At 40.9% G+C, this 72,089-nt stretch overlaps 5 protein-coding genes across 6 annotated transcripts; 2 read left to right on the top strand and 3 right to left on the bottom strand.

Annotated features, from left to right (window-relative positions):
• Positions 1 to 3,663: 3,663 nt before the first annotated feature.
• LOC310939556 (gap junction delta-3 protein-like) lies at positions 3,664 to 4,509 on the bottom strand (the record flags this gene model as incomplete). The annotated part of the gene is made up of 1 exon (XM_083904330.1): positions 3,664 to 4,509. One exon carries the CDS (start codon positions 4,507 to 4,509, stop codon positions 3,664 to 3,666), a length of 846 nt encoding a protein of 281 aa, XP_083760456.1.
• A 2,217-nt stretch (positions 4,510 to 6,726) lies between these two features.
• top2a (DNA topoisomerase II alpha) lies at positions 6,727 to 18,758 on the bottom strand (the record flags this gene model as incomplete). Its single annotated transcript, XM_083903738.1, has 35 exons — positions 6,727 to 6,873; positions 6,974 to 7,203; positions 8,091 to 8,210; positions 8,310 to 8,365; positions 8,466 to 8,661; positions 9,165 to 9,323; positions 9,470 to 9,590; positions 9,688 to 9,864; positions 10,403 to 10,486; positions 10,586 to 10,729; positions 10,852 to 10,943; positions 11,082 to 11,277; positions 11,385 to 11,585; positions 11,698 to 11,832; positions 11,924 to 12,155; positions 12,242 to 12,390; positions 12,542 to 12,663; positions 12,763 to 12,877; positions 12,964 to 13,056; positions 13,175 to 13,284; positions 13,424 to 13,529; positions 13,739 to 13,849; positions 13,956 to 14,081; positions 14,194 to 14,351; positions 14,437 to 14,575; positions 14,700 to 14,837; positions 14,946 to 15,047; positions 15,349 to 15,522; positions 15,679 to 15,891; positions 15,990 to 16,087; positions 16,340 to 16,485; positions 16,826 to 16,889; positions 16,993 to 17,083; positions 17,323 to 17,469; positions 18,741 to 18,758. 35 exons carry the CDS (start codon positions 18,756 to 18,758, stop codon positions 6,727 to 6,729), a joined length of 4,710 nt encoding a protein of 1,569 aa, XP_083759864.1.
• An 18,732-nt stretch (positions 18,759 to 37,490) lies between these two features.
• lrrc3ca (leucine rich repeat containing 3Ca) lies at positions 37,491 to 38,285 on the top strand (the record flags this gene model as incomplete). Its single annotated transcript, XM_083904042.1, has 1 exon — positions 37,491 to 38,285. The coding sequence occupies one exon, from the start codon at positions 37,491 to 37,493 to the stop codon at positions 38,283 to 38,285; it is 795 nt and encodes a 264-aa protein (XP_083760168.1).
• Positions 38,286 to 50,434: 12,149 nt separating this feature from the next.
• On the top strand, positions 50,435 to 53,069 carry csf3a (colony stimulating factor 3 (granulocyte) a). Its single transcript, XM_083903926.1, has 4 exons — positions 50,435 to 50,735; positions 51,627 to 51,734; positions 51,828 to 51,962; positions 52,662 to 53,069. The coding sequence occupies exons 1-4, from the start codon at positions 50,568 to 50,570 to the stop codon at positions 52,851 to 52,853; spliced, it is 603 nt and encodes a 200-aa protein (XP_083760052.1). The 5' UTR covers positions 50,435 to 50,567; the 3' UTR covers positions 52,854 to 53,069.
• Positions 53,070 to 54,528: 1,459 nt separating this feature from the next.
• On the bottom strand, positions 54,529 to 65,460 carry med24 (mediator complex subunit 24; the record flags this gene model as incomplete). Of its 2 annotated transcripts, none has more annotated exons than XM_083903995.1 (25): positions 54,529 to 54,645; positions 55,593 to 55,741; positions 55,986 to 56,066; positions 56,864 to 56,963; positions 57,055 to 57,148; positions 57,246 to 57,427; positions 58,334 to 58,598; positions 59,496 to 59,671; positions 59,954 to 60,053; positions 60,418 to 60,596; positions 60,746 to 60,828; positions 60,923 to 60,960; positions 61,092 to 61,234; positions 61,320 to 61,424; positions 61,597 to 61,690; positions 61,801 to 61,883; positions 61,988 to 62,035; positions 62,750 to 62,863; positions 63,593 to 63,743; positions 63,848 to 63,959; positions 64,041 to 64,264; positions 64,667 to 64,740; positions 64,835 to 64,873; positions 64,994 to 65,076; positions 65,331 to 65,460. In XM_083903995.1, 25 exons carry the CDS (start codon positions 65,458 to 65,460, stop codon positions 54,529 to 54,531), a joined length of 2,964 nt encoding a protein of 987 aa, XP_083760121.1. The 2 variants fall into 2 exon arrangements, with proteins under 2 accessions (XP_083760121.1, XP_083760122.1); XM_083903996.1 differs by having other exon boundaries at positions 61,320 to 61,419; positions 61,604 to 61,690.
• Between the last annotated feature and the right edge of the window lie 6,629 nt (positions 65,461 to 72,089).

The following is a 72,089-nucleotide window of genomic DNA, read 5'->3' as shown; positions in this document are numbered from 1 at the left end:
CCTGCACGACTAAAGGCCACATTATACTTCTCCGACTGCGTATGCGTTATCCAACTGCGTCGGATACGCGCTGCAATTTCCCGCCCGATCGGTAGGGGTCGCTGCGCAAGGTTGTTGTGCTTCTGGCTACAGTGAGCAATGGCGTCCGAGAGAGAAAGAGAGAGAAAGACTGTTGTTGTTGAAACAGTGGCCGTTTCTCACTTTTCTGTGTCACGGAACGCAGTTTTAAGATAATTTGAGGCGAGAAATTGGCCATTTAGAGTCTAAACATGTGCTGTGTGTGTTAAGATATGACGTATTTATAGTTTGGCAGCGACGTTGTCGGCGGTGATCAGCTCCGCCCTCTGTGGTCGCTCGGGTGCGCACTGTGAGCCGGCACAGAGCAGCTTAGCTCGGCCTGTCCTGAGGACCAATCACAGCTCTTGCTGTCTCCGTTGTCCCTTGACGGAGTGACGGACACTTTCGTGCAGTCGGAGACGACGCAGAGGCTATCCGACAGGCTCTGCGTCGACGCAGAGTCCCTGCGTAACCTACGCAGAGCACTTTACGCAGGAGTATAAATTGGGCTTAAGCAGAAACTGTGAACCTTCTGAGAAACACTCACACGTCGAGCCGTCAGTCAGCGAAGGCGAGCGCTGACAGAGTCCACATGCGGCGTGACGGCAGGGGAACGCCGGCACAGGCCCTGAAGTGTCTCAGTCAAGGTGATGGAAGGATAAAAGGAGGAGAGGAGGGAGGTGGAGGGGAGAGAGAGAGAGAGAGAGAGAGAGAGAGAGAGAGAGAGAGAGATGTTATCACTTCCATCTCACTTCTTTGCGTTGGTGTGAAAGTGAGTCACAGAATAACAGATGACCTACATTTACTTAGAAGACAGACTGCAGCAGCGAGGCCTCCCCGGATCCAGGAAGAGACAGCGAGAGAGCGGGAGATGAAAAGGGGAAAAGAGAAAGTCTGGGGAGAAGGTGTACGAAGAGAGAGGAACAGGCACACCATCAGTTTGACGAGGCTGACGTGCAGCAGCAGCAGCAGCAGCAGCAGCAGCAGAGACACAGACGCGCACAAAAAGGAAAAGTTTTGACGGTAATCCTCCTCGACTCCTCCTCCCTCCTCTCCTTCCCCGTGGAACAGTTACATAAAACACATCTAGAATTCCGTTCCATGCATCATCAAAGAGGCCGCGCTGCTATGCTATCTGCATATGTGATGCGTCCAGGAAAAGTGCAGGACAGTTCTGTTCTGTTCTCTACCTCTGCAGGAAGCAGCGGTCGCTCCTCGTGGGGACATTAAATGGTTCCGGTGCTAATGAGGTAGAACCTCGAGTTCCGAGTTATGCTCACTTTAAAAAAAAAAGGGAGGACTATTCAGTGACTGCATTTTCAAACCGAGACATTTTCTACAGCAGGTGAAGCCAAATGTTACCCTTTAACACCTAAAGCCTCAAAATATCTGTCCGACTTTGCTCATTTTAACCATAAAAAGGGCCAGAAAAGTGCTTTTGCCCCATTTTACTTTCAATATCTGGCAATTATGTACAATTTAATACACTATTTTAACATGTGGTAACAATTTAAAATGAAGAAAAACACTGAAGTTGGATTTGATGCCAGATTTTGCGTGTTAAATTTGAAACATGAACAGCACAAAAGATATTTAAAGTAGCATTTGTTTTTGGCCAAAAAATGGAAACTTGCGTAGAGGCGTTTATTTCCCCCAACTCTTTCCTCTCTGGTGACAAAGACACTGATTCTCCAGCTTCCTGCAACAGAGTGAAATTACCGTAATAACACAAAGTGTTGCGTAATTACGGTAATACAGAATACGCTCCGTGTTAAGCACTTAAAAACAAAAGAAGTAGTAATATGCATATATTGGTCGTACCTGTGCGTCGCACACCTCAAAGTACGTAAAAAGAAGTGCACAGTATTAGCTGCGACTGTTTTACGTTAAAAATAAACGTGTGAAAATCGAAAAGGTGCACGATATTAGCATACGTTTTTCTTTGAAATAAGATAAACACACGGTATATATACGAGCCACAAACATCTCAAAATGCCTTTAAACAGAAGACAAAAGAACGAACAGTGCCATCAAACCTCATCAGACGACTGTAGGAACCGACCATTGGGCCACTGAGGAGTTGGTTATGGGCCGCACGTGGCCCACGAGCCACCTTTTTATAAACTGCCTTTAAAGGTTGGAGTTAGGTATTAACTCTCCAAACAAGGAATAGGAGTCATAGAAAAACAAAAGGAAGAGAAGCAGCAGTTTAAAGACATTATCTGTAAGTTTTGGTGTCGAGATAAGAACTCGGCTGCTTCAGAAGTCATCTGACTGTAGATTATTGGAGCCTCTTACTGTAATTCACGTGGGCTTCGTTTCCTTTTCCACTGCTGCCACCTAGTGCTGGAAAAACGCAACGACAGGCAAGATGACGAGCTTCAATAAAACTGAGTAGAATCAAAATTTTCTTCATACAGGGAATTTGTTTTTGTGTTGTTTTTTTTTGGGGGGGGGGGGGGGGGGGGGTAATGATACACATGAAATACTTAAAAATACTACTTTACTCACCATGGCTATAAATTATAATATATATATATATACACATGCATACATATATATACACACATACGCATATATACATATGCATATATACATATATAAATATATATGTATACATACATATATACACATACATATATACATATATATACATACATACATACATACATATACAGTACAATTCTAATTACATTACTTGCCAAAATAACACAATTTCACCTCCATTTCCCACATTAACCATTTAAGTAAATTATATTCTGCACATTAAAACTTTAAGTTTAAGTAAATACAGGCTAGCAAGATATAAAATTACCATTTGTGTGATTTACCAATGTTCTATAAACAAAAGCCCTGAGAGCAATTTATGGGTGTATAGTATAAAATATAAAATATAAAATGTATGGCTGTGGTAATCCAGCAGTCAAGAATGTAGTCTACAAGTTAATAAAAGGACTTTGGTGAAGGTTTCAGCCTTGGCTAAAATAGTGTTTTATTCATTTAAAATTGGTTCCATAAATCAAACAAAGACATTCGTATAAAAGTCTCACAGTTAAATAAACTCAAGGCCTCAGTGAGTCATTGTGTGCAAAAACCTCACGTATTTCTCTCACAAAAGCAGTTCAGACAAACTGCAGCTCGAGCACAGAGACATGAAGTGTTATTAATAAGTGTTATTAATGTTCTCACCAAGTTTACAAAAAAATACTGCTTTAAAAGGTTCTGACATCACGGCCCGCAAAAAAAACACCAGAATAACTTCATGTTTTTAGGGCGTTTTTTTTCCGTTTCACGGCGAGATAAAAATCTGTTCTCTTTGAAACAAAGAAGCAATCAGTGTTACTCAGTGTAACGAGTGTAATTCAGACGTCAGAACTGTCCCGAGGTCTGTAATCATTGACCGGAGCAAACGAGACAACAAAGTCTTATCATGGATCCGTCTTATCGTCAGTCCTGTGCTTACTTTTTCTTTCTTGATGAGGTTTTCCTCATCACAAACAACTCCTCCACTCAATTAAGAGTGAAATCATTATGCAATCCAGTGAAATCATTGTGCAATGGTGAGACGAGAGAGAGACGCAGTCATGTGATGACAAACCAAGGCCGTCACACCATGAAAGTCTTGCTGCTGACGTATTTCCCGCTCCTGTGCTTGTGGCCGAGGCTGGAGGTCTTGCGACTGCTCCTCATCGATCCTCCCTTCAGCCTCACGCTCTCCGGGCCCATCTTCCCTTTCTCCTGCGCCTCCGCCTCCTCCTGCTTGACGTTCAGTATGTTCTGGCAGTCGCAGGAGCGCTGCACCGGGGTGGGCGGGGGACTGGGCTCCCAGCTGGTGCAAAACCACTTCACGGAGCTGTAGAAGAGCTCCACGCAGCTGGACATGGCCGATACCACCCCGACGACAAAGTAGAAGCAGAGGAAGACCGTTTTCTCGGCCGGGCGCGAGGTGAAGCAGTCCACGGTGTAAGGGCAAGGGAAGCGGCTACAGGGGAACTGGGCCTCCACCCTGAAGCCATACAGGAGCCACTGGCCCACAAGGAAGCCAACTTCGGCAACGATGCGAAAGGCCACGTTGACGATGTAGAACCTCCTTAGACGGAGGTCTTCTCGATGCAGCTGCCGGGTGTTAACGGGGCGGTCGGTCCTCTTGTTGTGCTGGTGCATGGCGTACATGAGGAAGATGAGGGACGGCGTGGCGATGAGGACAATGTGAAACACCCAGAACCTGTACTGGGAGATGGGGAAGGCCATGTCGTAGCACACCTGTTTGCAGCCGGGCTGCAGGGTGTTGCAGGCGAACTCCTCCTGCTCGTCCTCAAACAAGTCACTGGCGACCGTTCCCAGGATCAGGATGCGGAACACGAGCATGATCAAGAGCCAGAAGCGACCGAGCATCGGCGAGTGAGCCTGGAGGCTGTCGAAGAGGCCGCCGAGGAAGCCCCACTCCCCCATGACTGCAGCAAACGGAGCGCAAGCTTTCTGTGTGGAGATTCTGGAGATGAAACCACCTGCACCTCCTCAGAGCAAATGAGTGTAAAAGTGAAACTTGAGCTGTATCTTATTGTCCCCAATTCATGACTCAAAGTGAGACTTCAGGCTAATCTGAAGGTCAGAGTTTAGTCCAAGGTTTCTGAATCAGTAATGAGTGTGCGGGGCTGGGGGGGGGTCACAATCCAATCACCTGGAAACAAAAAGTGAAAGACGGGTTATACCACATAATTACAGCAATTCAAGCAAATCATTAAATCTCTGTATATCTGGGGTTCAAGAGTTTATGAACGCAGGGTAAGAAAGATCACGTAAAGGTTGAACTACTTGCCGGTATGAAAGTCAGATGAAGCAAGATAGGAAAGCAGGTTAGGTAAAAACTCTCCGACGCATCTATTGCAGTCACACAGAACAATTCCTCACTAGTAAGAGGAAAAAAATAATAAATCCTGATCTTGTGGTTTCCCGTCACTCAATAAAAACGCCGTCTAATCCAGGCTTTAAGCTCCATTCGTCCACACCGTCCGTCTCCCTCTTTCAGAGTGGCTTTTGATTAAAGGTTCGCCAGTGATTATTATTTTCAGGGCGGCAACAGTTGAGGAAATTCCTCACCATCTAGAGCCCCAGATAGCGACCATGTTTACCCAAAGAGAGGCTGAATGTTGATGAGCTTTGCAAAGAGCTTCCTAGATGGCAGGAAGGATCTGGTCCGAGCAGTACCACCAGTTTCCCTGGTCACAAGGGACACGAGGAGGGGAAAAAAACAGAGCGACAAAAGCTACGCTGTTATTGTCGGAGTCCATGACATCAAACTAAAAAGTTTTTAAAAAATATTACATATATGGAAGAGTTTTAGAGGCACATGTAAATAAAATAAATAAAAACAGCATGAATTCTGAGATTAAAGTGTAAATTCTGAGGCGCTAATACTCTGCCATATAAATTACCAAGTAAAAGAAAGTAAAACATTTTGGCCAAATAATTATGTTGATACTATTCACATATTAAAACTGGTTGAATTGCAACTCATCTACACCAATCACATCCACTCTAAATGATCAAACTAAAAAGCAATAGTTAAAAAAACTATTACATTTACGGGAGAGTATTAGTGCCACGTGTAGAAAAAACAAAGAAAACAGCATGAATTCTGAGATTACAGTGTAATTTTGAGGCGCCAATACTCTTAAACTACTGAATTTTTCTTAGCCATATAATAGATATATCATATAATATATAATAGTAGATATTCAACTGGAACTCTTCACTGATAAACGACAAAGTTTTCCTAACTATTCACACTTTAAAACTGGTTGAATTGCAACTCATCTATATCACATCAACTCTAAATGATCAAACTAAAAATATTACATATATCGAAGAGCATTAGAGTCACATGTAAATAAAAGAAACAAAACCGCATGAATTCTGAGATTAAATAGAGAATTCTGACTTTTTTGCCTCAGAATACCGAGGCGCTAATACTCTGCCGTATAAATTACCAAGTTTGAGTTGAATTATTTTAGTCACATAATGTAGATATTCAACTGGAACTCGTCCCTGATCAACCAAAGTTAAACCAACTATTCACACATTAAAACTGGTTTAATTCCAACTCGTCTAATCACACCAACTCTGAACGATCAAACTAAAAAGCATTAAACTAACCAGACAAATGCGGAAATAAAACGTTACTCACCCATTCAACGGTCTGTCTGGAGTGAACCCATCCCATATGTGACCGTTGCTCCTCCCTACCTGAACCATAGTCATGAGAACCGAACTTGTACAGACGTACAAAAAAAAACAAAAAACAAATCAATGACGTTAGCCGTCGAGCCAGATTTTCACGTTCTGTACACACCGCACAGTAGATATCAGTACAAACACGTCAACTTTTATTCTTTAACATATATATATAAAAAAAGAGGGAACAACCATTGAAATATTTACAGGACAAAACAACATTACAAAAGAGAAAAATGTATGAAAACATATGAAAACATGTTAGTTTAAAGTGTTTTTTAAAAAAAATACAGGTGGAAATGGAACAAAGTATCAAATTCTAACAAGTTAATTTATACTTCGGATTACTTCAACATCAAATGATAAAAATTGTCTAAATTTAGATTTTACACTTTACCTAAACCTTAAACATCACGACAGTGGCTTAATTTTTTTTTAAATGTCATCAGAGTCGGAGTCGAGTTTGTAGGTCATAGGTTTGCGGGCGCGTGTGGGCTTGTCCCGCGGTGCAGCAGCTTCAGGAGCCACCTCCTCCCGCTCCGTCAGCTGGAAGCTGTCGTCCTCCTCCCATTTCTTGGATTTCTACATCAGAGGATAAAATAAATAAATAAATGTATAAATACATATGGCGCCTTTAAAGCACCTTCTGAAAAGAGGTTTCAGTGAGTGTGTGTGAACCGACCTTGCCGTTTGTGTTTTTGGCTTTGAGGCGTGACATCAGGTCACCCGAGCTGCTGTCAGAATCGTCGCTGACCACCGTTTTCCGTTTGAGGACGGGCTTCGCTTTCGCGACGGGAAGTTTGATATCGCCTTCAGAGTCGCTGGTGTCGAATGAAGGGACCTTCATGGCGGCAGACTTGGATGGAGGCTTGGGCTTAGAGAGGGCGTCCAGAATGGACGGCTGCTTCACGTCTGAAGATGAAAGATGAGGGAAAAAGCGTTGCAGAGATTGGTGAGATATGGTGTGTGTGGTTGTTTTTAAAGCAGGGGTCTCAAACTCTAATGACCTGATGGAAACACGATCTTCATGCCTGGTGTCATGTTTGTGACAATATTGCAAAATAAAAGGTCTTTGTTTTGATTAATAACGATATATAATGCACAATAAGAACCATATGTACAGCACAATCACCTGATATAACACCCATAACAAGGCTTTTATAATTATATTAGCGCTGTCAGTTTAAAGTGTTATTAACGGGGTTAACGCAAACCCATTTTAACAGTGTCATTTTTTTTCATTGTGGAATGCAAACTTTGACGAACGAAGACTGCTAGCTCCTTTAGCTTGGATTAGCTCAACATGGAAACAACACATTAAACCACGGGACTTCGTCTGCGTTGAACAGCACAATTTACACAAAGCAATATTTGCTTTGTGTAAATGTTTAACACACTTTTCTATGTTGATAAGAGTATTAAAATGAAAAAAGTAATGGTACAAAAAGAAATCAAGGGACATTCAGAATAGATAAAAATGTGCGATTAATCACAAGTTAACTATGACATTAATGCGATTAAATATTTTAATCGTTTGACAGCACTAATGTGTATTATAAATGGATATCAAACTCTTCTGATATACATTTATAGCTAAACTAAGGCCACATAGGTTTTCCAATACACTACTTTTACGTACTGTGCCTTTAAACGCATACTGCCTGAGATAGAACCATTTTAATGTATGTTTAAAAAAAAATAAAAAAATAAATAACTATGATGAAAACTAAAAATAAATTAAAAAAATGAGCCCACAAGTGCATTTATATCATTCAGTGTAGTCACTGTGGTGTTCGTACCTGCAGCCTTCTTCTTGGGTGCTGCTGGTTTCTTAGCAGCAGCAGGTTTTTTGGGGGCAGCCTCTTTTGTTTTACGCTTAACTGGAGCCTTGGTTTTAGGAGCCGGTTCATCTGACTGAGCTGCAAAGTTCCACAAAGGAAAACAAAAAAACAACTTAAATCTCAGACTCAACATCTCTAAAGCTCATCATCACGTGGATCACCTGTGCAAATACTTACAGCTGGACTTGCTTTCTGATTGTTTCACGGTCGATTTGCTCTTTGTCACTTTCTTTCTGCAGAGATATAATGAAAATAACTCTGAGGTAAAATAAACTGATGTGAAAGAAAACTATTTTTTCCCCCACCCTCATCAACATGTCATGTCATACTCACGCGGGTTCTGGAGCTTTGCGAGGTGGCGCTGGAGAGTCCATGTCGCTCTCGTCAGGACAAGGGGCAAAGCTGGCATCATCATCATCATCATCATCATCCTCACCACCACCACTGGAAGCAAGTTTGCGTCCAGGTTTGTCCTTCCCCCAGTCTTCAAAATCATCATCACTGGACAAAGTGTACTTTTGCACTGCAGCTGAAATGAGCGATAGATGAGATGGTTTAGCAGCTCTGCCACATGTTCAAGTGTCAAATAACCTCAGGAAATTCAGTCAATCAGTGTGGAGCTGAAACAATTATCCAAATATTAGTATTAAAACAAGATTTCTGATTGTGTTAGCTTCTTAAATGTGAATATTTTCTTCAGTTCTTTGCTCCACATAACAAAGAAATCATTAAAAGTGAATCATTTTCGTTTGTGGACAAAACAAGACATTAGAGAAAATCGTCATTTCCAGGTTTGACAAACGCTGATCAATGTTTTTTTAAACGTGTTCAGACATTTTATGGACCAAATGATTACGCCATTGATCCAGAAAATAATCGACAGTTGCCGCTCAAATTCAGTGCTGTAAATCAAAATAGTCAATACTCTCCACTTTCTTGAATCCAGTTACAAAACTGTATCGTTTGTGTATAAGCAAGTAGATAGTTGACGATATTTGCGACAATGGATACGTGGAGGGTTTTGAGACTCACCTTTAGATTTACGCTCGACACGCTCTCTGGGGGCCACCATCACTTCCTCTGACTCCATTTCGCTTGCTGACATGTCGTCGGACTCCGCGTCCGACTCGTTCTTAAGCTTCTTGGCAACAGCCTTGAAATTAAGAGTGGTCTGCTTCCCTGTCTTTGAAGCTGCAAGGAGAGAAGTCATTTATAATCCACAGTTTTTGTATGATCCTAAAAGTTGGCACTGGGTTGCAGTGAATTTTAAAAAAGCCAGTGCAAGTCTAAGTGCAAAAGTTTGCCCTAGTAATATCTGTACTAAACACATTTCTGACCTTTTTCCTTAGGCTGAGCTTTAGTTTTCTTGCTCAGTCGTGCAGCCAAACCAAGCTCCTCACTTGGAACCGTGTTCTCTGAATCATCTCCAAACTCCATTTTCACCACCACATTGTCACTCTGCTATTAAATTAAAAAAGGGAAACGGTTTATTTCATCTCAAAAGGAGCGCTTTAACTAAAAGTTTCACGGTGCAGACAATGTTGAAAAGACAGACCTTGGGTTTCCTTCCCTTCTTAACAGCATCAGCTTTCATGGCGCTGGTAACGCGTGGGATCACGCGACGACCCTGTGGAGTGGGCAGAGTCTCCTGCTTCACTTTCACCTTCACCGATTTGCCTTTTCCCTTTACAGCAGGCATTTTCTCACTCTCCTTCTCTTTTGCCTCAATGCTCTGGGAACAAGAAGGAACAAGATCAGGAGAGAATTGTGGAGGGAAAAGTGACGACAAATGCTCAGCATGGACGCTCCTGTGATATAGGTACGATGATCGCTAATGTGTTTGTTGTATTGGATTTTATTCTACACTACTGTTCAAAAGTTTAGTGTCACCTATACAATTTTGTTGTGCTTTCCATTAAAAAGTCAAACTTTCATTGATCAAAAGAGTTGCAAAATGAATAGAAAATAGTTATTAGCGATCGGCAAGCAAAATGTACCATTAGAACATTGGAGAGATGGGTGCTGGAAATGGGCCTCTATACACCTATGGACATATTACATTAAAAACCAGATGTTTGCAGCTAGAATAGTCGTTTACCACATTTACAATGTATAGAGTGTATTTCTGATTCATTTAATGTTATATTCATTGAAAAAAAAAGAGGCTTTTCTTGTATTGATTCCCACAAGTGCTCTATAAACAAAGATTGTGAATAGATTACAATCTGACAGACAAAAATAAAGTCTAGAGGAAAAAAAAAAATCAATACCTCCAATTCCTCAGAGAAAGCAGCAAGGTCTTCCTTCCACAGGTCAGCTGGATCCTTCTTCTTCAGTGAATTCAACTCTACCATCTATGGAACAATAGCCAGGTAAAAAATGTTTATAATAATAAAAAAAAAGAGACATCATTTTCACCATCTGTTAGCTTGCAGCATGGCTGAACATCACACCTTGGCATCCCTCTGTTTGCACAGCTCATCTTTCTTCTCTTTGGTCAGGTACCACATGGGCATGCTCAGCAGGTAGTTGTAGTCTGGCCCACTGGTATCCTCCTTTGCCTCCTCATCGTCGTCCTCCTCCATCTGCTCCACATTCTAAAGTGTGAGCACAAACGTGGAGACATGGAGTCTTATACATTTGCTACAGTGGAGGCAGATAATATAGCAGCATTCCGCATGGATGAAGCTGAAAGTCATTGGATTTTAAAGTGACCGACCTTCTCTTGAGCCTCTTTCCAAGCCTTGACGGGGTCAGAGTCGTAGCCCATTTCCTGGAGCATACGGATCAGTTCCTTCTTTGGCTTATTCTCTGAAAGTAGATGAACAGTGAGGACACTTGTGATCGAGGGACACAAACACATGCGACTTTCAGCACAAAGATACAAATCTATCTTTCTTATTTCTATGTCTTGTTTTAAGCCACTGCAACGAGTGTAAAGCGACTAACCGATGACCAGGGTGCCCTGAATCTTCTCCAGGATGAAGCGAGCCTGGTTCGTGAGCTTAGCGCTTTCTGCGCCCAGCATGCCCACGAGCCAGTCCTTTCTCAGCACGTAGTACTTCATCCTCAAGTCAAAGAAGTCCTTCAGAATATCCTGAACTGACTCGTATTTTTTCAGGCTGCCAACATGGTCAAACAGAACCTAAAAAATTAGAAGAAAAGAAAACTAAGGCTCTGGACAATGGTTTCTTAGAAGCAAGTAGGTTTTCTAGAAATGTTTGATGTGAGCGTGTATGTGGCAGTGGTTACCATGGAATTGCAGGTGAGTGGATTCTGCAGTTTGAAGATTTTATGGAGGCCAGCAGCCTCCGCCTCCTTCAGCTTGTCCTCCGCCATCTTGACCACAAAGCGGACAGTGGTGTCCGTGTGGTATTCCTTGTAGTCCATGATCAGAGGTTGGACCTTCTCTGAGCCGTTCAACATTGTCTCCAGCACGTTCTCCTTGTAAGTCTAGACCACGAAAACGCATGAAGACATAGAGGTAATCAAATTCAAATATGTCAAAAAGAACAGGATGAATGACAACGAATAACGTGCACACAGTGAGGTTTTAGTGACTCACCTGTGTCCATGTTTTGACGGGCAATTCAGAGATCTCAATGGTCGTGGAATCAATGATGGCGATCTCTCCGCTGTTCATGAACTGGTTGTTCATCACCTGCTCAATTGTGCCTTTGAATCCTTTGTAGCTCGGTAGCTATTGAATTTACACATAAAAAAACAAAAATGAATCACCCTCGTCCTTCATTACATGCTCAAGTGCAACAACAGCTATTGCCCGTCCTCACCATAGGCTGAGGCTCCTCGCCTCTGAGCATGCGGCTGATGTTGTTGACGATCTCTCTTATGTCGTAGTTTGGGATCTTGGTGGCCCAGCCTGTGCCGATACCCTCGGAACCATTCACCAGCACGGTGGGGATGATGGGCAAGTACCACTCGGGCTCTACGCGCTGGTTGTCGTCAAAGTTGTACTTCAGCAGGTTGTCGTCCACAGATGGGAAGAGGAGGCGGGTCAGAGGGCTGAAAAGAAAAAGCAAGCGTAACTTGTGTGAAACACTACACTAGTGCAGGAGGCCTGTAACTTTGTCAGATTATTTTCTGCTAACCTGAGCATGGTGAAGATGTATCGAGGGCTGGCGGAGTCTTTGCCGCCATGCAACCTGGTTCCAAACTGACCAAGAGGCTGCAACATGTTCAAGTTGTTGCTTCCCACAAAGTTCTGGGCCAAACCAACAATGGTCATCATCAGAGAGATCTGAAAACAAGAGTTGAGATTAATCGTCTGCATGAACAAAATTGGTTTTATTCTAAAAACACTACGCTACAATTGGCTATAACTCCACGGTAAACTACATGTGACATTCAACACTTAAAGAATCTTCCTTGAGGGTCACTGAGAGCCTCACCTCGCCATGGTGGTAGGCCGACATCTCAGCCACTGAGCCGGCCAACTGGGCCACCTTGACTTCCCGTTTGTCATTTCTCTTGAAGCAACAGAACAACACCTTCCTCTGGCCAGGCTTCAGACCTGACACACACCAAATGCAGACAGAAAAAGGGCATTAGCCACAAATTTGAGGATCTTAGGGGTTCAAATGTTCCTTGTGGACATGATCTTTTCACGCACCATCCACTAAGCAGGGAAGGGATCTCTCATTGTCAGAGTTGGAAAAGAGGACCAGCTCCTTGTTGATAAAGTCATTATAGGAGAGGGACTTTGTGGCCTGGCCGTACAGGTAGTCCTGTGAAAAAGACAGCAAAGGATGAAGCAAAAGCGAATAGAAAAGACTAATAAATCACCTCAAGTGTAATAGAAACATTATGTTACCTCGGGGAGGTTGAGCTCCCGGCGCTGACGCCTGTTGAGCATGAAGTTAGACAGCCACTCTTTACGCTCGTCCACTTTCTTTTTGCTAAAGGCCTGGGAGGAAAAAACAATGTGTTTAATACAGTCAAGAAGAGCATTAGGGAGGGGAAAATGTTATATATTCAATATGTGATCGTCATCAGGATGTCAAACAGATGGTGTAACATCTTACAAGGGTGATAGCTTCATCGTCTTCGGGTCCAGAGTACTTGAATGGGATACGATGTCTCTGCATGTCAGAGAAGTACTCCTTGGCCTCCTGCGATGTGCTGGTTCCCAAACCTAGATTACAAATTCCACAAAAAGGAAGAGCATATAAGATGGAAGAACTTGAACAGACACCCAGATCTATAACCACGTTAGTCAGGGAAGTGCTGCTTACTTGGCTGTTTCTACTACCACACAGGGGTTTGTAACAAACCTTTGTAGTATTTGATTTTCCAAGATTTGGTGCTGGCCTGGCTATCTTTCCATTCATTGAATTCAGGGATGCTGTAGAAGGACATCTGTGTTTTCTTTTGAGATGCCTAAAGAAAAAAAAAAGAGGCTTAATAACTTCATCACTTTAACCAGTTAGAAAAAAAGAAGGGACTGAAATGTAAATTCTCATCGGTGTGCTGCAAGCTTTTGTCACTAGATGGCAGTGTTGTCTCATATTCAAATACATGATATCAAGTCAAATGCCTTTCACAACTGTCTCTAATACAACGGTGTAAGTTCCTGCATGTTTCTGCACCTTGATGATGGGGGTGATGAACTCCTCCAGAAAGTTGTGACGCAGCAGCGACGGCCAGTTGTGGTGGATGAAGTTGATCACCAAGCCCTTGATGTGGGAGCCGTCTTGATCCTGTCACAGTCACGCCCAGTCATTTAATAATGAAATAAAAACAAATATGAGTTGGGTTTTCCGATAAATGATTGGCATGAAACATGAAGACACATTGAAAGCACACCTGATCCGTCATGATCATGAGCTTGCCGTAACGCAGGGTCTTGAGGGAATCTGGGTCACTGTAGTTCTTCTTGTACTGAAGGCCGAGGATCTTAATGACACTGTTGATCTCTGCGTTCTCCATAATCTGAGAGGGAAGAAAATGTCCCACTTTAAACTGTTTGTCAAAGTTACAGATGCATCCAAAAAGTCACTTCGATGCTCTTCTTTGAACATATTATGTTGGGGTTCCACCTAACCTGTTTGTGTGTGGCCTCCCGGACGTTGAGCATTTTTCCTCTGAGGGGGAAGACGCCATAGCGATCCCTGCCGACGATCCCCAGCCCAGACACAGCCAGTGTCTTGGCCGAGTCTCCCTCAGTGAGGATCAGCGTGCAGTTGATGGAGTTCTTCCCACCTGCCAGAGAACATGGTTATCACAGGACACTGGCCACTAATGTCTTCATTGGAATGTTTTTTTTTTAAACTTAGGCGCACAGTACCTGCGTCGTTGGCATCATCGAGTTTAGGCACTCCTTTGATTTTTGTGTGTTTGACAGCTGAGCATTTCTTGTTGAGCTGGGACTGAGCTTTAAACTTCACCCAGTTCATGATACTTTCCACAATCCCACAGGATATGGCCTACAAGGAACAAAAAAAGCTGGAATGAGTGAAATCTTGGAGATGTGGCCTTTTGAGGTTAAGACTGTGAATCCTGCCAGTGTTATTTTATTATTATTATTATTATTATTATTATTATTGGTACCTGTTTGAAGAACTTGTCACTGAGAGAACAAGTGGATCCAAAGTTCTTGTGCTGCAGTGTCATGTTCTCTTTGGTCTGAGAGTCAAAGGTGGGGTTCTCAATCAGACAGTTGACAAACAGCCACATGTGGTTCTTCACCTGGTGGAGAGGGGGAGAAGAGTGAGGTTCACGCATTTGTACGTTTTGTAAATCAGAACACTCAAACTTTGCTTGAATAGTTATGACAACAAAATTCAACGACTGTACCTGGAAAGGCTTGACCACAACCCCAGCTTTGTTCTTCTTCTTCACCACGTCAATAAGCTTCCCAACCACCTGGTCAGACACAAAGTCAACGTGCCTCCCTCCCTGTGGTCCAAAAGAAAAACATATTTCACTGAATAAATGTCAATGTTTTAATCACTGCGACATAAATTGGCCGGGAAAGAAGCCAAACATGTACTTACTGTAACTGCCAAAGAAAGCGTTACAGCTGCTTTGTTTAAATTTAATGTTTTAAAGTTTTAAATGACACTCCACAATTCCACACACACAAAAAATAAATAAAGGCCTTGGCATAGAGGTCACAACCCAACCTCTTTTATCCACCACTGCATTTTACACAAATACATACACGACAGAGAATCTACAACATACTGGAACACATTACCTTGGTCGTAGCAATGCTGTTGACAAAGCTGACTTGCTGGAAGCCTTTCTCGCTCATGGCGAGGCAAACCTCCCAGCGGTCATTGACTATCTCATGGATCACGTTGAGAGGACCACCGAGCTCATCCACCTTGTCCTTCACGTACATGTCGATATAGCTACGGAAACCCGTCACCTGAAAATGAGAGTGGTCATTTCAGATTTAAGCAAAACAGGCTTATACTTCTAATCAGAAAAATCATTAAATCCCTCCAACAACAAAGGCATAAACACTTGTTGAGGTCTCGAACAAGAAAAGATAATATATAGTAGTGTAACAAAACAAACATACTGGCAGCTTCTTGCCATTGAAGACTACACGGACGCCCTTGGTGGATCCAGCAATGTCGTAGGCCCTCCTCGTCATTAGAGCCACTGTGTCTTTGTCCAAGATGCTCATCTTAAACTTGGGCAGATCAGGTCTGAAGGTGATGCAGGTGAATTCCTCTCCTTCAAAGGGTTTTAGCTGTGAATCCCCAGTTCTGCCCATGTTGTCATACCAAGTCTGTGGGAAAACAAGATATAGCGTAAATATGAAACGAATCGCCATCAGGTAAGGATAAACAAAAAAGGACAAATGTAGTGTGGTCTCCTCCTCCTCACCTGCTTGAAACCCTTTTTTGACTCTTTGCAGGCAGTCTCTACAGTGAACTTTGTGCTGAAGATATTGCAAAGCTTGGCACCATATCCATTACGTCCACCTGAAGAACAAGTATTGGGTGTGAAGATGTGGGTTAAGATGCTACAAAGAGGATTTATAGATCACATTATCTAATCTGGATCAAAACACAGGGGCGGGTTCCTTTTAAAAACCCTCCTGATACTTCAAATGCGCATAAGGTCATCACATCCCCAGTCCTCAGACATTTAAGTCAAAGCCATGTGGTTTATAGCATTTGTATTTACACAAATCAATATATAATTGGTCTCCACATCAATACAATTAGTCTCACCAGTGACTTTCTTCTCATCGTCATCGTAGTTACTGGAGGTGAGGAGCTGTCCAAAGATAAGAGCAGGGACGAAGACCTTCTCCACCTTGTGCTCCACCACCGGGATACCCTTCCCATTATTCCAGACACTAATGGTGTTGTTTTCACTAAAAGCGTAAAAAAAGAAGAAGATTGTTTTCAGAATTGGTTCATTTGTTGATTATTTTTATCCAATTAATATTAGCTGTTCTGTCTCTCAGACCTCAAAATGACAATGTTCTCAAATGTTTTGGAAAGAAACAGTAACATATTCATATTTAAGATACTGAAAATTCCCACCTATTAAATTATTTAAAAACAAACTCTCAAACCAATATATCAGTTATCAAAATAGTGGCTGAATAATTGAGTTATTGATTAGTTGTTGCAGTCCTCTACTACATAATATATAGAATATTTTGAGGCCTTATCTAGGATATGCTGCACATTTTATTATATTCTACTCACATATCAATATTGACTTTGATGCAGGACATGCTCTTATCCCTCTGCTTATTGTCAGCTGCATTCACTGTAAGGAGAATATCACAACAGATTGTATTATTCTCATGAGCATGCAGTTGGAAAGAATACACACCGTCTATTTGGTTGTACACCAACATTTGTTAACTCACCGAGGATTTCATCAAAAATCTTGTAAAGCCCGGGCACAAATGTCACATCACGGCAATTGAGTCCAACATCCTCATCATACACCCACATTTGCTGAGGGAAAAAAAGTGACGGTAAAGATCACACATAAATTCATATGACATGAACCATTAATGTTTTATTGTCCTCATCGACATCCTGCAACTTTGCAGCGGGAGCAGAATATATCTAAAATAGTCCACTCCCTCAGGAGCTCCTGTGAGATTTACTGGCGGTCGCTGAAATCAATACAGTAGCTACAGAAGCCATCAGCTTAAAAGACACAAGCTCTGTCTGCTGGTGTTACTTCTTACTTGGGTGATAGGCTCGACGGAGCCTATGTAGGAGTCCGGTCGAAGCAAAATGTGCTCCAACTGCGTCTTCTTCTGGTAGATCCTCTCCACCGACATCCGCTTGGAATCTTTCTTTGTCTTTTCCAGCGGCTTGTTTTCAAAGGCTAGCTGCAGATGACACAGGAATAAGTTTCATGAACAACACAGCAACAGGACTCCAGTTTGTGATTGAGATTAACCTATAACCAGTATGCATCATCTCACATAATGAGCTACCTAACAGCTTGTGATTATAAATCTTTGACAAGACAAAGGAAAATATGTAAAAGCAATCACTGCAACAATCAAGAAACAAAACCCTAACACACGTTTCTCATTCATTTCATTTGAGAACATCATTATTTCCAGGTTTAAGAAACACTGATCCATATTTTTCAGCACTTTCTAGAACAAACGATTACTCAAATAATCGAGAAAATAATAGTCAGCCCTCGACATATCGATTACTTCCACCAAAAATTGACAAATATTGGCGTAAGAGTCGAAGAAACCAGTTAAACAAGGTTTCAATCATCTTTAAGAACAGAAAACAACAGTTGACAAACACACAAATGTGTCTCGTCTCCAAGTGTGTTCCAACAATGCATAAACATACTGATGTGTAGTAGGACTGCAACCAACGATTATTTTCTCGATTCATTAAGTAACTGGACCATAAAATATCACAACATGTTAATCAGTGTTTCTTATTCTGTGGCAATTACTAAAGCTGAAACACGTAGACAACTTGTGTTAATTCTTTACAAAATCACACACACAATCTGATTAATCAACCATCAACTGTACATGTGATACTCTTTATTTTTTGAAAAGGACAGGAGTTGCAAAATTGCTAATAGACGCTATGTGCAGTACATCAGATGCCCTTTATGTTAACTATGTCTCACTGCATTGTCCCTGACTAATAAAGATTTATTGAATTGAAAAATAAAAAAAAAGACGGCGATTAATTGTTTCAGCCCTAAAACATTTATTATTAAAGAAAACCATATTGCGATAAACACTATTACTGAATACAGACTGGCCAGTCACACAACTACTAGTATCATCACTGATGAACTATTTAAAATGACACATTATCATCTATAAACGGTAGAAAATAGAAAAAATACAAACATGGCGTTAGCTAACTAGATTAGCTTTGATCACTCATGCGCGTGGGAGGAAGTTACAACTTTACAGAAAGACTTCTCCACCATTTTGAGTGCGTTTATAACATATTTAACAAAAAGTGCGTTAATGTAATGCAACGCTGTGTTGGTTAACCAATATAAACAGCTATTGTTGAGTCAATGTTTTAGCCAACGCTCGTGTAATAATACCACTCAGTAACATACAGTAACAGCGAAAACAACCACGAAAACGAACGTTAAACTTACTCTCAGCGGCTCCGCCATTTTCCCGATTACTTGCAGCAGTCGAACACAAAACGACTCGAACAACCTAAAATTCCCTGTTTATGTCTACTTTAATTCCGTCGACCGCTGCCTCACTGACTGCTCTAAAAAAGTAAATGAATCGGGGGAAAAAACGAAGCGCGAGTTTGCGAATTCAAAACCTGGAGGAAACCTCTCCCGCCAGCTATTCGGACCAATCAGGCTAAAAAAGAACTCTGTGACGTTCGTCTACGAGGCAGGAAGTTAAAGGCACAGCCAATCACTAACGGCAAAAGAGCGGAAAGCCCGCCCACTGCGTGACTCTCAGCCAATCAGCTTTCGAGAAATACATTCACAAACAAAACACCGAAAGGCCGATTTTATAAGGTCAAGCACTGTATTTAGTATCTGATTATTTTATTAGATTAATGAGTTTATTGTTTGTTTTGTCCACACAGAGGAAATACATAATATAACATTATATCATATTAATGCGGGAAAATGCTATCCAACTTTAAAGGACAGTCATACTATGGCTTTATTGTCTTAAACGCAGAACACAGAAAACTGTGAGATTAAAGTGCTGACTTTCAGCTTTGAGAGAGTTTGCAGATGTTTATTGGGCGAGCAGCGTCACAATCCCAGTCCATTTACCCTGGAGGGTGTTAACAGTGGATATTGATTTGAACACCATTAAAACTGAAAGTCTGTGCTACAACTTTCTTTCTTTCACACTGTGCTGTTTGCCACCCTGTATATAGACTGTACACACGCAGTCCAGTGTGTTCTGTGCATAAAACACAAGCTTTTCCAACTGAAACTAATGCAAGTCATGCCTCATTACACTATTGACTATCGTGCCTCGTGTAATTATTAGAGAGACATTAAACCAAATTGATTTTTGGGTTTTAATATTCTTGAAATGATCCATAAATACAGTTTTTTTTCTTCATTGTGATGACATTTAATATCTTTTATGGCAAATGAGAGCGAGAGACAGAGAAATCTCACTGTTATAGTGCAGAAGTCATTCTTCACAGTAACAGTTCTAAAGAGATTATGCTGGTGATTGCAAATGAGAATACAGGAATATGAATGTGTAATATGCTCACGGTATAATCCACAGAGATCAGAGAGTGTGTGTCTATAGTATTCCTTCAGTATTTATGAAGCTACACTCAGCTATGTTTGCAAAATAATGTATATATAATATCCATCAATATAATCAAGGTATTTGAATCAGTCATAGAAACAATAGAGATGTTTTTGATGTTTTTTTTTAAAGGTATTTTAAAAGAAAAACTGTACTGAGCTGTACCTATTAATTGTTTTAGATCAGGGGTCACCAACGTGGTGCCCGCGGGCACCTGGTAGCCCGCATGCAGCCAATACGGTGCCCGCGGGCTCACTTCACTTCACCTCACTTGCATGTATCCATATGATCGCTCAGTAAAATATCTTTGATATTGTTTATAAAAACTGGTAATCGTTAGGAGTAAGCACTGGAATGAATGTGTATGCAGTTGAATGCATAATATTAATCATTTAAATGGTAAACAAACAAAAAAATATTATATGGTAGCCCTCCATATTATTTTTTACCCTTAAGGTAGCTCTCTGTCTCAAAAAGGTTGGTGACCCCTGTTTTAGATATATTAGGTTAATTTGACTTATACGCTTTAGTGCGCTATCATGTGTAGTTTTATTGTACTGATTATGTTTTATATTTATCATTTGATCATTGTTATGGTGTGTAATGCAGTTTAGCTTGTAGTTGTTATGTACATGCATTTACATTTTAATGTGTTTTGTAATTTTAGCATATAGTTCTGTGTTTGAGTATAGTCTTAAAGGTGCATTATGTAATAAATCTAAAGCAACTGGCCATAAAATATATCCTAATATGTCACAGAGACTCAGGAATAATGTTCATATAACAAACTGAACTCACCGACAACAACAGTACAGACAAAATATTTGCATTAAAAAAAATATTTTGCAGACTGCAAATCATGTTTATGTTTTGAAATCATGTTTTGGCATGTGGCGCCACCTACCGCCGTCTACCAATCATTGCAGTCAGTAGAGTCTCCGCTGCCGAGCAACCACGGGTTGCCAGTTACGTCAGGAAACGAAACCTAAAAGACCTCTGTATTTTGAATTTGAATTCTTACATATGGCACCTTTAACCATGTATATGTTTTATTGTTCATGTAAAAGCCCAACTTGGGTCGCAACCGTACCATACTGTACCAAACCGAACTGTACCATGATGGAAACTTTGACTTTCTGCAACCAGCAGTCAAGACTCGCCCCCTTGTGGCTATTCAATAAATGTTTACTTCCTGACTGGCCTCATACAGCACAGCAACCATAACCACTTTTTATTTTGATATAACACTTAATGCACACATGCTGACATATAATACATACACACTATTTATTTTATTGACTTGTTACATCACACAAAAGTTGCCATTAAAAGACAGAGCTGTGTGATGTTCTCTGGAGGTGCAATTCCAATTCAGCTTCATTTATCAAGACCCATCCCCCCCCATGACAACTCCTCTCTCCCTCATTTTCTCCATCCTCCCCTGTCACACATGCATACTCACTGTACTCAGTAGCTGCCTGAAAGCTATTTAGTGGCTAATGTGTTTCTCTGCACGTTGTGCTTTATAAAACCGCTTAGCTGATGCGTTCTTGCAGCAGTGGATCACCGTGCAAGCTCTGCGTCGTGTCTTTAATTCGTGTTCGGCTGATGTAAAGTCAATCAGAAGTACACGATGGAAGAAGCGGAATAAAGGACACGGGGAGGATTTTTTGAGCAGCGCTAAGCAAACTCTGGCCTTTAAAACGTCTGCTCCAGTCGCTATCAGTCAGAGGAGATGCACTAACCGGATTTATCTAACATTCGATCATTCTTATCTGTCTTCCTCTGCTGTGTTGCCCACTCATCTGACCTTGGCATGATAATAATAGGGCTGAAGAGCTTGAGCTGTAGTCCAGGATGTAGTGCAGTGTGCAGCAGATATATACACAAACACACCCACAACTGCAGCCATGAATGAAGGCGAAAAACACACTTTTATTTTTTATTTTTTTACAAGGTACAGGAACATGGACAGGTGAAAAATAAATGTGTATATGTGAATATCGTGCCAATGTATGGATATTGAGCTGTGAATATCTTTCTAGACTTAAAATATAATAAAGACAAGGGTCCAAGAGAGAATAGAATACAAAATTCAAGGGCTACACTCTTAGAAATAAGGATTCCAAAAGGGTTCTTCTACAAGGGCTGAGGTTCTACCTGGAACCGTTCGCTTCTGAAAAACCTTTTCCCGAAGAAAGGGTTTTTCAAACGGTTTTGGTAACACTGATGGTTCCAGTAAGAACCATTTTGATCCAGAGAACCCTTTAAAACGCCTTTCCTGAATATAGAATTTTAAAATGGTTCTTGGTGAAACCTGTATAAAAAAGGTTCTACCTGGAGCCGAAAAGGGTTCTCCTATGAGGGCAAGCTGAAGAACCTTCTACATAGCACTTTTATTTCTAAGAGTGTAGGACAAAGACATGTATTATTCCACATTATTATTAGAGTTTTCCCCCCATGTCTTGTCTGGGTCTTCATTTGCATGTTCCAAATAAATAAATAAACTAGAAAAGCACTGGGAGAGCGCAGACCTCCGCCAAGGCAGCTCAGTGCCTACAAAATAGCGATAAAAATAGTGATAGCATCTGTGAAAGAAATTTCTCTGGAGTCATCGGTGTTGAGTAAATCAAGTCTTTTACTGCATGCATTCAGGAGAGACCCTGTCACCAAGATGGTCTACATGTTCTCTGATTTTTTCTTCAGAGAGCTCAAACATATATACAGTCACATCAAAGCATCTTACAAACAACCTAAAAAGTTACAACAAGGCAACACAGATATCCTGTGCACCAGATATCTTGTGCACCTCCCATCATTTGTTCACAGCTTGACTGTTGGTTAATTGTTATCTTAAACAACATACAGAAACCCTTACACTAAAAAACCCACACAGGAACAGGAAAACAATTTATTTCCCACAGCATCTACAGATCAAAATTTAATCACTTTGCGGACATTTCCTGAAAATTTCATCCAAGTACGTCCGTGACTTTTCGAGTTATGTTGCTAACAGACATACAGACAAACAAACAAAATCCGGCGAAAACATACGACCCCCTTGGCGCCGTTTTGAATCCGCAAAACCTTTTGATAACTTTTCGCCGTTGGCGTGTCTAGTACAAATTGGCGCATTTTTCATGTCGGTATGACAAACGCGCTCGGAAGAGTTCGCTCATTTACGTAGGGTGCACGCGGCCAACATGGACGCCAAAATTAAAAATGGCCGACTTCCTGTTGAGTTGAGGCCATGGTTACGGTCGACTTTTTTGTTCGTTTTGGTCTATAACATCTTCCCAGCAAGTTTGGGGAAATTCGGTGGATCTCAATTTTGCCTTAGGGGGCGCTGTAGAGCCCTTGAGCAACGCACAGGTCCCGGAACTATGCCAATATCGCATTTTTTCGCCAGACCTGACCTCCATGCCAAGTTTCAAGAGTTTTTATGCACGTTAATCCCCTCAAAAATGACCGCAAACTCAGTTCTAGAGACTCAACGAATTCCTTTAAATCCAGCCTGATTTTGCCACTGCGGTTAAATAAAAATGAAACGATCGTCACTGCTGCAACTCAGCCGAAACGGCAACTTTTAGTCTCTTTTAATTTCTTTCTTTTACTCCTCTATTCAATTGTTTTATTATGCCGTTTATATCCTTAACGCTGCTGCCTCTGTATCTCTCTTTTATTGTGAAGCACTTATTGTTGACGCCCAAACATGACGTCTGTTCTGGCGTCCAAATAATTCAATGTTAGATCCATCTGTCATCAAAGAACATAACTTCCTGTAGTTATCGCAGTAGTCCTGGTCTTTGTCTACTATAATATATACTATAAAATTATAAAACAATTTTATATCATATATTTATATATATATATATATAAAGTATCAAAGCCCTGATATAGTCATGTCAGAGTCATGTTTTGACCGCCACACTTTCAGCACCGTCCGCACACATGACCTTTGTGGTGAAAACCCCTCCCCGACTGTCATTGTGAAAATGTCCGAGAGACACAATGAAGGCCTGAGAATTATTAATTGCTTTTAAAGGGCAGTGGGAAAACGCTTTCAACCACTTCTGTCCCGCGTTGGGCCGTGAACTTAACATTTACGATGCACAGTCGGCGACGGCGCCTTGTGTTGTTTGTTGTTTTAAAGGTGCAGTATTGGAGTTTTAAAGCTAGCATTTCACATTTGGTTGATTTTGCAGAACACTGAAGATGTAATAATTACAATTCATCGCCCGATTACATAAATTCCACGATGAGTACACCAGGAGAAGGGTCAGCTCTGCAGAGGCGGCCATTTTGGAGCACCATGTGGAAGGGAAGCTGCAACGTCACCAACGAACACAGCTACTTTTTAAAATCCCGTACCTGTTAACGCTTAAGAATAACAGCAGTTACAGGTTTATTTTGCAAGGTCACACATTATGGATTCAGCAAACCAAGCAAGACTGACTGAATTGTATTTTACTCTCCCTGCAGATTGGTAGAGTGAAACATAACACCATGGTCCAGGGGAATGGTATTGACTGACATAATTAGTGGAAGTCAATGGACGCGTAAGCCGCTGCTGCGTGTTTCAGTCACGTCGGAACACCATCGGATCGACAAACACTCTGGTTATCTTTGACCAAACGTAGCATACGGCTTATTTCCTCAACTAACAAAAACCCCTCCCACTAATTTGCCTCCTTTTTTTCGTGTGAGGGATTTATCAATAGGTAGTGGTTTGATTTGCACACTCACACAGTCACAGGAGGAGTGCATGGAAATGTTTCTGCAGGTATTGTAGAGTCAGCACTAATGAAGCGATGGTGGTGTAGTGGTTAGCATGGATGCTTTACCAGCAGTTGACCCGCGCTTTTGGATTCCCGGTCTTAGGTGTTGGAGCAGGCAGTGGATAAGATCTGAAGTCATAGGCTAAATTCTTATGGCTAAGAGGAAAAGTACTGGGAGGGGCCTAGGGCTGGGGTACCCATGAGCAAGGCTTTCATGGGTGCAGATAAGTGCTGCCCGTGCACTGCTCCTGCTCCATGTGTGTTCACGGCTTATGCGTAATAAGGATGGGTTAAACGCAACGGTCAAATTCACTAATCACCAATTGGTGTGTGTGTGTGTGGAAAAATGACTACTAATACTAGGGATGAGTAATAAAGAGAATAAATAATAAGGAAACAAAGAACGCTACTTCGGAATACAGTTAAATATTATAGAACACAACTAACTAAAATAATCACATTTCCCCTATTTTAGCATCACTCCACTGGCTGCTCATACATGTTAGGATTCATTTTAGTGTTTTATTATTATTATTATTATTATTATTATTTGCTTTTAAATTCCTACCCCTCTGAGCTGCTCAGTAACGCCCTAAACAGTGAGATGATCTGTTTACACAGACCTCTTCCCTGTCTGTTTTCATTGGCCTTTGACGCTGTTTAAGTTTATGTTATTTCCATTTGATTTGATTTGATCTGCTGTTATTGCGGTTTATTGTTTGGCTGTTACTTTTTTTATGCCTTTTATTTATTGTGTCTTCTGTACGGCACTGTGGTTGTTTTTAAAGTGTTTTTCAAATAAAGTTTGAGTGGATTGGATAGTCATGTGAAAATTAAGAGCTGCTATTTTGTCGTCTACCATATGTTTTACAGTAGCCCAGAAGTGACAAATGAAACTCTACAGAAGGATTTTTCTTGTGTTCTTGTGTGCAAATAGATGGGAGCTTTAGCAAAAAGTACTGGCTGCAATACGCAACTTTATCCCTAGATGTCACTGTACACACTGGTCCAAGTCGTATTTCGAATTCTCATCAACAAGTTGTGAGTAATTCCAGGCGCCACGCTAAACTGAGATGGTGAAATTGAATGGTAACTTCCCCACTGTGTTAATCACCGTAATCATGCTATTATTCTTGATTTTTGCATTTAGCTCAAGGCACTGTTCAGGTTTCCATCTTGTTAGAGCCCTGAGGAGGCTACAATATTCAATATTATACAATAAAAAAAAAAAAAACAGTATTTAGTGGATTTTTAGTGAATAACTATTGTATTTGTGGGAAACTTAAGTCCTTAGAATGAACCTCATAACCCATTTTACTGACCCCTTATGTGGAAAAGCCTTATTTTATGAACCACTGACCTAAAACATCAACTTAGCTGGATTTTTGGCATTAAAAAAATAAAAAAAACATCAATGAATTCTGACATACAAACAACACTTAGGTCAATCCAGTGCAGCACATTCATAATCAGCCTCTCAACAAAGACAAAAAGCTTTTTGAAATCACTCACTCAGGATCAATAGCATATCGACAGCACTTTCATATTTCTGCTCCATGGTTTCCTTAATATCAGTGAAATCAGACTTCAAAGACCAGGTTCCTCTCAAGAAATATGAGGTGAGGTGAGGTGACAATCCACCCCCCCCCCCCCACCCCTCCTCCTCTCAAATTGCTTGCAGTAGCAGGAAAATCCTTTTAGCACACACTTCTCACACCTTTCTGATTAAAAGGGTTCAAGACAGGCCCGGGGAAGAAATAAATAAATAAAGTCAAGCAGAGCAGAGCAGAGCAATGTTGTATTCTCAGAGACAAGGCAAGGACTTTGATCTGACTCAGGGATGAGGAGAAACCTGGGAGCACAACGAGTGTCTGCGTCTGTGTGTTGGAGTGTGAACGCACACGCGTATGTGTGCGAGCGAGCGTGAAGCGGAGGCTAAGACGAAATAGAAGGGTAGAAAAAAATGTCACTGTCGTCATTATCACGACAACGGCTCACAGGTTAAAACATATTCCCCGACCTGTTGTGCTTTGAACTGTGATTAAGAACTTCAAACTGTTGATTATTATAAATACAGTCGAAGAAAAAGACTTGGTACTTTCCTCACCAAAGTTCCAACACTTTACTGTTACTTAAGTTTTGTATTTAAAGCACTTTTAATGTTATTATTCTGCCTCTGTTTGAACAGAAATGACATCAATGTGTATGCTGTGTACTCCCGTTTCCTCCCACAGTCCAAAAACATGCAGATTTGGGGATTATGATGAATAAATGAATGTATGAATGAAGTTTTCATCTGTCAAACAATACTATCAGACCTGTGTATATGTACTGTATATAAAACCCAAGTCTTCTGGTTTCCTCTGTGAAGACAATCAGGAAGTAAGAATGTACTGGATAGCCACCAGGTGGCTCCACTGGTTGCTCATGGTTTTCAATTGCTAGTTTTCAAGCCTTCGTCCATAGCACAAGATGTACATTTTGTGAATAATGTTCCCATTGACATGAACATATACATAAAGTACAGTGAACAGACACCAGCACGATTGAATAGTCATTTGTGAACTTCCTGTTGCAAAAAACCAGCCAAACCGTGATTCTGCAGCCTTCAGAATGGGAGTTCCAATTCTCATGGGTGATGTCATGACCGGTTGCCATTTAAATTGGACTGAGGGAGCATTTGTGTGTGTACACCAGCAGAGCAGGGGCAGGTGGAGACTCTAACAAGCTGCTAAACGACACTTTTTCTATCCCATTTATAGCCACCTTTGCCTCCACCTGAGTGCAGAGCAGGGATGTCACCCGTTGACACGAGATCTGACCTATCCATACTATATAAACACACAGAGCGAGCGAATCCTGTGGAGCCGACAGACTAAAGGCCACATTATACTTCTCCGTCTGCGTCACCACGTAGACCACTCGAGCCTTTATACTTCTGCGTCGTGGTGACGGATAAGCGCTGCAATTTCCCGCCCGATCAGTAGGGGTCGCTGCGCAAGGTTGTTGTGCTTATAGCTACAGTGAGCAATGGCGTCCGAGGGAGAAAGACTGTTGTTGTTGAAACAGTGGCCGTTTGTCACTTTTCTGTGTCCCAGAACGCAGTTTTAAGATACTTTGAGGCGAGAAATTGGCCATTTAGAGTCTAAACATGTGCTGTGTGTGTTAAGATATGATGTATTTATAGTTTGGCAGCGACGAAGTCGGCGGTCTTCAGCTCCGCCCTCTTTTGGACGCTCGCTGCTCACTGTGAGCCGGCACAGAGCAGCTTCGCTCGGCCTGTCCTGAGGACCAATCGCAGCTCTTGCCGTCTCCGTTGTCCCTTGACGGAGTGACGGACACTTAAAAAATATTCCGTGCACCCGGAGACGACGCAGAGGCTCTTCGACAGGTTCTGCGTTGACGCAGAGGACTCTGCGTAGCCTACGCAGAGCACTTACGCAGGAGTATAAATTGGGCTTTAATCACTACTGAGTGAACTCACTCGGCAATAGTTCCAACGTAAAACACATTTGTTTGCATTTAAACGTGAAGGTCTACACGTGCCATGCGTCAGACACTGACTCTGCCTTGAGATACTTGACGCACACTGGAGGGGAAATAAAAGAAGCCCAGAAAGAAAATGTGATCCACTCGGAAGTGTAATTTATCAGGACTAATGCTTGGTTGATAATGCATACAGCATCCAGTCGAGCTGCCAACCACAGAGAAGCATTTGTAATAATCTGATAAAGCTTAGGAAGACTGACTGCCGGTGCACTCTCCTCCGTCTATGAACAAAGTAATCCCATTTTCTTGCTGTTCCACTGTCATACGCTCATCCACCTATCTGATCTTCTGCTAAATGGCAAGAGGAGCCAACCTTGGGGCTATAAAGGGAGTGGAAGTAGAGCATGCGGCAACAATGTCGTAAGTGTTACAGTACATGCATCATCGTATTGTGCATTATTTAATCACTCAACAGCAGCACAGACAAAAAAAAAAAAAGAAGGTTAAAGCATTTTGCTGTTGTTGTTTTTATCGCAAATACACAGCACCTGTGGCAGACGCCAAGCAACTGGACAACAAAATCAGGTGAGGCAAAGAGATACAAGCCTCCACAGTGCACACTAAGCATTATCAGTGATGCAGTTATTTAGAGGAGGAACATAAAACCTGTAGCAGCCCAATAAACCGGATCTGACTGCCTTTTTTTTTGCACATTGCAGCAATCGTTGTACAATAGTGGGACAGAGACATGAGCTGGATACTGCGACTGAAGAACCCCTTAAAATAACTTTGTCCATCCTCAGAATAATCAAACAGCTCATTCGGTTTTCGCTGTAGGCCACGAGAAATGAGCTGCAGTTTTTCAATTATCTTTTCGCTAAAATAAGAAAAAACAAACGCGGGCTGCCGGCAGCAGTGAACGAGCCCTCGTAGCCGCTCGTGCATGACGGGGTGTGGAGCGACGGCAATGGCCATCGTGTGGCCCTAGAGCAGGAGGGTCAAACTCATTTTAGTTCAGGGGACCACAAATTGATCTCAAGAGGGCGGGACCAGTAAAATAATATGAACAACTAGTGCTGTCAAACGTTAACGTGTCAATGGTCGTCATGGCGCATTTCCATGACGACTGACTGGGAAAAGACGCGCGTGACATCATGTTTACGTGACTACGGATTGTTAAAATGAGTCTCTAAAGTAACGCTAAGCATTAAAAACAGAGGCACACATACGCAGTACACAGGTGCGCTGGTTATTTGTAGCGCTGCTCTTTTCGTTTAATAAACAGACCACTCCAGTTCGACTGTAGGCGCGCTAATGGCGCTAAAAGGAGCTAATGCAGCTAACCGCTAAACGGTGCCTGGACTCATGCATGTCTATTTCCGGTCAGTCGTCATGGAAACGTGTCATGCGTTAACATTTTGCACAGCACTATAAACAACAAGAATTCAAGATTTGTCCCTTTAAATTTACATCGTACAAGTATCGTAAATGCACCCGCTGATGCACGTCGGGGTGTGGAGCGACGGCAATGCTCATTGCGTGGACCTAGAGCAGGAGGGGGTCAAACTAATTTTAATTCAGAGGGGGCCACAAATTGATCTCAAGAGGGCGGAACCAGTAAAATAATATAAACAACAATTTGCCCCTTTAAATTTACATCGTAAACGTAACATTTCTTGAGAAAAATAAGTGCAATTTCAACAATATTATGCTTAAGTTTACAATTAGCACATGTGAAAGATGTAGCACAGCGGGCTAAGATTGGATTTGCATGAAACAATGTTAGCTACTGACGGCGTTACTTCCTGTTCCCATGAGGTGGTGCAATCACTGGCTTTACAAGTTATCATCATCGTGCACTGATTGACTCTAAAAAGACGACGAAAACGATCGGAGACGTTGTTGCGCGCTAGTCCTGCAAACATACTTTTAGCCACGCGGTTGCCAAACGACAGTGAGGCGGTGCCTGCTGTGCTAGTGGGAACACAAAATGTGAATATAAATCCTGTGAAATTCAATGGGTTGCCCTAAAACTCGGCTGCGAATAAGTGAAAGATAAAAAAAAGAAAATATGATGACGGTAAAAGAAAATCAGCGCAGACACATTTGCAAGTTTGCATAAACTTCCAGGCTGCACTTTAATTTGTTAATTGCTGGTTTATGTTACCGTTTTAAATATATACATTTTTTATCACTGCTCTGCGAGCCCTTAAATCCTCCCCTGGGCACGATAAAGTTTTTCCTTTATTGAATTTAATTGACTTGAATGTTCTTAATTGCCTCTTGTTTGTTTAAGATGTTTATGGCGGTGTTGGGGGGGGGGGGGGGGGCGAAGGAGTCGCCGGTAAGTGGGACTTTATTGCAAAGAAAGAAAGAAAGAAGCTGCAGTGACTGTAATATACAAAGTGCACAGTGGAGGGACTGGGGTGGAGTGTCCCACTTTATTGATTTTAATCCCATTAATACCTGATGACTGTTTGGCTGACTGTGCCAGGCCAGAGGTCCTCGGTCAACAGTCTATCCGTGCACCGCTCTACTGTTTTCATAGTGAGTTTGACCAGGCCAAGTCTCCTTATCTGCTGGCAGCAGCAGGCAGGAACAGGACGGGGCCAGCGATGGGGGGGGGGGGGTGTAAATGTCTGAAACAACAAGCTCCAGGTCAAATTCAATTAATGCAGTCCATCATCACACTGTGTATGACATCATGCGTGTGTGTTCCTGGCATTGTCACCTGCTCGGTCCTAATAGTTAAAGGTGCATTATGTAATAAATCTAAAGCAACTGGCCATAAAATCCTCCTAATATGTCACAGAGACTCAGGAATAATGTTCATATAACAAACTGAACTCACCAACAACAACAGTACAGCCAAAATATTTGCTTTAAAAAAAATATTTTGCAGACTGCAAATCATGCCACCTACCGCCGTCTACCAATCATTGCAGTCAGTAGAGTCTCAGCAGCCACGGGTTGCCAGTTACGTCAGAAAAAGAAACCTAAAAGACCTCGGTATTTTCAATTTGAATGTAGTAACTGTTTTTGGCCACATTCTTACATATGGCACCTTTTATGAAATAGTAAAGACACTTTACTGAGCAACTGCTTCAATTTTGTGCTACGATTTGAATGTGTGGCTTTAATTAAAGTGTGTGTGTGTGTGTGTGTTCTTGTACTTGCGCCATACTGAGGACCAGTGAGGGTTTTTAACCAACAAAGTGAGGACATTTTTACAGAGTGAGGACATTTTGGTCGGTCCTCACTTTGTTTTCATTTAAATCACTTCCTTAGGTTGCTATAACATGCTATACTCTGTTTGTCAAAAAAAAAAAAAAATTCAAATTTTGGACGACATAGTATATAGTATGACATTTTGCGTCAAATTTTTTGTCAATTTTGGACCAAACATTTTGGGTCAAATTTTTTTTTCAAATTTTGGACCAATAATTTTGCGTCAATTTTTCTTTCAAATTTTTGACCAAACATTTTGGGTCAATTTTTTTTTTTCAAATTTTGGACAAAAAATTTTGCATCAATTTTTTTGTCAAATTTTTTGTCAAATTTTGGACCAAACATTTTGGGTCAATTTTTTTTTTTTCAAATTTTGGACCAAAAATTTTGCATTCATTTTTTTTTCAAATTTTGGACCAAACATTTTGGGTAAAAAAATTTTTTCCAAATTTTGGACCAAACATTTTGTATCCATTTTATTTTCAAATTTTGGACCAACAATTTTGGGTCAAATTTTTTTTCAGATTTTGGATGACAGTATAGTATGACGTTTTTGTCAAATTTTGGGTCAATTTTTTTTTCAAATTTTGGACCAAACAATTTCACTTTGTCACTTCTTTTACCCGGTCCTCAGTATGCAGCAAGTACAAGAATGTGTGTGTGTGTGTGTGTGTGTTTGAAAGAGAGAGAGAGAGGGTGTGTGTGTGTGTGTTCACTTAAGTAGCTCTTGCACAACAAAACCATTTCACTCCCATCAGTCAGCACGCGCTCATTCTCTTTGCATGCACGTATTTCACACGCACCATTTTTTCTTTTTTTACCTTAACGTGCGTAAAAGTGCGTAACAACAAAAACAGAAGCCCTGCTGTGCGCATCTCTACTGTATGATTTACAGTGAGACTCCGCCGTCAGCTCCACTCCACTCTGGCTCCAGTCAATGTTGCCTGGTTTTTCCTCGTTGCGTGGAAACTAAAAAAGAAAAAAGAAAAAAGGGGACTGCACTGTGAGCGAGCGACTCCGGAGCTGAAGCGGCAGCATTTCCTTTCCTGCGGCGCGTCGCGGCCACTCGTGGCACAAGTTTACCGAGGAAGGACCTGATGGAAGAGAGCCCAAACCCTGCTGCTGCTGCTGCTGCTGCTGCTGCTGAACGCAACCGCGGGGCGCTCTCTGTGAGACATTCGCTGGACCGTTTTACTGCGGCCACTCGCTCCTGAACGCACCATGAGAAGGAGAGGAAAAGCGGCACAGACGTGAGTGTGTTACGCACCAAAGTGCACGTTTTTTTTCCCACATCTTTAATCCACAATATTATTGTTTGCTAACAGTAGGATGGGAGTTCTTTGTGAATGACAGACAAACTTTGTGTGTTTTTTTTTTAAACTTAAATTCTTGTTGCAGCTTAGTAAAACACTAAACCATCCATTTTAAATTTCTGCATTTATTTGGTTCATTACCACTTAACTTTTGAAGTTTACGCACAAGATATTGAACAGATCTCCTTCACTGAGACTGACATCAGACATGATTGGAGATAAAGGCGCATGAACTTAATTACAGCTGCACTTTAAAAGCCACTGTTTCAAGAAAAAAAAATAAATGTCAAGGATGTTTTTATTTCCCACTGTTTTTCCCTCTGTTTTTGCCATCCACACCTCCCATTGATAATTAGAAACCAGTGGCAGAGGCGGCTTATTCACCATTCATGCTTTGGCCTTCATGCTGTGATGTGATGTCATGAAAAGGTCACATTCACACATTGAAAAAAAAACAAAAAAAAAAAACATAAAACATACATGAAGCATGTCAACACAGAGTTTAATGCCTCATCTGATTAGGTTTGAGATTGCTAATCCTTATGAAAACTCGTGCCACAGATTGTTAGGGCAGTGGATTTATGAGTCTGACCTTTGCTCGCCCAGATGTTGTGTTTAAAAAAAAAGAAAAAAAAAAAAAAAGCAGGAGTTATTTACGGCTATAAGTATAATGAGTTGAGGAACACTGCAGGACCTCACCTCCTATAAAGCCCATTGATTTATTGTATTTTCTACACCATATGGCTGCGAGAGGAAGTATACACCATTAGTTAATTACTCGCTTGGTTTTTCTTTTTTCTTTTTTTCTTTTTTGCCAACGAAGCCTTTGAATTGGCATATTTTGGACAGCTCTCGAAAATGTCTGTGTTGTCCTGTGGTGCCCCACCCCGCTGCTGCTGCTGCTGCTGTGTTCACCCCCCACCGCCGCCGCCGCCGCCGCCGCCGTCCTCTTTTACTCAGTCACTAGCAGCTGGCCTTCATCAGCTGGCACACACAAACATTCATGTGCCTCTTCCTCCGTGTCTCATTAGTGTCACGCTCTTTTCTTCTGGGTTGTAATTGTGATGTTAGCCCTCTCCTTAAATCCTCCCTGCATCATCCCTTCCTGGTCTTGTTCACCCCCCCCCCACCCCATTATCTCTCACCCAAATACCAGGCTGGCATGCTTTGTTTGACGGGAAAAGTGCAGCCTTCACAGGAGCATTACGTTACACAGTTGAGGCTGAAATAAGATCTTTTATTTCCCTGCGTTAAGCTGCATCTGCCACGCTTTGTTACTTTCTCGCACTGACACTGTTTTTGCGGAGTGGGGAGGGAGGGGGGGGGGATCTTTGAGAGGTTTTGGCCTTGATGAAGACGTATGGATAAACATCTCAAGTGTGAGGGAGGTGAAACTGCAGCAGCACAGGCTTCTGTGCTGTACATATATCCCCCCCCCCCACACAACACCCCCAGTGGCTTATTCTTGGCGTCTCTTAAACACGACGAGTATTATTGGCTGCATCCCTTCGAAAAAAGTCACCCGTAAACCCGCTCGCACGAACCACTACAGCCACTATACCTCATCTCCTACCACCGCATGTCATGTGATACTTAGAAGTACTTAGAGATCAGTTTCATTTTTTAATCTTGGTAAGCGGACCATGCTCAGTCTCTGCGCATTTTGAAGAAATAAAATAAAGAAGTCAGCTTGAAGTCTGTGTTTCCCCCCTTTTTTTCCCTCTCAAAGACAACAACAGGACGCAGCGTTGTCTGTTTTTGTTTGGCCTCGACGCTGTTCGAAGCGTTCGCATTCATCCCAACAAAGGGATTGGGTGGCCAACACTGATGCGACACTGACTTGAGGAGTTTTTCCTTAAGAGGATTAGTAACGAGATAGGAGGTAGCCCTGATCACCTATTCATGAAGTGTGTTTGGGTTGGTATAGACCTGCCGTTTCCACAGGCTGATACAGAACATGCAGTTCGAGTAGAGCTGCACACACACATACAGTTAGAAGACAATCATCTGGTGATAATGTTTTGATGGATAAAGAGTACTGAAATATTCTACGCAGCTAAAGGTACCACTAGTTTAACAACACAAGAAAAAGTACTGGTCTAAAAATGTACTCAAATGAAAGTGCTGACAAAATAAAATATGTAAATACATAATGTATCAGTCAAAATGGGTCAAAGGTCACAAATGCTTCAACTTTCTTACTCAGGGACATTAATTAGTGCCAATTCACCTGTCCTCATTATTCACCTGTCCTCATTACTCACCTGTCCTCATTACTCACCTGTCCTCATTACTCACCTGTCCTCATTATTCACCTGTCCTCATTATTCACCTGTCCTCATTACTCACCTGTCCTCATCCTTCTCACATGTTCTCATCATTCACCTGTCCTCATCATTCACCTGTCCTCATTACTCGCCTGTCCTCATTCACATGTCCTCATCATTCACCTGCCCTCATCATTCACCTGTCCTCATCATTCACCTGCCCTCATCATTCACCTGTCCTCATTATTCACCTGTCCTCATCATTCACCTGCCCTCATCATTCACCTGTCATCATTCACCTGTCATCATTCACCTATCATCATTCACCTGTTCTCATCATTCTCAACTGTCCTCATTATTGACCTGTCCTCATCATCATTCACCTGTCATCATTCACCTGTCCTCATCATTCCCATCTGTCCTCATAATTCATTCACCTGTCATCATTCACCTGTCCTAATTATTCACCTGTCCTCATCATTCTCATCTGTCCTCATAATTCATTCACCTATCTTCATTCACCTGTCCTAATTATTCACCTGTCATTATTCACCTGTCCTCATCATTCACCTGTCCTCATTATTCACCTGTCCTCATCATTCACCTGTCCTCATCATTCATTCACCTGTCCTCATCATTCATTCACCTGTCCTCATCATCATACATATTTTCACTCAGTAACAGTTGTGATTTAAAACATAGCGAGGTACAGTACTTAAAAAAAAAAAAACATACTTAAGTAAAAGTAAAATTACACTTATTTACTTTTAAAATTACTTTAAAAAGTACACACAAAAAACCTACTCAGTTACAGTAACATGAGTAAATGTAATTTGCTACTTTCATACCTCTGGGTATAGCTGATAATTTTTGCATCTTAATTATCATTTTGTCCAAAGAAATTAATTTAAATCATGACAATTTGATAGTAAGAGTGTTGGGTCAGCAGCAGATGTCAGTGACAGCATAAGTTGACCAACTGTAAAAGTTATAATGGCCACTACAGATAAACGTTGCATCAGAGCAGCAGCCACACACGTTGTTGATGTTGTTTCATGTTGGGTACATTTGGCCTCTCGTGGTGCCACATCACTATGTTAATGTCAGTCTCTGTGCACTGAAATAGCTCTGCACTGCAGGGATGTCAATTATAAAGGAGGCACGGTGAAACCAAAGGCTTTTCCCGAGCTCGTTTATTGTGCTGCTGTGGAGCCAATGTTTGATCTTTTAGGCTCACACAAGTGCAGTTTGACCACTGATGTGCCACTGAAACGGACATCGCTGCATTCCCCCCGCTGCCTTCTCGCAGCAATTAGACAAGCTACTGTACCCGTCATTACATAACAACATGTTTGTACAATTACCCATGGTTTTCTGTGGCAAAAGTTTTTCATCGTAGAGACTGTTTTAAATGTGAGCAGCTAATAACTATAGTGAAATAAATGATGTATACCTTATATGATATTAATGTTGTTGAAAAACAATAATTAAGTTTTCTTCTGGTGGAAAGGGCCAGTGTGTATTTTCATTTAAAGATAATAATTATACTTAAAGTGTACAATCACGTGATTGTATGTGCCTTCTATATTAATTTTGGATGTTTCTACAATAGCCCGCAATGGACAAATTAAATATCGTTTTAGTTTTGACTCTAAGGTTCTCCAACACACTTAATTTTAGTTTAGTTTAACTTCATTTGTGTGTGCAAAAAGGACTAATGACAAACTAGAAAAACTGTAGGAAATAACAAAGAAACAGCATGAAGTATAGAAACAATATAACGAAACAACAAAAAATTAAGAGAACAATTCACAAATCCTATAATTCCACAAATATACTGAACAAAAAAAATGACACAACCTGATTAAATATACTAGTAATAATAATACTACTACATTTTATTTGTAAGTGCTTTTCTAACACTCAATGTTGCTTTACCTGTTAAATAAGAAGATAAATCCGACACACAAAAGTTAAGATAAGATAAGAAACAGACAAATTAAAAAGTGGTTGCCGGGCAACTGAGACTCCACTAACTGCAATGATTGGTAGATGGCGGTAGGTGGCGCCACATGCCAAAACATGATTTCAAAACATAAACATGATTTGCAGTCTGCAAAATATATTATTTTTTAATGCAAATATTTTGGCTGTACTGTTGTTGGTGAGTTCAGTTTGTTATATGAACATTATTCCTGAGTCTCTGTGACATATTAGGAGGATTTTATGGCCAGTTGCTTTAGATTTATTACATAATGCACCTTTAAAGATGGGATTTAAGGTAGACGGTGACGTTATTGTTCGTTATCCTAACACTACAGATCTATTTATGCTTAGATTTAATATAGATTATTAAAAATAATGTGTAAATAATGTAAAAATGGTCAAAATGACCACAACCGCTGCTAACAGGACCTTGTGTTGTTGTTCTTTACCTCACAGACTCAACAGTTACTGGGGAGGCTGATGTGGACTTCACCCCGCAAACCCAGCTGGTCATTCCCGGAGCGCGCTCATGTTTCACAATGCTCCTACCTGCAGACTGGCTGCTGCGCCACTCGGTGGTCATGTGTTTGCTGCTGCACAGCCTGGTGCTCATGACCTTCTGCTTCCACCACGCCGCCACCAGCTGCTCCAAGAGCTGCTACTGCTCTGAGAGCGAGAGCGTCGGCAAGACGGTGCGCTGCAGCAACCTGCAGCTCACGGAAATCCCGCAGGACATCCCCAATGACACGCGACGCATCTACTTGGACTTTAACCTCTTCACGACAGTCCCGACCAACGCCTTCGTGGGTTTGCCTCATCTGGTCGAGCTGGATCTATCGCACAATGAACTGAGTCAGTTAGAACCCGGCGCGTTCAGAGGCCTGGGCTCCTCGCTGCAGTTCCTGGACCTTTCCTCCAACAAGTTGGTCAAGTTTAACGCCGAAGCCTTCGAGGGCCTGCGGGCTCGCGCCAATCTCACCAACAACCCGTGGCTCTGCGACTGCAACTTGCAGATGGCCATGCCGCGCGTCGACCTGGAGCCCGTGTCGCTCACAGGCATCGTGTGCCAGACGTCAGAGCCCGAGGACATCGGGGTCCAAGGACTCGCCTTCCTGTTGGCACCGGACATAGACCTGTGCGTGGTGATGAAGAGGACTACAGACGTAGCCATGCTGGTGGTCATGTTCGGCTGGTTCACCATGGTCATCTCCTACCTGGTCTACTACGTCAGGGCGAACCAGGAGGACGCCCGCAGACATTTGGAGTATCTAAAGTCATTGCCCAGAATACAAGGCAAGTCAGAGGAGTCTTCTACGATTAGCACGGTGGTTTAGGAGGAACCGGGGGGGCTACACGTTGGACCTGAAGTTGTTCGGATGGAGCGTTTGAATCCGTAGCGCCGCCCGTCAGGCCCGTCAGTCTCAGACAGCTGTCACGGCGCCAAGGTGGGCAAGGAGACACACACACGCCTGCACAGGAAAAACCAGGCCAATGCAACCTAGCCCAGATGAATAATTCATCATTCAGAAGCCCATTAGGAATTTCTGCTAATGGTCCAGTCTGTGCACTAAGGGAGTGCAAAAAAAAAAGAAAGAAGCAGATGCGTGTTTTTGGTGAACTCCAAATACGGGATACAAATGGGATTTATCCAGTGGTGCATGCACCTCCTCACACACACACACACACACACACACACAATTCAGGACATAACGTCAAACAGCAATATGAGTAGACTTTAACGGCAAACACAACAGTGAAGAACATTGTGCTCAGTATTCCATTGAAATCCTTACAGTATTCTCTATAAATCATGTTTTCCAACTAAATCGTTGGGTTTTGGATTTTTTTTGGGGGGGGGGGGGGTGTGTTTCACAGAAAATGTGGGATCGGACTCTCGGTAGTGGAGGAGTTATTGTACCAGAGCTCCGTTCTGATGAGCTCAACAAACCTGCAGGGTCAGGGAACTTTCTTTTTACGCTAAGGGTATTTGACAGCGAACCTCTGCAGGCGGACTCTGACTAACCTGTGGGTTTCCTTAAATGATTTATACGTTGCACACTGTGCGTAAAAGAGACATTACTTTTAATCCGCCGGGGTTTGACAGGCGTGCGCATGTCATCCCCATTAAAAGTTAAAGTCCATATACGCTTTAACGCCGCGTCAGCAGGTTTTTTCTGAAGAGGAAAGGAACGCAAAACCCTTGTCGCGGTTTCGGGGGCCTAATGGAAGCATGACTGTGCAGAGCCATTCCACTTAACGCCTATATACCTGATACCAGAAACACTCGGCCGCTCTGGGATTACACGTTAGCATAATATGCAAATGTTGACATGTCAGTCTTTTTTTTTTTTTTGTCACCAGCCAATAAACCTGTAACCAATAATATCATCCACCAACATCAGTGTGGATCTGAGCGGAGCTTCATGAAATACAAACAGAGAGACTTTAATAGAGGCAGAGACGTCTAATGAAAACAAGTGTTTCGTAGTTTTATATTGTCGTCTAAAGCCCATGAGCAAACATTCATCGCTTTCACCTCTTCGCCCGCAGTTAATTAAAGGAACACAGTGGAATCCCTCATGGTCAGCGCGGGGTTATCCAGAGAAAGCATCCGTGCTGTTATTCATTCTCTCTTATGTCCTCCTAATAGGCACCCATGCTGCCTCTGGGAGCCATTTTGCTGTAATGCAGTCACTCCCGTGGGCTTTTTCCCAAATCGCATTTACGGACCATTTTAAAGAGCTGCCTCAGAAATGCAGAGCTCCCGTTTCACCTGAACATGCCACAGAGGAAGATGAATTTGTTCCTCTTCTGATGAAATCATCGATGCAAATTGAGACCGAGGGGGGGAAAAAAAGGGTGGAGGGGGGGGGGGATATACTCGAGTCGAGACGTAATGTAATCCACACCAGACGAGGCCTTTTCCACGGGGCGAGGTAACCCAGCGCTGTCCTGAATAATGAAATCAGATGTTTAAGATGTGGGAAATGATTTGTCAACAAGGGTTTCCCCTCTGTCAGAGCAGAGCAGAGACAAATATATGATTTATGACGGCCATGAATAAAACGAGCAGAAAGTCTGGGAATGCACCCATCAATATATGTGACCCAGGGAGACATATGCCCTCCTCTGTGCTGCCTGTTTTAACTGTAGCTTGGGTAACAGCTGCTCAGTGAGAGTCCAGAGAACACAACCTCATTTCCAAACTACCACTGACCCAAAGGAAGCACTTGGTTTGATATTTTGGGAAATTTGATTCTTCCCGCCTTTCTGCGAGGAGTTTCCTCCCACATTCGAAAAACGTGCAAGATGCGGATTAGGTAAATTGCCTTTTGCCCTTAAGGCCCTGGTATAATCATGTGTCAGGATCCTGTAGTATCTCACTTCACCATCGGGTGGGGGTACAAGTATAGATGCAGGGATTAGGCCAAAGAAGAAAAGAACGATGCTACAGCTCCCTCGGACACGTCTGGGTCACAGCTGACAGGTGCGTCGGGCAGGGGAATCGGGGTGTCAGCTGGTTCAAGGATCGAATAATTGTCCTTGCCGATGACTTCTTCTGTTGTCGAAATGCTTAGTGAGCGGGGCGTGAGAATACTCCACCTACTGGGGTGGGGTGGAAGTTCAGTTTGCACAACCAATGTGCTCTTTGCGAGGGGTTCCAAAATCTGTGCAGTGGCTAGCATTGTTGCTTCACAGCAACAAGGTCAACAGTTTGGATCCTAGTTCAACTAATGTTCTACCTATAGGCGTGTGGGTTCTCTTCAGGTTCTCTAGTTCCCTCCCACAGTCCGGAAGCATGCAATCCTTTCATAGATACATACATCTTCCAGCATAATATGTCCACCTATCCATCTATCCTTCTATCATAGCTATCAAAGATGTCAAAGGTCAAGGTTAAATACAACTGCGTAACTATATCTGAACGAAATACTGAACACAATATTGGCCCTCATACTCTTAGAAATAAGGGTTCCAAAAGTGTTCTTCTACAAGGGCTGAGGTTCTACCTGGAACCATTTGCTTCTGAAAAACCCATTCCTGAAGGTTAGGGTTAGGGTTGAAGGTAAGGATAACCTTAACCCTTTTCCAAAAGGGTTCCAAGTGGAACTTTTATAAAAAGGTTCTAACTGGGGACAAAAAGGGTTCTCCTATGAGGACAAGCCGAAGGGTTCTACTTAGCACTTTTATTTCTAAGAGGGTACGCTCAGTATTAGCTGTATTCAAATATGCATCCACTTGCTAATTTCCCTGTTTCCGTGCTCCAAGTGTTGTTAGTTTGACAGAAAACAATGATAATGGTGAAGCCAGGGTTACACAGCCTGTTGAAATAAGTGGGAGATTCAGTGGTACAGAGAAGCAGATGGTAAGCCCCTCTCTGACATTTACACACACACACACACACACACACACTGATATCAGAGTCTCATGGTGGTTTTGAAAGCAGCCACTGTTAAGGGAGCTTCACCACTGGAGAGCAGATAAACACAAACCTAGTAACAAACCACAATGTGTGCTTGCGTGTTTCTTTCAGCTAATGTATGTGAGCGAGCGCGTTCTTTTGTTCACCTCTATGTACGACAGGTGTGCGCACGCTGGGAGCGAGGGCACTCGGTAACGAAACACCATGCGGGCACACATACTGTACAAACATCACTTTGAGGTTCATTTAAATTGCAGGGGCCAGCTCGGCCTGCCCCGCCCCGCCCCCCCCCCGCTCCCTCGGACACGTTACACTGGTGTGAGCATTACAACTGCTGGGTAATGGGACACAAAGTGGGGGATAAGGTGACGCATCCAATCCCACAGAGCGCAGCCCGCTCCGGGATTGGGTTGCAGGTGAAAATGTTTCCAAGCTGCGAGATCACATGGGGCCTCCCGGGCAAGGGCCTATGTATATGTGTGTGTGTGTGTGTGTGTGTTCTTGTATTCGCGGCATACTGAGGACCAGTGAGGGTTTTTAACCAACAAAGTGAGGTCATTTTTACGGAGTGAGGACATTTTGGCCGGTCCTCACTTTGTTTTCATTGAAATCACTTCCTTAGGTTGCTATAACATGCTATACTAAATTTGTCACAAAAAAAAAAAAAAAATCTAATTTTGGACGACATAGTATAGTATGAAGTTTTTGTCAAATTTTGGATAAAAAATTTGGGGTCAAATTTTTTTTTAATTTTGGACGACATAGTATAGTATGACGTTTTTGTCAAATTTTGGACCAAAAAAAAAAAAAAAAATTTGAAAAAGTGTTCCAGCCCTTTTTGCTCTGCGGCTCCACCTGCAGACATTTTATGGTACTGCAACCAGTAGTTCTATATAGATGTCATTCATGAAGTAGATATTTGTATGTGTTGATTTATAAAGTGGAAATGCTGGTCCTCAGTATGCAGCAAGTACAAGAATGTGTATGTGTTGTGTGTGTGTGTGTGTGTGTGTGTGTGTGTGTGTGTGTGTGTGTGTGTGTGTGTGTGTGTGTGTGTGTGTGGGCCGCCTACGTCCATCATCTCTAAGTGACACCGAAGACGCAGCGCTTCTACGGAAGTGAACGACGACGACATGATTTAGGTGAGTGTCAGTATTCCAGAGTTGGTGTCTCCTTTTTGCAGTGTCCTCCCGGAGAAGAAACACTGTGTTCACTTGGTGTAAGACAGCGCCCCCTGCTGTGTGTTTACGTGTGAGGGGAAAAATAAAATGCACCTTTTTGCAGGAGGTGGAAGACAACAATTACAGTGGTTAAAGGGGGGATTATAAGTGTAGCCATCATCCATATTAATCTACAGCCTGATATTGGCACCAGATTATCACAGAATAAATCAGCTGTGTTGATAATCCAACAATGCAAATGTGCACAAATTGCCTCACTCTCTCTTGCATTGTCGAACTTGTATCAACTTCCTGTTCATTTTCACACCATTTAGCAACTTCTGCGCATCACTAGTACGTTTATTTTTCACAAACACTTCTGCAAAAACATCAACGGTGACTAAGTGAGACGTTCATTGACTTAAATATTTACTTTTGAGAGGTATGCTCGGGATTTTGAGCAAGATATTTCAAATATTAGGGATGATATAAGATCTGCACTTACATATTTACATACTTGATATTATACACTCTTAGAAATAAAAGTGCTAAGAATATAAGGTTCTTTGGCTTGTCCTCATAGGAGAATTATTTTTGGCTCTTTTGGAGGGTTCCACCAAGAACCCTTTTAAAACCCTTTATTCGGGAAAGGAGTTTTAAAGGGTTCTCTGGGTCAAAATGGTTCTTACTGGAACCATTAGTGTTACCAAGAAGAACCCTTGAAAAACCCTTTCTTCGGGAAAGGGTTTTTCAGAGATAATGGTTCCAGGTAGAACCTCAGCCCTTGTAGAAGGACACTTTTGGAACCCTTATAAGAGTGTACTTCAATACACAGATCAGTGTACATGTATTATAATCATTCAGTTATATGGAAATGTATCTATTCATGTGAATTAATGTGAGAATTGACAGGTTTCATGAAAATGATAAGCCGTGTGTTCATAATCATCATGTGGACACATGCATTTGTTGTTTTACTTACCAATAAAGGCAAAAAGGCTTCACATTCAAGGTTTTAAACTGACATAAACTTTCATCTAAAGCAGGGTTTCTCAGTGTCCTGCATGTTTTAGATGTTTTTTCTTGCTCAAACACCTGATTCAAATGCTCTGCTGAAGCCTGATGATAATGAGCCCTTTATTTGAATCAGGTGTGTTGGAGCAGGGACACGCATCTAAAACATGCACGACCGAGAGTGAGGAACCCTGATCTAAAGGAAAGCTGAGCATCATGAATATTTGCAATATTTTGCCATGAATCAGCTCTTGAGTAACATCCACTCACTGTTTGAGAGTTCCAGTTCCCCTCGTTCCAAGAAAACCACATTTTCTCAGGCCCAGTAGATTTCAGCGTAAGAACATATTTTGCACCTCTGTGGGATTCATCATTTCCTGAGAGACGGAGAGGAAAAACGGATAAGTCAAAACAGTTTCCACCCGGACGTCCGTGCGAATGAGTCGTATCGTCCTCTTTAGGAAACATCCTCTGAATCAACGCCGCAAAAAAAAAATTACAATAAAAAATGCTTTGTGAGCGAATCAGTGAGTGAACAGCAACTCGTGGTATTTCAGACAGCAGATGTTTCTGTTTTTCTGATCCGTGTTACCATTTAGACGACCCAAAAACGTGTTTTTGTTCAAGATTACTCGACCAATATAAAAGATTTCTGGATAAACTTTAAAGCCTTAATTTGGGTCATTTTATGCTCATTTTGTTTTTTGAAAAGGGCTGTCTACATGACGTTTAATGACTTTCTCTTGGATAATCCAATTTCAAAAAGAAGCTGTATGTCACTTCTTTACAGAGTTAAAGGTGCAGTATGTAATAAATCTTAAGCAACTGGCCATAAAATCCTCCTAATATGTCACAGAGACTCAGGAATAATGTTCATATAACAAACTGAACTCACTAACAACAACAGTACAGCCAAAATATTTGCATTAAAAAATATATATTTTGCAGACTGCAAATCATGTTTATGTTTTGAAATCATGTTTTGGCATGTGGCGCCACCTACCGCCGTCTACCAATCACTGCAGTCAGTAGAGTCTCAGCTGCCGAGCAACCACGGGTTGCCAGTGACGTCAGAAAACGAAACCTAAAAGACCTCGGTATTTTGAATTTGAACGTAGTAACCGTTTTTGGCCACATTCTTACATATGGCGCCTTTAAACATACAGCAACATAGAAGGGATAAATCATCAAATCATTGAAAAACATAAAAGTAAAACAGTAAAATAGGAACATAATAAAATAGTAAAATGGTAAAAATCTAGATAGAAAGTGAGAGAATGAAGAAGTAACCTATACTTTTTGTTTTCAGTGCATATTAACCAATGGTAAATTGCCGTGGGAATAATACACAACTCCTTATATGGACATCCTGGTGGTGTGTGTGTTTATAGGTCACATTCAGGCTTTAAAAAAATGCATTTCTTAAATGTCATTGACACAAATTTACGATTAATTCTATATCACATGTTTAGTAGTGATATAGAGTAGCGATATCTTGGTGAAGTCACAAAATTAGACCACTTTTTCTTTTCTTTTTGCTCGTAAAAGCGAGCCAAAATTCCAAAATTTTGCTCAGGTGTGTTTATATAGATAAGATTGCCTATAATGTTATGTTAAAAAAAAAGGATATAAGACACTTTATATTGCACATTCTTATAGTTTCTGTATATAGTGTATGTTTTAACACAGTAATGCAGTCCAAAAGCTCTGTGTTCTAAGGGTTAAAACACACCCTCCACATTTCCACGGACCACAGATACAGTGCATCACACTAACTCCAACAGTATCCCTTCCACTCGGCGCTCCGACAGCATTGTTGCAAGGCGCGCGCACAAAAGGTGACACACTGTGTTACACTCCGCATCGAATAAACCTGCGCGTTTGTTCGCCGGGCGGCTCGCTGACAGAGGCCTCGGAGCGCGGCCTCAGCAGTGAATAATGGCGTCCTTTCATGTGCAGGATTGACTGGAGATCAGACCAGTGTGGATTTCAGGGATCAGATTTGACAGCTTCACTTCGCAGTCTATCGAGCATGGCCAGATGTAACGTAGCTACAGAGGCTGATCAAGGGGCCTCGTGTCAGAGCGCGAGGCAAACCGATCTCCTACAATGGAGGAACACGAGTGACCTTTAAGGTGATTACACAACCCCGGCGTAATAGTTTAGGGACTTTTGAAATGAGGATTTAACAGATAATTGGACCAGGTAACATAATAGGTGGTGTGAATGTGCAGGGGAAAAAAAAAGAAAAAGATGCTTTTTTTTTTTTTCACCTTCTTGCCAAGAGTTAGATGAGAACAGGGTTGCCAATTTCCTGATAAGAAAATAAGGAACAGGAGGTTTTAAAATGAATGAATAAAACCCCACACAATTTCACTTTCACAGTTGAGTAAAAGATGCAGTTTCGGAATTTAGCAATCGATCATTGTCAGTGCCTGCTTAGCAATGCAAAGCAATGGAGTACTCCAGTAGTACTCCGTCTACTAGCACCTACAGGCATCAACTATTGCACTACAGCAATGAGAACGCCCAAGAGCTCTCATTGATTTGTATTGCAAAGCAAGCATCATTTGTAACTGTTCCGCATTTGTTAGAGTGCCTGCTTAGTAACACACAGCAATGAGAACTCCCTAGAGTTCTCCACTGATTTGCATTGAAAAGCAAGCATCTATTATAACTGTTCTGCATTTATTAGAGTGCTTGCTTAGTAACGCACAGCAATGAGAACTCCTGAGAGTTCGCCATTGGTTTGCATTGCAAAGCAAGCATCTATTATAACTGTCCTGCATTTATTAGAGTGCCTGCTTTGCAATACAAACCAATGAGAACTCCCTAGAGTTCTCCACCAGTTTGCATTGCAGAGCAAGCATCTATTATAACTGTGCTGTGTTTATTAGAGTGCCTGCTTTGCAATACAAACCAATGAGAACTCCCTAGAGTTCTCCACCAGTTTGCATTGCAGAGCAAGCATCTATTATAACTGTGCTGTGTTTATTAGAGTGCCTGCTTTGCAATACAAACCAATGAGAACTCCCTAGAGTTCTCCACCAGTTTGCATTGCAGAGCAAGCATCTATTATAACTGTGCTGTGTTTATTAGAGCGCCTGAAGTCTGTACAGAACTCTCCAACGCTAACACACTTCCAGCTGAGCTGAGTAAGCAAAGGGAGCTGAAGTTCAGGACTGAGCACAAACCAAAGCTTTTCAGACAAGCAATCTATAGAAATCACTCAGAGAGTGCAAACTTTTGCCAAGGCCGCTCGCTGATGTACTGTATATTCACCAAGAAATAAAGAGAGGAAAGAATCTTCTTTAGTGTCAGTATACAGACGAAATCGCACAGTGAAATTTCGAGGTCAGACGGAGGGCCCATCAGAGCCACAATGGACCAACCAGTCTTATATAATAAAGTACCTTAAAGGGATACGAAAGTCGTTTCTTACCAGAAAATGTCTTTGGGTAGAAGTTGAAGTCACTTTTTATAATACATTTACTGTACTTAAGTATCAAAAGTACTTTAATGTGTTTGTTTGCCTTTAATTAAAACAATACATGTGAGATTTGTGTCTCGCTGGAGAAAGACCCTGAGCAAAGTGAGCCCTCCAAATTTATACCTGAGCAACTCCCTTTTGCATTCCTCCAATAGACAAAGGGTCTGCCATTGAAGGCGGTGTTTTCACACCTCTCTGTCTACTGGAGGTATCGGGGCGGCGACTCCCTGCGGATGTTGTAGGAAGGTGTCAGTTCAGGCTAGACACAATACACAATATACAAAACACTATACACAAAGGACCTGGCATTCTGTACTGGGCAGGTCTAGGGTGATGGGCAGTTTAATAACAGAACCTTGTTATTAAAGTAACTTTTACTCTCAGTAAAGTTTAAAGCTACTTTTTTACTTTAACTTGAGTGCACATTTACTTGTAGTTGAGTAAAATGTTATAAAAAAAAAAGTGGTACTTTAACTTTTTAAATCTCCTTTTAGATTTTATATTCTGCGAGAAGGTGAAGAGGTTAATTGTTAGCCAGACATAGACATGAAATCCACCAGATGGCACCCTGGTATCTAAGACTTGTTCTCTTCTCTCCTCACTGTGTGTTTGTACAGTTACAATAAATCCAGTGGACCCTGTTATTCTAGCTATATAACTACAGAAAGGTCTGCTGAGTGCAGGTTAAAAGCAGCCATTTTTTTGTGATTTCATCCACTACCGTTCAAATTTGGTTGTGTTTTCCATTAAAAGTCACACTTTTATTCATCAAAGGAGTTGCAAAATGAATAGAAAATATAGTCAAGACGCTGACAAGATTAGGAATAATGATTTTTATTCAAAATAATAATAATTTGTTGTGTTTCAGCTGTGCTAGCATAATTACACAAGGGTTTTCTATCCATCCAATAGCCTTCTAATGCGATTGAAATGGGCCTCTATACACCTATGTACATATTCCATTAAAAACCAGACGTTTGCAGCTAGAACAGTTGTTTACCACATTAACAATGTATAGAGTGTATTTCTGATTCATTTAATGTTATATTCATTGGAAAAAAGTGCTTTTCCTTCAAAAATAAGGACATTTCTAAGTGACCCCAAACTTTTGAACAGTAGTGTACATGTGAAACAAAAAAGCTGCAAGTCACTCTTAAGTAAAAAATAAATGGAAAAAAAAAAAAAAATCAGATGACCCAAAAACACTCAGAATGACAACACACATCCACACACACGCACACACGCACACAAAACAAAGACATTTAAATCCCACTTTTATTAGTTTCAATTTCATTCACTGTAACTGCAGTCAGAGGAAGTTTATAAATGACTCTGAGATGTTTTTTGTGCAACAGAGCGACAGAGAAACGCCGTTGCATCAACGAAGAAAATAGTAAAACGAGGTAATAAAAGGAATTCCACTTCCCAAAACGAAACTCATGAATGACGTCACTCTGGAGGTTTTCAGTGAAATTTAGATTGCAATATAAGACACAAAAACTTTACTCACGCTTCTTTATTTTCTTTCTATTTCACTCTTATTTACTTCTGTGTGAATTCTTGCATAATTAAGATAAATTATTATGTTTCAGAAACAGTGAACAATATGTTTTTATAATAATAATAATAATAATGCATTAGGTTTATTTATCACATTATTAAATTCAACATTTAACTATATAGAAGCAACTTTTTCATCATAAATGTTATTTTGTTGTGAACTATTATATAATAATATCATTAATAAAATAGAACCTTTCATAGCATACAGGGATTGCAGCTCAGTTGTGCTTCACAATAAAAGTTAAAAAGCAAATACAACGATAAACACAAAATAAAACAAAAGACGGAAATATAATACAACAAATGTGGAATAATGATATAGATTTTTTTTTTACAATTTTATTTATTTAATTAATGTCACATTTCATGAAAATGTGACATTTAATAATATCTAAGCTTGTTTGTCTAATGCCTGTTTTTGTTATTTACAATTCACTTACTTTTGTTGTGAACTGTACATCAAAACTATGTACATTTTACTTTGAAATGGTATGCAACATAATCCTGAATATTTATTTGATTTTTAATGGCAATGTCACGATGGACTATCAAGATATAATTAGAATTTCTAATGAGTAAAGAGTTATTTTTCCAACCCCAAAAAAAACTGTGGGGGCATTTTTCACTTGACCAGACTAGAAGTTCACTGAACTCCGGGTTATTTTGAGGTTGAGGCCCCTGGTGAAGATAATGACCCAAGGAAAATATGTTTATATATTTTTGTATATATATATATATATATATATATATATATATATATGTACACATACATACATATATATATATATGATTCAGACACACATGCAAATTTAGGATTAATTATCACTTGAGCAGACTAGAAGTTCACTTAACTCCGGGTTATTTTGATGTTGGGGCCCCTGGTGTAGATTATGAAATATGTTTATATATTTTTGTATATATATATTTATATATGTGTATATATATACATACATATACATATATATATGTATATACACATACATATATATATACATATACATACAACATATATACATATATATGATTCCGACACACACCGCAATTTAGGATTAATTAATTAAATAAACAAATAGCTCAAATTGTGTGGGAAACTTTTTCAAGCCATTTTCAATCAAACATGTGTTAAACTTATGAAAATGTGACATGTCGGGGCATGATTCATTCATTCATTCATTCATTCACTCGATCAACTACTTCTACAAGTGATTAAAAAAAAGAAAAAAAAAAGTCTACATATAAACGTGTGAATTTCACAGAAATCTTCCTCGTGTAATAGTGAGAGTCACAAATACTGGGAAATCCCTGTATAGGCGACTATAAGTGGCCTCTAAATCACGACTGGAGGTCAAACACTTTGAAAGACATTCCCTACAGAGGCATGAACATCCTGATTGGTGAGTAGTGAGGTCACGCTGGTTAAAAAACTCTGCTTCCCTTTTCCTTTTTGCTGATCATCTTCAGACACAAACCTTATGGAGACAGAGGGAAAGAAAGACAACAGAACACTGACAGTTCTTTTTAAAAAAAAATGCTTGATTTTAATCCATAAAAACCAAAACATCTGTGGCTGCTCTTACAGGAATAGTTGGTCAGTACAAGTTTGATCTCTAACTGTCAGATTTTGGGTATTTTTTACTTTTTTTTTTTTTTTTTTTTAAACTTGTGGGGTTACTTGTGTCTCAGTGGTTTCACATTGCAGTGACTATTCTGAACTCATGCAGCATGGTTCAGTATTTAGCCTGAAGGGGATGGAACATGGCCAGTGCTGCCTTCTCCCACAGGAGCGCAGAGGAGCGCAGAGGAGAGGGGGGAGAGAGAGAGGGAGAGCCGGGCTTTTGTTCTCCTCCTCCGCTCCACACACACACACACACACACACACACACACACACACATATTGTGCTGGATGTAGACGGACCGGACTCTCACACGCTCTGATTTCCTCGCAGTTGTCGCCATTCCCTGCCTCATGGCCAGCCTGGGCCGCAGCGCGCCGCTGCCCGCCGAGAGCGGCGACGACGACGACGCACTTGTTGCGGGCCCCGCGTTCCAGGAGGCGGTGGAGCGGAGCCGCAGCCTGACACAGAAGATCCTGCTCGCCATTCCCGACACGCACAGCTCCTGCATCCACACGGAGGTGAGACACGCACACGCACACGCACGCACACGCAGCGTCAACGCGTGAGGTTTGATTCTGTCAAAAGTGCTGCGTAATGGGCATGACTGAGCGTGTTTATTGGTGCAGAGCCAGTCCAAGAAGACTAAGCGGATTAAGCAGCTGCTTTGGGCCCCCCCTGTAATGTATTAAATAAATCTCTTTAGATATATTTAGATATATACATAGGGTTAAGCTTTAAGTTATTTGGTTTTAGTTTGGAGTTGAAGATTTGCTAATTTGGTGCACATTTGTTCCAACTGTTGTACTTGTTTAATTCCAAAAACAAACCAGAGTGACACTACATAGATGGTAGTCGATTGGGACGGATCACCTCCCCCCCCTCTAAATCAAATTCAGTTTAGAGCCCCATAAAGGTGTTGCTGTCCATTTGTTGTCCATTTGTTACTAAATGATGACACAGCGGAAATCACTGAATATCAGGGGAAATGAAATATAAACTCACTCCCAGTTCTCAGTGACAGCACCGATCTGTGATTTATTTCCAGACTAAATGTCATTTTTATGCTTCCATGTGGGCATGAGTGATATTTATCATAATTATCTTGATTAAAAGTTCAACATTGACACGTATGTTACACATAATTCCCCAAATATACCTGTATTTGCACCATGCATCAATATACTGTGCACTAGTTTGACATTTTTCTTAACATATAAACCCATTATTTGGAGCACAAGATGAATCACCATATATAGACTATAATAACATTGACCTAGGACTGTGGCTGTTTCTACTTATACTCAAGAGGAAAGAGTCATTTTTTACATAAATAAACAAGCATTTACAAGCGGATGTTTGTAGCTGCAGTCAACTCACCATGACATCATTATGTTATCTGTCGCCTGCAGACTCTGCAGCTGAATTCCTCCGAAAACGCAAAGCTGGAGATAATGGCGAGGAACATTGGCATCCCCTCTGCTCCTGTGCTCAGAGCCTTGTCTGAAAACTTCACTCTGGTAAGCCTCGTCCGTCCAGAATAAATAATATTTATAAATTATAAATATATAAAAAGAGACCAGGACCAATGTGTTTCAACTCTTTTCCTCCAGAGGACCTGTCTGAGGAACATGACCGACGGTCTCCAGCTGCACCGGGCTTTACTGAGCGCCGTCTCCGAGCGGCTGCAGGACAAATTGACCGGGCTCATGTCGGACGCCAAGGATCTCGCGATCCAGATCAACAAGGTAAGAGAAACGGCTCAAAAATCACCGCACTCTCCTTCAACTATTAAAGGAATAATTTTACGTGCCCAACAGTGACACTTGGAGGGATCATCCCTATGGTCCCACGGGGTCCTATGTTCCCCGCTTTCCCCCAAAAGGGAGCTTCCGTTTCTCAGTTATTACTCGCGTTACAGTTACGGTTATGGTAACGGGTAAGGTTAGGGAAAGGCACAGGGTTAGGGGATATAGCACATTGTCACGTGACCCCAGCTCCATCGCAAAAATTACGTTCTAAAACATACAAAAACATTGTGCATTAGTTTTAGTAGCTTTCAGTACGAAACTTTAATGCAAATTATGGTGGAAAAAAATAATCCCTATATATAATTGGACATAGGTACGCTCCCCACTTGGTCCTGTTAGCGTAACCGTTAGCAAAGATGGCAGACATTGTTTACATTCTGGGGACGAGGTCCCATCCCCCTACTGGTGGGTCTAAAAAGTGCGCAATTAGCGTCGCTAGCGGACCAAGCGTCACTGGTGGGCATGTGCCAGAAAAAAGATATCTCTCAACACAGGGGAAACTGAGGTTGGGAAGCACAATTTTAAAAAAATTCAATACTAGCCCTATTCTAGCAATACAAAAATTAAATGCAAACCAGTGAAGAATTCCTTTAAGCTTTTTTTTTTTTAATATATCGTGATTTTCTTGCTCCTCAGATGCAGAAAATAGCCTACAAAGAGGACACGGTGCTGCCCACGTCGACGTCAGTGCCGTTACAGCTGCAGGGGGAATACGAGGTTCAGGTGGCAGCTCACCTGATCCTGGTTCAGCTCCAGGCGTTTGGACGGGACATGGAACGCTGTCTCAGGACGCTGGACGCCAGCGACGACGAGAACACGGAGAGCTGACAGATAACCGTCCTAACGTAACTGCTTTAGGCTTCTTCTTTTTTATTTGACAGAAAATTAACTTATGCTGCCATTTTTTTGTTATGGCATTAATTTATTTTTTTGCTAAAAATATTTAATATTTTTTTATCTATCTATCTATTACTATTTAAGTATTTATTTGTGTATTTGGATGCTGCAGCTATTTATGAACAAACCCGATCCTTGACATGTTTTTGATGAATGTTAAATGAATGTACTTTGTTTTCACAATAATTCTCTCACAAACTATATATATATACATACATGTATGTATACATATACATATATATACACACACACACATATATATTTATGGACTGATTTGCATAAAATACCTATAATTAATCTTAATAATGACATAATTAAACTGGTTAATGGTAGATCACACGTTGAGCAGAACACAAACAAATTCCCCTGCTGTTTTTCACCTTTGTGATTATGTCTTGCGATAATGTAATACATGGAGTGCACGATATGAATAATGACCAAAACAGTAGGCTGCACAGGCTGCTGCCCTCACGTCTACTATGCTTGCACTCTCTCTTTCTATATATATACATATATATATATATACACATATACATATATATAAAATTTCACTGCAGAGGAGACTAACATGGTGGTCACAGGGGGAAAAACATATATGTATATACTTGTAAAAAGAGTTTGTCCACCGCTTAAAAATCTGTTCAAAGATTGTCAGACAAACCCGTTGAGGAAGTCTATGACTCGGCATATCACAATAACAATGTTAAGGCTAGTTAATAACGTCGTCTTTGACTTCGATCATATCCTAAACAGAGAATTAAATACGGAGCTCAATCCCAGATCAAGTGTACTGTAATCTGTGTTTTGTTTTACATGACTGGGATGTTTACTTTTCTGTCGATCGTGATTGTTCCGTCTTTGTTATTGACTTTTCTGTGTGAGAGTAAAGCATTATGAATGTATCTATAATTTCTATAAACACTTTTGAATGCAATATTTTTTTTCACTGAGCCTGATCCATTCTTTTTAATAAAAAAAAAAGGTATCCGAAAAAGGGCTTCGTTTCCCGTTTTTTCATCAACCGTCTCGTGTGACACATCGGACACAAGCACTGATTCATGCCGTGCCGTCAAAGAAATTACATAAAAGATTCCAGTGATTTGAAGGCTGTTGTTGAGAAGTGCAACTAAAAGTGAAATAGACTTCTTGTGTGTGTGTGTGTGTCATTATTTCTGCCACACGGTCAAACAGACATTTCCTTGAGGAAGTCGGTGAATGCTTGATGACCAAACCGCAAAGCTTCTGTCAGTCACATGATATCCCTCATTGTCATGTGGTCGTCTCACTAGTGTGTGACCAATCAACTGACTCCAGACAGTTTGTAACCCTCCATGTCACCCAAAAATATGATGTAATGAGGCTTAAAGTCAATGTTAAGTAAATATTGACGAGCAGAAAAAGGATCTTCAGAGTGAGTTTTTTTTTTTTTTTAGTCCAAATCTTATGTACACATTTACTTCAAGTGTGGAAAAACAACCTTTTAAAAAGACAGCCGGTACAAAACAATTATTAAAGTATTCAATTGTGCTGACACAATCCTGGGCTGAACATGTAACAATAACAATAATAATAATAATATACAGTTAATATTATACTGACGCACTGTTCACAAGGCAGATATGGCTTTGGCTGCAACTCTCCGCCCCAGTGGCAGAGTCAGGTCAGTGATGGCCAGGACAACTCTGGGTTTGGCCAGAGCGGGCAGCTTCACCAGCTCAGAAACCTGGACAATGTGAAAACACAAGAGAGGTTTTCAGCTTTTTCAACATTCAAAGCCTTTTTCAATAAACTTTAGCTAATTTCTTCTGCTCAAAAATGACCACATGCCCGTGCACAACAGTGAAACTCAACTCATTTTACAAATGTTCATTTAAAGCTGCAGTTCGTTAGCTTTGGAGATTTTTTTGAGAAAAACCTGACTGAGTGCAGCACCGGGGCAGAAACAATCAGATACTTAGCTCCCCCATTCCCAAATTCTATTTATATCTTTAATTACTTGTTTGATACCTTTCATTTATAATTAAAAAAAAATTTATGCTAGAGAGACACCATAAACCGGCATCAAATTCCTTGTATGTGCTTATACCTGGCGAATAAAGCCGATTCTGATTCTCATCTGAAACATTTGTTTTCATTATTGCTGGGCACTAACGTGCGTTAACAGCATCACCGTTAATTGACCAGAAAAAAGAGGCGTGTGACGTCATGTTTACGTGACTTCGGATCGTTAAAATGAGTCTCTAAAGTAACGCTAAACTTTAAAAACAGAGGCACACAGTACACATGTACGCTGGTTATTTGTAGCGGTGAAACATGGAGTAACGTGTGTCTTTTTCCGGTCAGCCGCCATAGAAACGTGTCATGCGTTAACGCGCGTTTTCATACAATCCGTTTGCATCTGTCCAGCTTTACTACAGCAATATTGCTGATGCCCCCCTTGGTCTTGAAACAAAACATATCACTGCCGGGCCACAACAGAAAAGAAACGCAGCTATTTTTAAGGAACACAGAGAGTCATGTGGAGGTGGTAGGCTTAATCAGCACTGTCTTGACTAACGTGAGAACAAATTTCAATGTAACAGACATTTGTACGTATTTAAAGCAAAAAAAAGAACAGCACTCTCATCCTTGTTCGTTATCTGACCTCGCCCTCCCCAGCTCATAACTCACCATTGTGAAGGGCATGAACTGAAGGATGTTCCCGCGATTTCCCTGCTCCTGGCACTCGACACACTCCTCCATAAAACTCTGCACGAACTGGGTGTGAGGCCCAGCCATCTTGGAGCCCAAGATGGAGGAAATGAGGAGGAACAGGTTGGCTGGGGAGAGAAGAGAACAGGTGGTGCACATCATCGTGGCTGACTAGAATGAATTAGTATACCCATGTCTTAAGTAAGAAGTGTTATCCGATAAACAGTTTATGCAACTGTACTTTCTGCAGGTTTCTCAGTGGGATTGTAGCAATCATTCTCACTATAATACTGATTTTCTTCCATTTAAATTGGACCCAGACAGAGGTTTGAGACCCAAAGAAGGGGACATGTTGGTGGACAAACTTCTCACCCAGGACTCTGTTCAGAGGATCCCTCATGTTGACGGTGTGGAGCTGGGACGCTGAGAGGGAACTGCTCATCGATCGGTCTCCTGTGACACAACACATGACATGAGAAACACGCTGTTTCATTTTCTGTGTGGGGTTTCTAGGGGAAAGAAAACTCCATATACACAAACAAAAAATCAACAGGGAAGTTGCAAGTAACCCTTGTTGTGACAACTATACAGGATTTTACAGTAGATTGTGAAAGTGTCTTCTACTGTAGACTTACATAATCGTCAGCTGCTCCTAAAATAACCTTCAGAACTTCTGTTAAAAGATGTAGGTCAGGTTTTTCTTTTTATTCAATCATAACATAAAAATCTAAGGCATGCATTGTCCTCATTTTAATTAATCCACTCGTTCATTTTACAGTTTCTAAATGACTGGCAAAATCATCTGACATATATATATATATTTTTACAAAGTCATGCAATATTCTGTTATCGCACGCCATCTGTGGTAATTCCTCAAACTCGTTGTGACAAAAACTGAAACTTCCCAAAGGTTTTTTTTTTTACATTAGTCAGGATTTACACTGTTGCTCCCAGTTACGACCTTGCTGCTTATTGTCATAAAGAAAAAAGCCTCACGTCCGCCTGCAGTCAGTGCTCAAGTAAGAACCTGCTGAGGGGGAAGCAACAGATAAGTAAAGCTGAGACAAAATTGGGTCATAGGACTTGGAGAAAAATGCTTACAAGAAGCAACTTGCTGGTAACAGGATCTCAGAAAGTCAGTTTCCTTCTGAAAACCATCTGGCTTTTGCATAATCCCCCCGGGCTCAGACTAGCACAGGTTTCATAATACAAAATACTGTTTATTAAAAACCTAATATTAATAGACTGACCTGGACTGGAAAGGGCTACGGGCTCGTCCTCGTTGGAGCTGAGCAGACGCATGAGTTTAGACGGTTGAGTGTCATCCAAGGGAAAGAGGCTGTTGTAGTCCTGTGGCCAATAATGCATCATTTTAGACTTTGTGATACGAGATAATGAAAGAAAACTTACATTATAAGATGGAGTGACTTGGGGGTCTTACCTCAATATCTTCCCGCTGCCTTTTGCGTTGACGAGCTGAGAACTGGCCTTTGTGGTGAGAGGAGAAAGAGCTGAGTGCACACCACACAGACAACCTGAGGAGTCACCGGGACGGTTTCACATTAACACTCAACAACACAAAAACACAAAGGCTTGTACACATTGACATGAAAAGTATTACACTTCGCTTACTTGGCCAAGGCCTTGCCGGGTGGATCTGCCAGGCTGTGCCAGTGGGCGGCGTCTGTGAGCAGGTTCGGCAGGATGGTCCCCAACAGAGTGAGCGTGATCTGCTGAGTGTCCAGACAGAAGATGCTGTAGAGTAACTCCACCGCCCGGTTGGCCCACTCCTGTCGAGTTTCCTTCAGCAGTTCCTGAAAAAAAGATGAAGCGCTCCAGTTACACGCCTTCATCCAGACTCGACTTAGGTAGTCATCATTCATCCAGGACGTCCTGTGAGAGGGAAATCGACTTGGCCTGGACAAATATGTGCACAGCCTTGTGATACAAGCAACAAAATATGCAATACTGTTTCATGTTATTCCGCTGACTGACAGCGGGTAGTAATGATGAAAAAAGTAAACGACTAATGAGCAAGTAAGAGAGTAGGGCAAACACAAAGTGAGGTCTGTACTGTGTGACTAAAGTAATTCAAGATCACTGCTTTTGGAAAAACAGGTTATTGTTGGACAGACAAAATGTCACTCTCTGTAAAGGGTTGTGGTAAAAGTAGTACGGCTACGAATCAGTCGATTAAACAGAAATGACAATAAACTAATAGTGGAAACATTTTTAAGGATGAAGCACCATAGCAGTTTAATCACCCTGCCAAAACAGCCCTGTTCAGAGTGCTGAGGTTTTGAGTCTCTTTAAACGCAAATGAGACACAGGAAATTACGTCAGCGTCACTGAGGCTCTGGCAACTAACAGCAGTTAGCTTTTGGAAAAGCCATCATTTGGCATTTTGGCACATTACCGTCATATATAAAATGTAAATCCTCTGAGGCTGGAAGTTTGTGTAGAACTCTGTGCTCAACTGTGCAGCCAAGAGTGCCCTCGCCTGTACTCTCGTGTTTTTTTTAGGGAAAAAGCGGAGCTCCACGAGACAACAATTCCAGGAATGTGTCATTGTGGCGTAGCAATGAGTGCGGAAGTCAACATTGCATGTTTTATCTCCTGTACTAAGACTGAGGAGGACCACAAAAACATGAGTGAGTCATCTTTTTCACACTTTGCCTACTCATAGCGCCTAATCAAGTATCAAAATGATTAAAAAGTACCTTGACCAAATTGTTAGTGAACCAGAAAACTCCGCCCATGTTGAGGAGACTCTCGAAGAGATGCAGGGCCCGGCTGTCCACCCAGCCTTTGCGCAGTACAGTCTGGAACTGCTTGCTGAGTGCAGTGTGGATGGGCTCTTTGGACGGCAGCAGGTTGCGGTAAGGAATGGGCTCCTGGCCCTCCATTGGCGGCCGCAGAGTTGTGGCCGTTTGCTGGAAGACATCCGCGCACATGTGCTCCATGATGGAACTCATAATGATCACGCTGCAGGAGAGGATGTGACTGTTAATACACGTGACAATGACGCTGCTCTGCCCTGGTCATACTCCATGCGTGCGAGTGACGCAAGTTTTGTCATCCACCCGTGGACCCATCACGAACAAAAGCGAGCACACACCCAGTTTGAGGCTGTGTGGACTGTATGCACCAACAGCACTCAACATAAAAAGAGGGTAACCATGGAAACTTGCTTGAGGTTATGCAAAATAAAAGCTCATCTGTACCCACACTTGTTCAGCAAAAAAAAAAAAAAAAAAGTCTGTAACTTGAATGAAATGCGAGATCAAGTCAAATCTAGACTTTACTGTATGAACAGAAAGCTCTCCACAGATGAGGAACGCAGAAAGCATGACCCCGGCCTAAAAGATGGTTTAAACATAATATGTTTAAACCATCTTTTATTCAAGTTTGGGGTCACTAAGAAATGCCCTTATTTTTGAAGGATAAGCTCTTTCAATGAATCAGAAATACACTCTATACATTCTAGCTGCAAATGTCTGGTTTTTAATGGAATATGTACATAACACCCATGTACATATATAGAGGCCCATTTCCAGTGTTCTAATGGCACATTATGTTTTATAATTGCGTTAGAAGGCTATTGGATGATTATAAAACTCTTGAAAACCCTTGTGCAATGATGTTAGCAACAACAGTTTTGCTGTTTTTTTGAAAAAAGCAAAGTTTGATGGCATCATAAATCATTATTTCTAATCTTGTCAATGTCTTGACTATATTTTCTATTCATTTTGCAACTCTTTTGATGAATAAAAGTGTGAATTTTAATGGAAAACACAAAAACAATTATATAGGTGACCGGTAGTGTATAGTATCTAATCATGAGCTGAAAAGAGCTAGTGTATGGATGTTTTCTTGTTGTACCGTTCGTTGTAAAACTGCAGAGTGTTCTCCCCGTAGTGTGGAGTCACAAGCTGCCTGATCATCGTCTGGGGTTTCTCCCTCTCGTCCCTCCCCAGCATCCGGACGTGAGCCACCAGCCAAGCCACGGCACAGATGGCCATGCTGCACACCTTTCCCTTGATGTTGTCAGTTATCTTCTAAACTCAGAGAGAAAGAGCGATGACAGAAGTGAAGGAAGAAAAGAGGAAGGAAGTTAGAGAGGAGTCCGACGACAACGCTTGAATGGAGCACAGAAAAATCGAGAAGTCGCATTCGGGACGTCATTGCTGTTGCAATCCACCGCAATTTCCACAGAACACATCACGCTCACTTGAGTAATGTGTCAAAGGGAGGTTACCGATATTAGATAAGCAACTGATAATCAGGAAATCTCTGAACATTTTCCAGTTAAATAAATTCAGACAAAAAGCAACACATACCTGTACTGCCTCCACAGACAGCACGCCGTTCTCCCACGCATTCAGAACTTCCAGGATGGCCGCTGGAATGCTGAGGCAAATTTCGTGCCATTTCACCTGACTGCAATCACACATCAGAGACATCAGAGGAAATTCTATATTTAGAGCACGACTTGCCATAAGTAAGAAATTTCTATTGCACAAATTTGACTGAAATTTCGTCACAAACGACAAAATGAGACACAAAAGAAGTGAAGTCTTTTTCTGCAGTAAAAACACTTTTGCCACAGTTGGAGTTTTTAACAAATACATTATTATACCATTTATATGTGTTCACCAGTATTAGAACATTATATAAACTGGCAAAGCCGCAGTTTAAAACGATAAGACCAGTATTTGTGAAAAACTGCATCAGAAAAGTAAACGCGATTGTCAATAACGGCAACAAAAACAAACATTTATTTAAAATTAAGTCTTGAACTCACATTAATTTCATCTCTGAGGAGTTGTTCAGCAAGGTTACCAGGCTCTCCACTTTGCCAGGCTCGGGTCTGAAGCAAGGGTGGTCCGGGTTGAGAGTCTTACCCTCCTCGGGCATACATGTCTGCAGCCACGTTTCAAAGAAAGGCGTCTCCCCGGAAGGACTGGGGTCCGACAGAATCACCTAGATGTTGCAAATGTTGGAATTAAGGTTTAAAGCAATCAAAATCGACAAATGAGACAGACCCAAATGGATTAATAATATAATGATATCTCTCTGGACATCTTGTGTTTAATTTATAGTAGATTGAGTTTGAGGTCCCATACATTTACCTCTGACCCATATGTCTGCACCACATGGCAGAGCATGAGAAAGGAGATGTCGAAGAGCAAGGCCCGGACTGACGCGGACTTGGCTGAGAGAGAGAGAAGAAGAGTAAAAATCCCTGTGTCAATATCTCGTTGGTGAAATCCCACATTGGAAGATGTCACTCTTGTACTTGAACTCACATCCTTCTCCGCTGATGTGCTTGGGAAACTCGTTAAGCCTGGAACAAAAGACAAAAATCATCCTCGTAAAAATCTTGGCAAGATTTCTATGACCAACAGGAATTTCCATTTTAGATAGGGTCACTTTATGAATTCTGATTCTGAGGACTAAAGGGAACTCTTAACATACTTAATAAACTTTCGGGCAAAGGATTTGAGTTTCCCAGTGGCTGCTGCTGCTGCCAGGAGAAGATCGAGGCTCTTCCCAGACAACATGTGTCCCAGGACTCCGAGAAGGCCCTCGGGCGACTTGGAGTGATCTGCATCTACTGTCTAATGGACAAGAAGGACAACACTGTTACTCACACACACTGGCAGCATTCAGTGTACACTTAAGACCAGGCTGCGGTGATCTTACCTTTAGAATATTGGTGACCGTTGGTTCAGCTCTCAGAATTAGACCTGGATTGGGCTGGATGTTAGCATTTTCTGCGGTCTTTACCCTTGGGGCGAGCTCCCTGTCCTGAATCAAATGTGCAAGAGGAGAGGGATAGGACAGAGGAGAGAGAAAAAACATACAGAGAGAGAGAGAGAAAGACGAGAAAGTGGGGTGCAAAGTGGAGGGGTCGGGGGGTATGGTGTGAACACAGTGTATATGGCAAATACATCAGTGTGTATTCATTCTCAGATGGAAACTCGTACCGTTTTGCAGTGAGGCTGGCTGTATTAATATCTGACAGCAGACCAAGCTTGTTACACTCCTGTAAGAGCATGCTGAGGCAGTCGCAGCTAAAGTAAAGTGCAGAGGCAAAATAATACACAGAGAAAATTAGAAATGTCATGGTGCTGGGTTTTCAGTGGGGTAAATACGGTGTTTGCATGATTTTGAGAAAACTTACTTGCATCTCTGATCAGCCTTGTCCAGCAGTGGAGTGAGTTTGAGTAAATATTGGAATGCAATGTTTACATCATCCATAAAGTCCTGGAAAATACATTTGTCATGTTTAAAAGTGGTGGTTTATGAGTTAGCGCCATCATAAAACATGTCTGTTGGGTTGTCTGCTTGATTTGTTGCTTTACCTGTCCCTTTTCACTTTGAGGATACTTCTTCAGTCTCAGTAAAACTTGTGGGATCTAGGATAAAAAATCAAAACATAAACCGGTTTTAAGCTTGGAATAAAATTAAGTATTACATCATGTCAGAATGAAGTTCAGAGCTGTAGAGCTTTGCAGGATGACATCATGCAACACTCCATGAACCATTTTTGCAGGAAGCTGCACTGGTCAAATCCATAGACGTACTAGGCAGTATGTTTGGCAATCTGTCTCTTCACTGGCTGCATTCATAACATGTGGGTGGATTTAACTGGATCACCAAAGATCCTGGGTGAGAGTGAGTCAGATGTGGGTCACTGCTATAAATTCAAAGCTAATAACCTTAAATACCTTATTTATTGTACATGTTGTAACTGTGATGTGTCAGTGTTCCCCAGAGAAGGATCAGGGAAAGTTTATCAGAAAGTTGAAGATGTCAGAATCCTGCAGATGTGGAATGAATGTCCTATTTTGCAGAACTCTGTCAAGTTCTGCAAAATATTGCTCAAGCTCCTCGGATTTACAGTGTACTTATGGAGAAAGTTGGCGGTGCCAACAAAATCAGTGACATGACGTCAGTAACATGCATGAGCAAGTAAAATAATGAAGCTCAAGTCTTCCCTAAATAGCTTTTACTGTTTATTAAAAGGTCACACAACCAACACTCGCACCAATCTCAAGAATCATCGATGAAACGCAGAAGGCCCAATCCACACGGATATCCACATAAAATACACATTAAAAAAAACGTACCTTGAGGAAAGTAAAGGCAGTCCATTTAAGCTCCTCTGTGCCCTCTGGTGACTCAATGAGGCCAGTAAAGCAAGCCTTCCAAATCTCCAGGACAAAAAGAGAAGTAGGAATTCGCTGAGGAAGACAAATACATTTAGAAAACATTGAAAACAAATGGATCAACTGACTGCACCTGACCCATATAATATGGAAATGTTGCCAAAGTGGACATTAACAGCCTAATTGGCCTAACTGTAACATGCAATTTAGAGCTGCAACTAACGATTATTTTCGTAATCGATTAATCTGTCGATTATTTTCTCGATTAATCGATGAATCGGTTGGTCCATGAAATGTCAGAAAATGTTAAAAAAAACATTGATCAGTGTTAGTCAAACCTGGAAATGACGATGTTCTTGAATGTCTTGTTTTGTCCACAAACCAAAATGATTCAGTTTGAATGATTTCTTTGTTATGTGGAGCAAAGACTAAGAAAATATTCACTTTTAAGAAGCTGAAACAATCAGAAATCTTGTTTTAATCATGAAAAAAGCTTCAAACCGATTAATCGATTATCAAAATAGTTGGCGATTAATTTAGTAATCGATTAATAATCGATTCATCGATTAATCGTTTCAGCTCTAATGCAATTGAAAATTTAAGATTCATTTTCATCATCTCCTTATCTCCTTTGTCAAAACAAAATAACAATACATGTATTTGTATAGCATGTATGAGCAAACAAATCATATCACTTTGTACATGAAAAGCTGACATTTTCTCAGATAGAGTTTTGATTATTTTCATGACACAGAAAGACAACACACAGACCAATAGATAAATATTGAATATTCATATGTTTACCTGCATTCTCTTGATCATCATCAACTGCTCCACGAGTGGCTGTGTCTCCCCTGTTAAATTCATGGTCCCCTCTAACATGATGAAGGCGTGGACTGATGGGAAGGACGCATGATGCGGAGCTTCACACTGAACCGACAGCATCACTGGAATACTGGATAAGGAAGAATGAGGAGATAACAGACAGAGGGTATAACTGTGACGGTCTTTACAGCACAATACAGATTCACTTGTAAGGAATTAGATGGGAATCTTTACCCTTTCACGAGCGACAAACTCTCCTCCAGTTTAGTCCTCAGTGTTGGGTTAGGTACGACGCTGAGGCCATCCGTCACTTTAAGCACTGCCTGCTCTACACTGTTCCAGGATCCTGTGGAAGAGCAGCAGCAGGTTACTCTCATATAGCTTTGGTAAAGGAAGAATCACCATATACATTTGTAGCTAAAAACACCTTGTTCCTCCAGCCGGGCAATGTGAACCAAGGCTCTGTTCTTGGTGCAGCTCATCAGACTGTGAAGCCTCTCCTGGCAGGCTCTCAGACTGGCCTCTGTGCTGGCCGTTGGGCCTGGTTCTCTCAGCTTGTCGCAGTACCAGCCACAACCCTGCAGCAGCCACACCACCACAGCCAGCAGAGCCCGACACAGGCCGATGCATTCCTCTGCTTTTCCGTGACAGCTTCACAGAAATGTCAGAAATGATAGAAATCAGTTAAAAATAAAATTAATGAAATGAAAACAACAACAACAATAATAAGGAATTTGTGGAAAGCAAGGGAGACTTATAGTTTTTAAATAATAGCTATGCAAGTAAAACTATTTCACATAATATCACAATTCAACATTTTGGTACAACAGATTCGCAGGTTTCCTATTTAAAAGAACAAAGCCACGTAACGGATTCCAACTACCGTAAAACACTAAATAAGAAGAAGGATTCCTGTTCAAGAATATATGCTGAACCTTTTGATTTTACATTCAGAAATATACAATTCACTGGAATGTTAAAGACCTCTATGCAGATATTATTTAGGGAGTAAAGTGATGAGGATACACAACTGCTATGGAAAATTTCCCATACCTGAGACGGTGGCAGAACATGTCCATTATGTCCAACAGTGATTTGACACAGAGCTCCCGAGAAAAATCTTCAAACTAAAAATGAACAAACATATATTATAACATCTGAAATGAATTGTATGTTATATTAAAATGCACTCTGGTATAATTGTCTTCCAGCATAAATTACCTTGCTGATTGCTGTAAGGACACTGGAGTAAGACACCATCTAGGGACAGAGGAACAGAGAGAGAGAGGAGGGTAAATGTTCACAACTTCAAAAATATACTAATATACTGTGTACACAATGACAGTTTGACAAATGGCTCAGTTACGCATTACTTCTTACCTGTGAACTTATAGCATATTTAAGGTAAGACAAAATAAGGGGATTGGGAGAGGGACCAATCATTGCCTGCTCCATGAGCGCCTCTGGAAGAAACAAAGAGCAGAGTCAAAATTAGGCATAATTAAGTGTAAAAATATGCTTAAATGAAGTTTAATAAAGTAATTCTTAAATATAAGTGTATCTCATAAGCTGCTTCAGTTGCAATAAATTAAGATTCTTCTGTAAGTGTTGTTTGGCCAAAAACTGGTTTTCCCAACATTGTGCAGCCCTGATTACTAGTCAAGTTTAATTGCATCAATTTGTGAACACAAACCCGTTTTCTTTTCACACATTGTACCTGCGAGGTTTAGGTAGTCCCATGTTGCTCCCTTTGGAAAGTTTTTCTTGATGTTGATAGCCCACTGGTAGTCGCTCCATCGCTCCTTCCATGCCTGCAGAATGGCTTGCTTCAGATTGACCACCTTCATCCTGCAAAAGTGCCCACACATTTGTAAATAATGCAAGTTTTACACCTTCACGAAAGCTGTGTCATGTCCAGTGCTACACCGGTCATTCCCAGAGACAGGATCAATTCAAATAAAATGTTAGATGTTAAAAGACATGGCGGTAAAAACAAGCACAAACGTCGTATTACGCACAAACTCCGTTGACTTTTCATTGTGCATTAGGTCGCGGTAGTTTGCCATTATTTAAAAGTGGATATGTTTACAATACAATGTGCTACACCATGCAGTACACCCTGTTTAGTTACTCATTAGCTTTGACGCTGACGTTAGCCGTTAGCTTGGGAAGTCATTCAATTGTGTATACTGATAAATTTGTCGAGCTAGCTGCGTAGGAACACATTCTCAAATGACACAGCACATAAGACAAAACTTGAACACACTGAGCTACGAAAATATGTGATATATTTACCTAACGCCTGTAGTTTTTCACAGTATGCGCAACACTAGTTTGTAGTGTAACCGCTTCACAATGCAAGGTACATTATTGTTGTCTTAAAAGACGTTCGCGTTCATTGGTCAATTTCGTTACACTGTCAGTATAACTGCCGCTGATTGGTTAGCAAGGATACAGGCGGACCAATCAATCCGCGCTACACAACTGGGTGGTCATGGCGCAGAAAGATCGCTGGATGTCGCACTTTGCAAAGTTTAGATGCTAAAACTCTGTTTCACTGTTCTTCGGAAGGTAAGCTGAAAGTAATGATGTACTATGCCCTGCAACCAGAACACATTGTTTGAAATTGAATGTCAAATGATATTAAACATCAAAATAAGTTGAAAAAAAACACGTAAATTGTTTGATTTTAATCCTGAAACCTGACGAGCTCAGTTAGCATAATTTTGGTTTGACAACAGGTATCTGCTACTTCACAACAGACAAGTATAGATATTATTCAAGTCAGTTTTATTCTCATATAATTGTTTTATTTATTGCTTTGGTGTATTACTTGGTTGGTTCATTACAGTTTACCATATTTCAGTCAGTTTTTTTCAGTTGAGTGACATAATTAAGTTTAGTTCCAACGCAGGAAAGAGAAGGAAGGACAATAATAATGGGTGATGCCTAATTCCATTTAACGCTTCTACTAAATAAGTAAGTCCAGTGCAATGTTTGGTTTAAGTTCCTTCCCTGAGAGTTTAACAGAGAAGTCATAGCCCCACAACAATGGCTATCATATAAAAACACCAACTCTGGCATGATTTACAGTTTCTAACCGTCTTATCTCTCTCTTGTGCATTCAGTTCTTCACTATGTTGAAAAGGATACTGTTCACCATATCCGAAACACCCAACCACCCCTGCGAGCGAGGTCCTGTGTCCAGTCTGCAGCAACAAAGACCCTCTTTTTGCCTGACACTGGAGACGTTGGCGAGGTCTGCACCCTGGGACAGAGCAATGCCAGCCGGCCAGAGATGACCCATAGTCTAGGTAGGCTGGGGACACAGGGATGAGGAGGCTGCGGTGTGTATGGGGGTAAATGGGGTAAAAGATCATATCTGTGTTGCTTTCTCACGAGTGCTAGATTAGAGATGTATGCTGATGGATTTTTTTTCTCTGTTGTCATCACTTCACTGCTCGGACAGACCTGGTTTTGCTGACTTACATTTGTTGTCTTCGTACAACTCAGTGATTTACATCATTTTGAAGGTACTGAGTTGCACCAGTAAGTTAGAGCTCACTAACATTTGGTTTATGGTATCCAGCATCCCCCAAAATTGCCTCTTTGTGAATTAAAGCCTATTGAATCCTTGAAGAAAGACACTATTTATAACACCCTCTGTTGATATCATGAGTATTATTTTAAAGGAGATGTTCTAAAATGGAATTTTACAGGTGATTTGAGTTCTACAAAATCCCTCTGTGCTCCATTATAGCAATCTGAACAGCAGCTACTAATCCTCAAACCACCCCCAGAACTGTGTGGATTGTACCTATTGTATTTTTGCCGAAACTACGTATCAAATAATTTACGAGAAGTTTGTAACAGATGCATAAAATACACAATATAATTTACACATGGGCAGAAGAGGATACTCAAAACCCTAATGAAACAAAATTAGTAAAATGGAAATAATATTTCATATTTATGTCTCTGAGCAGTTGAAGAAATATGTATCCGTTAGGCTAAGCTGTTTTGTTTTTCCACACCACTTCCCCCGTCGTCCTCTGTCTTAGCCTCTTCATAGAAAACACACCGAGGTCCTCTAGGCTCACAGATGTAATTACCCAGGTTTGAGAGTCAGGAAATGAGAGTGACCCTTTCATGTCGCCTCAGGCTTTCCATTCATGTTGCTTCATGAATCAGGATAGACTAGAGGCACGTACTGTAAGTGAGAGACGATCAGACACATGATATGTTGCCATGTTTAATGCTGCATGATAGCCCTTTCTCAGCTTAGAACTCAGGCCCTGCTGGCTCGTTAGTGGAGGGTGACGATTTATGTAATGTAAAAGCTACTGTTCTTTAAACTGATTTCAGGAATTTCAAAACATTGGTAAAATGCGGCATAATGGATGATAATCCATTATAATAAGAAGAAGTTTTTGACCTTTAACCTCTCATCCTTCAGTTCATAGTAGCGGTTGTTGCATCAAAAAGAAGCCGCTGGTTTGCCACAGAGAATATTAGTATCTCCTCCATTTTGGCTCACACTATATGCAATGGAAGCCAAGTATATAAGAAGGGTTTTAGAAGTATGCAATGTACCTTGCAAGTTGAAGGCATTGGTTCCTAAGCGATGTTATGTAAGAAACAGGCTCTATCTGGATCATTTTTTAAACTTCACTAATTCCTTGTTGTTTTTATGTCATATAAAGATATGTGTGGAAGTGTTAACAAGGTAATACATTTGATGAAAGCCCTCACAGGTCTAATAAGATAAGTGATTCTCGAAGAACTAAAACCCCTTTCAACTGTAGATGTTACACAGATGTTAGCAGTATCATAATTAGCTGTTTTTTTTTATGTCCCCTAAAGGATGTGTTTCTCGAAAGAAAGACCCATATAATTATGACTCATGTGATTCACCTCTGGCTATTTAGATTTACTAGAAGGTAAATTTTATTAGAGATAAGATTATATGTGGGGCAGAATTAATTGGCATATTTACATTTAAATTGCATTATTTTGTACTTAATTTGAAAAGTGGAGATTCTCAGGGCACAAAAGGCATAAAGGCATGAATGGCTGCTTAATTCATAAACTAATCAATAAATAATATACAACATGGACCTTTGAGCTTTGATAAAGTAAGCCTCACACAGCAATTAAGAAATAATACCAAGTGTTAAGCTACAGAGCCACATGTGGCTTGACACTGAAGGGCTTTATATAGCCTCCTTCAACACGATTTCCCCTCATTTTAGAGTAACCATCAGTCCGTGCCACAGGGAATTTGCTCCAGCATTAATTATAACTAGTCTATATGGGCTGGCTGGCAGAGAGCCTGGCAAGTTCCATTTCCTGGAACCCTTGTACATCATTTATCTGTCTCCAGTCTTTTAGTAGGTGTAAGCATTTTTTGTTTCTCAAAATGTGAGCGGCGTCCAGGCCGCAGCTGGCGTAATCAACAGCTCCCTGGGAATCGCAGAAGGGACGCTCTCGGGGGGATTCTGGGTGTCAACTTAATGTTGCATAATCGAGACAAAACACGAAGACAAAGGATAGAATTAAAAAATCTGATTGTATGTCGCAGTAACAGTATGTAGTAGGTTTAAACTGTACAGTTTTCTCCTGTAATTGTTGCTAATACTTCGCACCATGACGCCATAGGTTTCTACCTGCAATATTTGCAATAATTCTGCATTCAAATATCTAAATATATATCGTGACATAAGCCATGTGATAGCGAGTGTTGGGCTGAGCGATTTTATATAAATATCTAATTGCGATTATTTTGACTGAAATTGTGATTCGCGATATGAGACGGAATGGTCATTTTTCATTCCGTTGGATGATCAAATGATTACTGTGTGATATTTGTGCAGATCTGTGAGAAACAAAGATGCTTTTCGTCACTCTGTATAATTATATATTATTATGTGTATAGGTCGGGACAATATTTAATCTAAAATGGTAATTTGACACACATTTGATCAATTGTTCACCCCTAAGTGATTGTCCAGCTTGCAGGCAGATCCATAGAGACGGTGGCGCTCGGCGGCGAAGCTCTCGGTGAAGTCAATATTGAAACACTTAAAAAACTAAAGGTCAGCCAACACTGAGTGAGTTTGCATGCACATGAAAAAAAAAAAGATTATTATCGGGTTTTTGTAGTTATCTGGTTATTCAAGTGCTCATGTAAACGGAATAAACCGATATTATCAGTTTATTGCCGTTATCGTTTTTTGAAACGCACACACCTAGATTCCTGTCAATAATCTGATATCTTAGAGACATGTATACACCTTAAACGGTTTATTCCAGTTACCCGACAACACCAAATTCCTGAAACTGAAATAGTGTAAACCAAAGCAATCAAATTCTAGGGTTATTTACACTTAGACATTTGATTTGTGGGTTAAAGAAAAGCCCCCCATTTTAAACTTTAGTATTGAAAACAAAACATTTTCCTAATTTTAATAAGGTAGTAGTGTAATATAATGATGTTTCACGTGTTGGTCCTGTATTGATCCGTCCTGCCTCCATCAGCAGGGCCAAAAGACCTCTGGCCCTGCTGGTTGTTTGTGTGTCACGGTGATTAATTGATGAGCCTTCTTGAATAATTGGCCCAAGACCAGGGAGTCATCTGACTGTGGTGACACCAATCCTGGTCCTCCCATCTCAAAACCAACACTTATGGTGATGCATTACCTTAACTTCCACTTCATCCATTAATTAGCATGAGGAAAAATGCAGTTTGTACTGTTTTCGACACAGTCTAGATTATGTGGACAATGCAGAAAGAAAGAGGTCAAACAAACGAGATAAAGCCATTTTTTTTCACAATGAGTTTTTAATTGGAATAATTTAAAATGACTTTGAAACTCAGAGGCCCAGTACACATCGACCGGACATAGGAAGACTTCTACAGAGGTCAAAGGTTTGTTTGTTTTTTTTCTCCCCTCAATCATCCCTTTAAGAGAAATACCTGTTTGATCATGAGCATCTGTGCTGAAATGAGAAACAGAGAGTAAATCACCGAAAGCAGAGGCAAGAATCAAATTGATGCCCCTGAGTCGGGATTTTAGTTGCAATACTCTAATAAAAGCAGATAAATATGGTTTGCTATATTCTAAAAATTCTAAAAAAGGTCTTTGTATAAAAATAAGCATGTTTGTTCAGCCTGGATGTTCCCTATTATATATTTTATAGTGTTATGCTTTTTCTTTTTTTTCATGATAAACCTATTTTCTTTAAACTGACGTGTGCATCAATTCTACTGTATAAGGTCCTCTAAAACAACAATAGATATGGTTTAACTTAATTGATGCAGCGTAGAAGCTGTTGATGCCTCACCCCCTTTTGTGAGCAGGTGCACAGATTTCACACATCAGTTTAAAGAAACCTTCGCAGAAGGCAATGAGCATAATAAATGTGTAGGGCTGGGTAAGGAACGCTTCACTTATTAGCCATAAATGCTCTTTATATGTCTCTATATTCTACAGTTTTCTAAAAAAGAAAAAGAAAAGAAGAAGAAGAAGCAACATTTAACTGAGAAATATTATATAGAGGCAAGAATAGTCATTGTGACCAACGTAACAACCATTTTATGGTTCTCTCTCTTTGTTTTTCACCATATCCTGCAGGTTCTGAACTGGATTTCTGTGACTAAACATTGAAGATGTTGAGGTTTAAATGATACATTCTGACTAGGAATCTAGAATAAGGGATCATTTTCCGTAGGCTAATCTCCATGCAAAAGGGGAAAAAAATCATCATCATGCATCATTATTTTGTATATAGCAAATTATTGAATCTACAACCTAATACACAATTGAATTTGTTCATTGGTTATTATTATTATTTTTAAAAATTTTAAATAGATTTGATTCCATCATTCATGTTACATTCTTTTACAAATAGACCATTTGCAAACACTTGTGGAATATGATTGATCTTTTGGAAGATTGGGAACAACCCTTCCAAAAACTTGACTCTTTACTGCGCTCCACTGCTTTGGTATCAAATCTGAATCTAACATAACTGCACATAAAAACCATACAATAGTACAATAATACCGCTGCTTCCACGTGTTGTCTGTGAATAATCAAAAAAGTATAAATATGCCTGTTCAGTGTATTAGAAATCATTATTAAATAGGCTTTTTTTTCTGAAAGCTGTGCGTCAAAGAGTTTATTGCTTCCATTCAGACCTCGGTCCAATGTCTTAACTCACTGTATTAGCATAATATTGCTGAAATGCATTTAAGTTATCGACAGTGTGTGATGTTTGTCAATGCCAGAGGAATTAGTGTGCGTGTTTAAAAAAAACGAGGATCTTTAGATGTTTCCTGGAAACATCCCATGTACTATACTGGGTTTTTATCTATAGTCTTTAGTCTTATAAGATATTTATTTTATTTGTCTTACAATAATACATTTTTATAATAATATTTTTTTAATTATGGTGGTTAATATGTCTGGACTAC

Source organism: Microchirus variegatus (assembly GCF_963457635.1).
Source record: "Microchirus variegatus genome assembly, chromosome: 17".
Taxonomy (NCBI): Eukaryota; Metazoa; Chordata; class Actinopteri; order Pleuronectiformes; family Soleidae; genus Microchirus; species Microchirus variegatus.
This window is presented reverse-complemented; position numbering and strand designations above follow the sequence as displayed.

What these genes read in the sequence shown, in the direction of transcription:
- csf3a (XM_083903926.1), top strand. Translation starts at nt 50,568, where the DNA reads ATGGCCAGCCTGGGCCGCAGCGCGCCGCTGCCCGCCGAGAGCGGCGAC. An exon ending in GCTCCTGCATCCACACGGAG is followed by an intron (nt 50,736 to 51,626) that starts GTGAGACACGCA and finishes TGTCGCCTGCAG; the next exon opens with ACTCTGCAGCTGAATTCCTC. An exon ending in TCGCGATCCAGATCAACAAG is followed by an intron (nt 51,963 to 52,661) that starts GTAAGAGAAACG and finishes CTTGCTCCTCAG; the next exon opens with ATGCAGAAAATAGCCTACAA.